Raw genomic sequence first — 70,460 nt, 5'->3', positions numbered from 1 at the left:
GACATCAAGTTAAGCCAACTCAAGGTCAAACTGAGCAACCAAAGCCAACAAAATACGAATAGCAGAATGTTTTACTACAGGATAAAATACATCATTGTAGTTGTTGATGCTCAAAATGGCCCGGCCAATATTGAGTCCAACTTAGTGATGAGGTGTGTGTAGGGATGGCAACGGGTCGGGTAGGGGCCGGGTATGACAATACCATCCCCATCCCCTCTCTCCATCCCCGCCCCGTCCCCGAACCTATCCCCGTTTACTAGGTTTCGGGGAATCCCCGTCCCCGTCTCCGTCGGGGGACTATCCCCCATACCCACCCCGAATCCCCGATTTTTTTGCATAAAAAAATATTTATCATACATTTTAACATTAAGTTTCATATTACATTATCATTCAACACATCTAAATTAACTATAAAGTTCAACTCAACTATTCAAAATCACATCAATATGAAATTCCATAGAAAATTAGGAAGAATTAGGAGAGGGAAGTTAACTTAGGGTTAAACATAAATATTATAATTATATATTTATTTATTTAAATATAAACATATATATTTTTGGGTCGGGTTCGGGGATGGGGACGCCAATACCATCCCCTCCCCATACCCGTTGGGGATTTTTCAAGTTCGGGGATCCCCGTACCAGATACCCATTTAGCTCCGAAATCTCCCCCTGTTAGGGTTGGGGACCCGACGGGGACCCGCCCCTAAGGGGATTTTTGCCATCCCTAGGTGTGTGGAGTCTTCAGCAGGGAAGAGGGCTAGGACCTTTGGCAAGAGGAGAACCTACAAAAGACAAAGTGGGAGAAGCAGTCGTTAAGCTTCAGATACCGTTGTGGTGCCAGCCGAAGGCTCTCTGATGCTTAAGTCAGCTATAAATAGTAACTTTGGCAGAGTAACAGTAAGTGTGAGAAAGTAGTTACCCTCTTTACTTGGGTACTGTTCCCTATTTATAGAGAGGTGAACGTGGGAGGTTTGTACAAAGTTTCAATGTATGTCAGCATGGCCAAGGCAGATAAAGAGATCTAGAGGCTGAAGAGGTGTGATGAGATGGCCAAGAGTAAGATGGCGAAGGCGCAGGAGGCCATTCAAGAGAAGAGGAGTTGAAATGGTCGAAGGCGGCCCTAGCCAAGGAGGTGGAGGAGCTGAAATGGTCGAAGGCCGAGGAGGTAGCTGCTGCCCGAGTCGAAGCGATCAAGTCATTCCGAACTTCAGAGGAGCTGAAGAGTTACATCATGGACTGACTGGTGGATGAGCAGCTTCGATGGAAGGATAGGCTGGTTAGGTTCAACCCCTCGGTTGAGATAACTTCGATACGAGTGGTGAGCCTCCTGCACCTAGTCCCACTACTGATGCTACTGCTCTGATGCCAGAGGTAGAGCCGGCCGCTGGGGATGCCCCCTCTACTGAGTCTTGAAGGCGTTGCTTTCTTTATGTATTCTAGCTACTGTGTTGGAACACTTGATGTTTATTTCTGCTTTGTATGAACATTTTGCCTTGCGTGGAGCAAGGTTATTTTGGTTTGCTATGATATGAGACTTGTTGTCATGTGATATCAGTTGTGCTAGCAAAATGATAATCATGTGAGTGATAGGAATTAGCCAGAGTCGGGCGTTTCTTTTAAATAGGTGCCGAAAGGCAGAGGGTACAAGAGTTGGTTGAGTCAAGGCTCAAGACTGAAGTGTAAGAGAACATATTGTCCTAGGGTCTAGGTATGTTTGCTTATAGTAGTACTTGAGGTGATCAGCGTTCCAAGGATGAGGCAAAGTCTTACCCTTGGGATCACAAAGCTGATAAGTACCGGGGCGGCATATTTTGATAATCTTGTAAGGACCTTCCCATGTAGGGCCTTAGGTACCTTCAGTAGGATTCTTGGTGGCCAAGGAAACCTTGCACATGACCCGGTCCCCCCTTTTGAAAGCACGGGGCTTGACTCGGGAGTCGTAGTATTTGGCGATGCGCTGTTTGTACGCGACATTGCGCATGCTAGATTGGTTACGGAGCTCTTCAATGAAGTTGAGGTTCAGGGCTAACTGCTCGTCATTGGCCTCAGCATCATAAGTGGAGGTTCAGTACGTGGGCTGGCCAATCTCCACTGGTGCCACGGCTTCGATACCAAATGAAAGAGAGAATGGCATTTCTCCTATGGAGGTACAGAATGTGGTGCGGTAGGACCAGAGAACTTCTGGGAGTAGCTCTGGCCAGCAGCCCTTGGCTTTGTCAAGTTTGGTCTTTAGGGTCTTCTTGATAATTTTGTTCATGGCTTCGACCTGGACATTGGACTGAGGATGGGCTGGGGAGGCGAAGCAAAGACGGATCTTGAGGTTAGAACAAAATTGTTTGAATTTTGCATTGTCAAATTGCCAGCCATTATCTGTGACGATGGTGTTGGGGATGCCAAAGCGACATATGATATTTTGCCACACAAAGGTTTCGATGCGGGCTGCAGTGATGGTGGCTAAGGCTTCGGCTTCGGCCCATTTGGTGAAGTAGTCTACAGCTATAACTGCATACTTGACTTGGCTCTTGCCCTCAGGCATCTGTCCAATGAGGTCCAGTCCCCATTGGGCAAATGGCCAAGGACTGACCATGGCTATCAATGGTTCAGCTGGGAGTTGTGGGAGGTTAGCAAATCTCTGACACTTGTCGCATTTCTGGGAGTGAGGGCCAGAAGTATCCTTGGCGAATTGCCTTATGAGCTAGAGAGCGTGCGCTCGAATGGTTGCCGCAGATGCCTTCATGAATTTCCCGAAGAACATAATTACCTTCCTCTGGAGTCAAACATCGGAGGTAGGGAAGGCTGAAACCCCGCTTGTATAGGGAGCCGTTAATGATCAAGTATCGGGTAGAACGATAGCGAACGCGTTATGCCTTAATAGAATTAGCCAGTAGTGTTTAGTTTTGCAAAAACTGAAGAATGGGGTCCATCCATGTAGGGCTGTGATCAATGGTACAGATGAGTGGGGCTTGTGTGCTGGGCTGGTCCAAGAAGTCGATGTGGATGTGGCGACCTATGCCCTGCTCCAAGGCTGATGCTAACCTGGCCAACGCATCAACATGGCTGTTCTCAGAGCATGGCATCTGGCTTATAAGATGAGCGTCGAAGGTTACAAGTAAGTGTCGGGTATGCTGGAGGTAAGCTGTCATAGAGGCATCCTTGGCCGTGAAGTCCTAGTTGACTTGATGGACAACGAGCTGTGAGTCGCTGAATATCTGAATTTGTTTGGCGTTCATCTCCTTGGCTAGCCGAAGGCCAGCTAAAAGTGCTTCGTATTCGGCCTCATTGTTGGAGGCGTGGAATTTGAAGCGGAGGGCGTACTCAAGGGCAACCTTGTCTGGGGAGATAAGAACCAGGCCGGCCCCACACCCTTGGGTATTGGAAGAGCCATCCACAAATAAAGTCCACAGAGGTTGGGTCAGGTCTAAAGTGCCTTTGATGGCGGCGTGGTCTTGGCTTGAAGGGAGAATGGGTTTTGTTATGAGCTGGGTAGCTGCTGAGGCATGGGGTTCCGTGAATTCTGATATGAAGTCAGCGACGGCCTGACCCTTTGTAGTGGATATCAAACTCACCAAGTTCAATGGCCCACTTAACCAACCTCCCAGAAGTTTCTGGTTTCTGCAACACTTGTCGGAGCGGTTGGTTGGTTAAGACATGGATGGTGTGAGCTTGGAAGTATGGTCGGAGGCATCTAGCCGAGACTACCAGGGCAAACGCCAGTTTCTCAATGTCTGGGTATCGAACCTCGGCGTCCTGCAATGCTTTACTAACATAATGCACTGGGTGCTCCGCGCTATCCCTTGGTCGGATGAGCATAGAGCTAACCGTCGTAACCGAGACGGAGAGATAAATCATGAGGATGTCTCTGGGCCCAGGGGTTGACAATAAAGGGGCTTGGCCTATATACTCCTTGAGCTTGTTGAAAGCCTTGTCACACTCGATAGTCCAGGTAATGCTTTGCTTGCTACCCTTAAGTGCCTTGAACAATGGGGCGCAGCGATCAGTGGCTTTAGAGATAAATCGGGTCAAGGCTACGACATGCCCTGTAAGGCTTTGTATGTCCTTGATCGTCTTAGGTATCGTCATGTCTAAGATGGCCTCGATCTTCTCTGGATTGGCCTCAATACCCCTCTGGCTGATCATGAAGCCAAGGAATTTGCCTGAAGCCACCCCGAATGCACATTTTGTGGGGTTGAGCCTCATTCTATACTACTTCAAAACGGGGAACATGACAGAGAGGTTAGGGATGTGCTGGTCAGTTGTGCAACTCTTGACTAGCATGTCATCAACGTATACCTCCATGGTGTTGCCAATTAGTGGGGCGAAGAGGTTGTTCACCAGACGTTGATTAGTAGCCCTGGCATTCTTAAGGCCGAAGGGCATCACCTTATAGTAGTAGAGGCCATGATCCGTAATGAAGGAGGTGTGGGCTTGGTCCTCGAGATGCATGAAGATCTGGTTGTACCCTGAGTAGGCATCCATGAAGCTAAGGAGGGCGTGGCCAGCTGTGGCGTCGACCAGCTGGTCAATGCGGGGTAGGGGAAAGCTATCCTTTGGACAGGCTCGATTAAGGTTGGTGTAATCTACACACATGCGTTAGCCCTTGCTTGGTTTACGGACCATCACCACATTAGCCAGCCATGTGGGATAGTCAACCTCCCTGATGAATTCGATACTACCCAATCTATCCACCTCTGCCCTCATGGCCTCATAACGCTCGGGTCATAAGCGCGACGCTTCTGTCAAACGGGTCGGATGACAGGATTAACGCTGAGCCTATAAGATATGATGTTAGGTGATATGCCAGGCATGTCATTGTATGACCATGCGAAGACTTCAGAGTTGAGGCAGAGGAAGGCGATGAGGTCAGAGTGAAGCTCTTGTGAGAGGGAGGTGCCGATCTGGACCTGCCGGTCCGGGATGTCGTCATGAAGAGTAACCAGCTCCAGGTCTTCCACAGGTTTGGCCTGTTGTGTGACAGACTCCTCCCTCAGGTCCTCAGGTCGTTCAGTGCCAGCTTGAGGAGGGGCTGGAGCCTTGGTTACTACGAGGGCCTCACTCCTATGTTGGCAATTGGTGGATTTGACTGTTGAAGCATAGCAGCTTCGGGCTCCAAGTTGGTCGCCGCGCACCTTGCCTGTGCCATTAGGCGTAGGGAACTTCAGCAGCAACATATGTGTGGAAATAAAAACCCTCATTTGGACCAAGGCGGGGCGCCCAAGGATGACGTTGTAAGCTGTGGGACAGTCAACAATGTGGGAGGTGGTGATCGTCGCCCGCTGGGGTGCGGTTCTAATAGATATAGGGAGATGAATGCTTCCAATAGGCTGGACAACATCACCAGAGAAGCTCACAAGGGGTGTGATGCTTCGGTCGAGTAAGTGAGATGGGACCTGGAGCTCATTGAAAGCGTTAGCAAACATCACACTGACCGGGCTGCCAGTGTCCACCAAGATACGCCTAACGTCGATGTTAGAAATGTCCGCAGGGATAATGAGCGGGTCATCATGGGGGAGGATAACACCACGCTCCTCCTCCTTGCAGAAAGTAATGGGGGCCCAGCCTGATTTTTGGGTCTTTAGCAAGCGTCTCTGCTCGGTGCTGAAGACCTGGTGCGCATAGGTGGAGCGGACATAATGTTTGATGAAGTTGTTAGAGGTGCCAGCCAATGTAGGACCACTACTGATGGTGGAGATCATGTTGATCTACCGTTGGTGAGGGTTTGGTTGGGGGTGGTAGGTTGTGCACATAGTTGTCTAGCTTCCCTTCACAGATGAGCCCTTCAATGATGTTGCGTAAGGCAACACAAGATTCGGTGTCATGGCCGCTGAACTGATGAAAGTGGCACAAGAAGCCCGTGTTTGGCATAGGCTTACCGAACGGTCTCCGGGGGGGTGGCTTGGGGATGATAGGGGCTTCATGCACTAGGACGTTCTCATAGGTGGTGTTGAGGGTGGTGAAGACCTCGAACCTGGGCCTGGGTGTGAAGGGAAGTGGGGCCCGATCACTTGTCTTGGGAGGGTTGCTTCCACTAGATTGGTGGTGGTTGCCATGTCTGTCACGTTTGTTATTGCTGAAGGGATGTTGGTAGCTATCCTTCCTTTTTGGGTGTGGAGTACCCTGGGTACTTTGGGCGGGGGTAGAATGCTGAGGTGGGGCTGGGGCAGGTACTGAAGCAGATGGAGGATCGGCGAAAGTGTTACGCGCCAGGTTGGCTGGGCCACGCTTGGAATTGAAGTATTCAGTCTTGGCGTGAACCGCTGCCTGCTTCATTAGCTCTGCATACGTGTTCCAACTGTTGCTATGAACCAGGTAGCGAAAGTTGGACTCGCGGAGGCCACTCTTGAAAGCCCTGAAGGCAGCGCGATCGTCAGTTTCTAGACAGTGGAAGTATTCGTGACTGAACCGGGGTGCATACTCCCAAAGGGGTTCGTCCTCACCCTGTCGAAGCATATACAAGTTGTCGGCGGAGTATAGGCGATCAGCCTGGATCATAAAATGGTCCAGGAAGGTCTGCTTGAGACTGTCGAATGAGTTGATGGTGCGAAGGTAGAGCCTATAGAACCAGTTTAGGGCTGTGCCGCTGAGGGTGGAAGGGAAGAGGAGGCACATGCCTTCGTCAGTGAGGCCTTTGCACCCAAGGGCAAACCGGAAGGAGTGGATATGGGTGAGAGGGTCCTCTGTGCCAGTGTAGAAGGCGATACGGAGTGGCTAGATATCCTTCTTCTAGTGGTAGTTGAGGATACGTTCAGTAAAGGGCCCAGAGTGGTTGATGGCTGCGATGTTGTTTGCTCTCCAGACGCCGGACCTTCTCAAAGAGAAGCCTCATAGCCGGGTCGGCATGAGGGAGAGTCTCGAGTGCTGAAGGCCTGCGAGGTGGGCAGACAGGGGCTGGGGAAGGTTCCTATTCTTCCAACGCCTCGGTGTGGTACGGTGGCCAGGCTTTTGAATTATAAAATTCCCAGCTATCCGAGTCCCCTACGCCCTCCTCGTAGGGTAAGTGGGTGGGTTCTGATGGAGGGCCCAGGTGTGTCACCCATGGGTCTTCGAGGTTAACAGGAATGGGGATCGGCTCCGGTTGACGGTCTGAGATGCGGTCCCGGCAATCTTTATAGATCCTGACTAGTTCATGAGGCCGGTCCTTCGGCGGGGGAATGCAAAGGAGTCGTGACTGGGTTAGCTCCGGATGAAGGTGGCCTTTACCTTGCAGAGCCTAGATTGGGCCGGGGCACTGTGGCTAGAGTGTATTGGCTGGTTTGGCTGGGTATGCCCAACATTCTGGGTGAGGTCTTGTTGGGCGTCTTGGGTGTGAGTCCTCTCCTAATTTTGCTTTAGAACACGATAGTCATGCTCCAGCTCAACATTCCTGCAATGAAGATGCTCGTATTTCTCCGACATTTTAGTAACACTGTTGCGGAGGCGCTCCACTTCTGCCTGGAGATTGGCATCTGCCGAAGGTTTCCTTCAGGAAGTACCATCGCGGGGGGTATGGTGCTGGGTATCGTGGCTATCCTCATTCGGCATAGCAGAGTGTAGGGTGAAGAAGAGGCGACGGGGCCTGATAGGTGAAGGAGCCAGCTGGGCTGGTAGAGAAAGAGGGGATTCAAGTGTCGAATTCCCACAGACGGCGCAAAACTGTTGATGCTCAAAATGGCCCGGCCAATATTGCGTCCAACGTAGTGATGAGGTGTGTGGAGTCTTCAGCAGGGAAGAGGGATAGGACCTTTGGCAAGAGGAGAACCTGCAGAAGACAAAGTGGGAGAAGCAGTCGTTAAGCTTCAGACACTGGTGTGGTGCCGACTGAAGGCTCTCTGATGCTTAAGTCAGCTATAAATAGTAACTTTGGCAGAGTAACAGTAAGTGTGAGATTGGGAGGTTTGCACAAAGTTTCAATTCCCTATTTATAGGGAGGTGAAAGTGGGAGGTTTGCACAAAGTTTCAATGTGGGACTTTGTGCAAGTCGCCGTGGTGGCGACACGTGTCCTGGGGATTAGGTTTGTCAATTGGGAGCTTTAGTAGGTGTCTGGCACCTCGGAAGTGTGTCTTCCTTTGGCAAGGAAGAAGGCGTGGCTGCCTTGGTGCTAGTTGCTTTAAGGCTGGGTATGCTCGGTTGATTATGGTGTAAACCGTAGTCAATGCCTTCCTTCTAGCGTAACCTTTGGCTACCAATTTGGCTTTGAATCTTACATTGCCTTTTTCCAAAGATTCCATCTTCTTGGCATACACCCATTTACACCCAATTGTTTTCTTCCCCTTTGGAAATTGAACCAGCTTCTAAGTCTCATTTTTATAAAGAGATTTCATCTCCTCATCCGTAGATTTCTTCCATCCCATGCTCTCTGAACTTTTGATCGCTTCTTTAAAGTTGAATGGAATATCATCTTCAATGACTGAAAGTGCATATGCCACAATATCAGTAAACCGAGCAGGCTTTCAAATTTCTCTTCTTGTTCTCCTGGTTGCAATAGAATCTTGTTGTTGTGGAGGCTCTTGGGTAGATGCCTTCTCTTCATCATCCTCGTCCTCATCATCAGAATCAACTATATAACTAGTGTCTGTAATGTCAGACCTCACTAGAACAACTGGAGTCTTCAGTAACTCAACTTGCTTTGAACTACTCATGGTCTTGGCTGCTTCAGATTCACCTTCATGCTTGTTCTGACTAACCATAGCAGTCTCATCAAAAGTTATATCTCTCTGACAACAAATTTCTTCTTAACTAGACACCAAAGTCGATATCCTTTCATGCCAGTGCTAAAGCCCATAAACAGAGCTTTCTTTGCCCTTGGATCCATCTTGCTTTCCCTGACATGATAGTAAGCAGGACAATCATACATAAGTAAATACTTGTACTCAGTACAAGATTTACCAGACCATACCTCTATGGGCGTTTTTCCCTCGTTTGCAGCAGTAAGCAACCGATTAATAAGATGACTTGCATAGGTAATTGCCACAGCCCAAAACGCTTTGCCTAACCCAGTATTAGACAACATACACCGGACTTTCTCAAGATATACACCGGACTTTCTCAAGCAAAGTACGGTTCATGCACTTCGCCACCCGATGTTGTTACGGTGTCTCCCTAACTGTGAAGTGCCTCACAATACCCTCATCTTGACAAACTTCCAAGAAAGGATCATACTTATATTCACCACCATTGTCTGATATGAGAGTCTTGATCTTTCGACCGGTTTGCGTTTCAATCATCTTTTCCCATTTCAGGAATATCTTCAAGAGTTCATCTTTATGCTTCATGGTGTACACCCATACTCTTCTAGAGAAGTCATTAATAAAGGAGACAAAATAATGGTTACCTCCCTAAGATGCATTCTTGGAAGGTCCCCAAACGTAAGTGTGAACATAATCTAGAATGTCATTAGTGTAGTGAATAGCAGTGCCAAATTTCACTCTAGTTTACTTACCCAACACACAGTGTTCACAGAATTCCAATTTATATGCCTTTGCACATTTTAATAAGCCTTGCTTCACCAATCCTTGCAACACCTTTTCACTAGCATGCCCAAGACGCATATGCCATAACCTCGTAGTGTTTGTGATATCTACGTAAGTAGCTTCGGTGACAACTGCTCTACCAATAATTGTACTTCCCTGCAAGAAATACAAGTTATTCCATCTTTATCTTTCATCATCACCCGTGTCCCGTACACAGCTTTAAGAACTCCACCCTCCATGGTGATCTTGAGACCCTTGGATTCCAATGCTCCCAATGAGATAAGATTCTTCTTCATCTCCGGTACATACTGAGCATCACTCAATTCTCTGATTGTTCCATCTTGCATCTTCAAGCAGATTTTGCCTATCCCTTGCGTTTTCCACGCATTATTGTTGCCCATCAAAACAACTCCACCATCCAACTTCTAGAAGCTAGAAAACTATTCCCGAATAGGACATATATGATAGGTGCAACCTAAATCCAAAATCCACTCCTTTGAGTGACCATCAACAAATGAACTAGCCAAAGCAAACTCGAAATTATCATCTCCAAATTTTGCAACACTTGCTTCATAACTCGCTTTCTCCTTCTCTTTGTTCTTCAATTTGGGGCAGTCTTTCTTCCAGTGACCTTTTTGGCGACAAAAGGCATATTCATCTTTAGCAAGAAACTTCCCTCGCAACTTTGAACGAGATTTTCCCCGTTTCCCAAATTTTCTTTCCTCTGTTTGATCCCTTGCAACAAGTGCCTCAGTTTGTGAATTTTGAGTCTTCAGTTCCTTCTTACAACATTCATGATTCACCAATGCTGTAGACACCTCATCAAGTTTCTCCTCGGATTTTCCATACAACAAAGTAGTTGTCACATGATCATAATCATCAGGCAGTGAATTTGACAAATATAGTGTCTTATCCTCATCAGGAAGGTTTGCTAAATCAACAAGTATTTTAATCATTGAGGTGTTTGTGCATAGAAATACCTGAACGATATTGAAATCGAAAGAACCGCTTCTTCAGGAAGAGTCGATTTTCTGCATTCTTGGTCATGTACTTCTCCTTCAATTTCCTCCATAACTCTTTTACAGAAGTTTCCTTCATATATGGGTATTTCAACTCCTTATCAAGGAACGATCGAACAAAGCCACAAGCATGAAGATTAAGTCTCTTCCATTCCTTATCATCAATTTCTTCGAGTTTATCTTCCAGAACAATATCCAACTCTTGTTGATATAACACATCCATAACTTTACATTGCCGCATGCCAAAATTATTAGATTCATTGAATTTATCAACCTTTAACCTTGTAGTAGCGATTGGATGTCTACTGGATGTAGGTGTCGATGAAGACGATACCGACTCCTTCTCCTTAACAGGTTCTTCTTTATATCCAGCCATCAAATCCACTCGGCACTATTCACGATACTATAGCACAGGTTCTGTTCACAAGTACTGTAGCACCACCAATTCCAAACGGAAACCCCCAGTCAAAAATGGAGCGCTACTACCACTTGTTGTGCGGAAGTGTCAACCAAGCAGTGTAAGTGGATGAAAGTAAACAACAACTGGCAGGAGATAAAAGGAACAAAACAACACTAACAAGGACACCAAGATTTATACTGGTTTGGCTATGCTTACATCAAGTTTGTAGATGATGGAGTAATCCACTACAATTAAAGAGAGTATACAAAGTGTTTATCACTCAAGAAACCCAAATCCCAAATACACCCAAGTCACACTCTCACAACGATTGAAAATTAAAAAAAAACAATGATACAAAGCACAGACCAATTGGAGAGAATTCTTTCTTTCTTTGGCAGAATGCCTTTCTTGCTATTTTTCTTCTTCTTACACTCGATGGTGGTACTTCAAATGAAACCATTTGCTGCCAATTTATAGCCATGAGGAAGCCCACCATTCAACAACCAAGGCAGCCAATGGAGACCCACGTGCAGTAGCCAAAAGAAGAATATGCAGCAGCCATTGAAGACAATGACTCCATCGACCCATGCATGCTGCCATGTGCTTGAATTAGCACCACCTTTTTTACTCACATTTGAGCCAACAATCAACAAGGCCCACAACTTGGTGTCGTTTCCGAAGTTGTCGTACGAGAACATCTTGCTAAGGGCGTTGCTGGATTTTTCGACCATCGAGTCGAGAAATGACATTGTCTCGTTGACCATCTGGGTGTCGTTGTCGTTGACTTTGGGGTGATTTTATTGCTTATTGCTACCACCTTGTACTAGGAAGAGGAGGAGAGAAATTTATTTATTTTTTCTCGTGTTAGGAAATATTCTTATACTAAGAAAAGGAAACTTGTAGAATAAAATTATAATTTTTTTTTTAAAAAAAATGTTATTTTCATAATATGAGAATGTTTCCTAATACCACATATCACATCATTCATAAAATATTCTGCATAAAATCAGCGTTGGATGTCATCTCCTCCTTATTATAGCAAATTCCAGCCCCCCGCAGCATATTCAACCAAAATCTTGCCCAGTAATATGGTTGCACGAAAAAGAATATATGACAATAAATATGAAAGAAGGAAAAAGTAAAAAGTAAAAAAAAAAATCCCTTTCCTTTTTTGTTGTTGATCAATTTCCATTTCCTTTTTGTTACAAGGGCATCATTGACTTTCCTTTTCTTAATATGAGAATGTTTCCTAATACGAGAAAAAAGTAAAATATTTCTCTCCTTATCTTACATAGACAATGTGCTACGAGCATACTATAAAATCATGCCAAGTCTCCCAACCTTTGGAACTCAAATCACTCAACCCTTCAACTTCCAAAGTCAGAAAATAAAAACACTCCCATGTTTTCAACTTAAAGACTTAGTTAATATTTCAAAGAGACAATGGCCTCCGATGAGATGAAGAAGATAACCTTGAAGAGCGATGACGGTGAGACCTTCGAGGTGGAAGAGGCTGTGGCCATGTAGTTGCAGACCATCAAGCACATGGTGGAGGATAACTGTGTCGATGACGCAATACCTTGTCGAACGTGACTAGCAACACCTTAGGAAAGATGATCGAGTACTACAAGAAGCATCATGAAGAGGCTATTGATGGCAATTGGGATGCTGATTTCGTGAAGGTGGACCAGAGCACTCTATTTGACCTAATACTGACTGGAAACTATCGAAACATCACGAGCCTGCTGGATTTGACTTGCCAGACTGTGGCAGACATGATCAAGGGAAAGACACTTGAAAAGATTCGTGAGACCTTTAACATCAAGAATGACTTCATGACTGAGAAAGAAGAGGAGGTTCATAAGGAGAACCAGTGGGCATTCGAGTGAGGGAGTTAGAGCCAGTTTGGGATTGCTGTCACCTTTTCAAAAAGTTGCTTTCTGGTGTGTTTTGGAAGTAATTAGCTGTAAAATAAAGCAACTCTATGTTTGGTAAATAATTTTTGTTAAGTGCTGCTAATACAAAAAGTAGTGTCAAAATCGTTTGGTAAATTTTAATATAAAACCGTTGTAATAGTGAATAATGACTAAAATAGACATGATGTTGAAAGTGTTATGCGCTAATCATGTGGTGGTGGAGGAGGTGGTAGTGAAAGAGATGAAGGTGAAGGTAGTGGTGAAAGAAGTGGTGGTGATGAAGGTGGAGGTGGTGGTTGCAATAGTGGTAGTGGTGGAGATGGTCGTTGTGGAGGTTGAGGAGGAGCTGGTGAAGGTTGAGGAGGAGATAGTGGTGGCGGTGTTGGAAGTAGAGGAAGAGGTGTTCACTCGTTTTGTGTTTGCTCATGTGATGGAAGGGTAAAGTTCCCCATTGCCTTGAAAACTGATGGACATATTTTATATTATATATTTAACCTCATTCTTAGTATATTTTGGTTAATATTTTGGAAGAATTTTGATACTTTGAATTATATTTCCAATATAGGACTTTCGACTCTCTCTAGAGCAAAACATAATCAAATTGAGGAATTTTGGAGTAATTCTAGTTGGAGGACGTTCTTGAGTCACTTAGCTTGATCGTACCAAAATTTCAGATTTTTCTTCCAAGCGGTTATTTTCTGGCAACAAAATAAAGGAGCAGTGCGCGGTGCTGGAATAGTGACGTGTTGGGCTTTTATTGCGTTTTTGGAGTCCAAGATGACCTCGGATGGGTTCGTGGCCTTCTAGAGAAGTGTTCATAACATTTTTATCTTTAAAACAAGCTATCTTGGGCCAGATTTGGAGGAGGTTTGGGGCCAAAACGTGGCTGGGCAGATTTTGGGCAGATTCTCCTATTCCAATTTGGACTTTATTTCCTAGTATTATTTTATTTTAATTAGTTTCCTTGTTGGGATAAAAAAGCTGTACATTGGCAGCTAGGTTTTAAGGGATATTTAAGCTCTTTCTCACAGGGAATTGAGGACTCCCTTTTCACTTTTGAACTTTGCATTGTGGAGAGCAATTGCTAGGGTTTTGGGTTTTCACAACTTTCAGGTGTTTTCGTTCTTTTCTTCTTAATGATATTTTCTTGGATTTCAATTATGAGTATGCGTAACTAAATTTCTTTTGCTAGGGTGAAGCCTTGAACCTTAGCATGAATATGTGATTTTTATTTAATTGCTTATGATGAGTGCATGCCTACTTGAATTGTTAATCACTGTTTTAAACTATCTAATTGTCTTAATGCCTGATCACCATTAGGATCTTTAGAAAAGTAATTGGATGCAATTTTGGTCGGAAGGTTCCCTGAAATTGATGCTAGCTTCTTGTGATTAATAATTGTAATTTCACTTCAGATGAATACCACGTCTTAAGGGTTGCATGGTTTTTCAAAGGGTTTTCACAAAACTTAATGAGTCTTTCATGTTCAGATTTGATCCGAACGTCCGGACGGGTTGCATGTTGGATATACGTTCTGTGTTGGAGGTTCCAAGTAGAATATACATTAGGAAAACCTAACCTTCAAAGTGGCATGTGCAAATCATAAGTAATTGGTAAAAGTTCATAGGATTGCTAGGTGATGGTGAAACCCTAGTGTTTTTATAAATTGATATTCAAAACTCTTTCTTTCAATCGTATTTGTTTTTGTTTAATATTTGTTTTTTTAGAATCAACCAAATTTATAATCATCTTTCTTGACTTTTTATTTTAAGTAGTAATTGGAATTTGTTTTTACATAAATTGCTAATTAGTCCTTGAGGAAAACGACCTTGCATGAGCATCTATACTACAATAGCCTTGTATTCTTGCAAGTATTTTATGTGATTTTAACACTGTTTGCACAAGTACTAAAAATCCTATCAAAAACCATTGACTGGTCAACAAGTCAACTTTCTTTAGTGTGCGAGCGTGCCACTGCTAGCAATAAAAATCCTAGCAGACTTCTTAAGAATAGATAACTTGCGCCCTAAGTTACTAATTTCTAAGCAAGCGATTGTGAATTTGGGTGAGGAATATCTCCCAAGTAAGTTCTTTTCCTGCCTCAGACTGGTGAAGACTTCACAATTTATCACGGTACAAAATTGGTAGTTCTGGCCAGAATAAATGATAATAAAGTGGGTTGTTTTAAGGCAGAACTGCCTTTTACAAAACTAGAAAGGGAAAAATCAACTCTAGAAAGACAAAAAGAAAGCTGGGATTCCATTTCTGCCTGGATAGAAGCTTCTGATCCGGGCTGGACTGGGTATGCCTGTGCTGGATTGGACTGTTCCCAACTTCAGCTGCTAAGCTTTAGCTGTAAATCGATACCAAAGTTTGAGTTTGGCAGAGCTTTAATCTATTTCGAGCCCTAGGAGGCTTTTTGAACGGGCAGAATTGCGGCCTTCTTCAGTCTGAAAAGGGTAGAAGTGGCTGGACTTGAGGATTACTGAGCAAGAATTGTACTGTGGTACCTATTTTGCTTGGTCAGGGCTCTCCATAAATTTGTTGAGGTTTTCATATTTGTAAAAACCTAAACTCTGCTTGTTTTGGCTTTTGCTGAATGAAATTTGTAACAAGAGAAGTCTCGTTTTGAATGACTTTTTCTAAGTCTGAAACTGGAGGTTTCGATTTGTAGCTGGCTTCTTTCTTGAGGCTCAATGAGCTTTTGGTTGCTTCAGTTTGTTTGAAGATTCTCAGAGATCAAGTGATCACTTTGAGTTTTTTGTCTTTGGTTGATTTTTTTGGTTGTTTGATGGATTGTCTTCTTTTTGATTGTTCACCCTCTCCTATATTTATAAGAAATGCTTTAGAGTGGGTTTTCTAATAATGGGCGGCAAAATTTCTCAAAAGATGTTTCATTTTTAAATGGAAAGAAAATGGGTTTTTATCAGTTCTGGCTGATAAGCCCTTCATAGTCAGCTCCTAAAGCAGTCATTTCCCTATTTTTGAAAGAGAACCTAACCCCTCTTTAATTCCAACTACCCCCCTGTAAGAGCTCAAACTGTGATGGTTAGTCTGATTTTTCAGTTTGAACAACTCCCTGTTTCCTACTTATCTTTTTTTAGAAAACACAGTCTGCGTATCCCTTGAAAGATGGTGCCTTCTGTGGAGTAGAAGCAATATCTTTGAATATATAAAAGGGATTTGATCTTCTAGTGGCAGAGATTCAGAGATGTCCCTTCTTTTCGCATGCCTTTGTCAACTCCTTATCAACCTAGTTGAAATTGTTGACTTTCCTAAGTCAGAGAAAAAAGATTCACGTGGGTCTGTTTCCTTTTGTGCTTCTTCTTCTTTTTTAATCATGCCAAGCCCTTTTGATTTTTTCTGGAGCTGTGGGCTGATTGCTCTTTTCTTTTTCAAGGCCTAAGTGACAGATTCTGGGCTGGGCCTTCTTGGATTTGGGCTCTTGAATTCAACTTCGATGCAAAGCCCAATCTGCTTGGTTCCTGAGATTGCTTCGTTTATTCTGGGTTTCCAGTGTTGGGCTGAGTGTGTATTTTTGGCATGGGCTTTTGATATTTGGACTGGATGTGCCAAATTTAGGCCCAAACAGGTGGTGTTGGTGGTTGTGGTGGTGGTGGTGGTGGCGGTGGCGGAGGAGGATCTGGTGGTGGTGGTGGAGGTGGTGGAGTTGAATGTGGAGGTGGAGGTGGTGTCATTTTTAAAAATTAATGATGGTATTTTGGGGATTTAAAAATTCATTAAAGGCTCATCTCTGTTTCTTTTAAAAGCAGATTTGAAAAGTAACCTAGAGCCTGCTTTTAAAAGCTACTGTCAAAAGGCCACTGCTTTTAAAATGATCAAGATATTTTACTTTTACCAAACACCTTAAACTACTTAACTTTAAAATAAAATAGATTTTTAACGAAAAAAAGCATTCTCAAACGGGGCCTTAGGGCAAGTGCAACGCATCAGCCTTTCCAAGGCAACATGCCCCCTCCCCAGCCCAAATCCAGCTCTAGCGCGAGGAATCCAGCCCGGGCAAGCCCACGGGTAAAACTTGCCTGGGCTCAAGCTCGAAGGTGGTGACATCAGCAGTGACGTTGCGTTAACACCAGCGAGCGCATTTCAATTTATTTTTTTTTACCGTTGGCGCGTGAGTTTCGCTCGCTGACGTTAGTCTTGAAAGAAACCAACGGGAAGACGCCACGTGGCGCTTCCCAGACGCTGCGATGGTTTTTTTTTTTCCAGAAATCTGACAACCCTCATTTTTTTGGCTAAAAAAATTGCAAATACATTCTGAATTTTTTTTATAACAAAAAAAACCAAAAAATTCTAGATTTTTCCCTATAAATCCTAACAATTTTATTCACTTTCCACACCAAATCTTCATACAAACTCTTCTCCTTCCAATATTTTTTACTTTCCACTCACATTTTTCTACTACTTTCCATTTGTATCAAAAACAAATGGCCTCTTCTGTCAAAGCCGGAGGCACGTGGACAACTCAGGAAGATATTGTGTTGTGTCAGTGTTGGGTGAAAGTTAGTCATTGCTCTGTCACGGGCAATGAGATGAAGTTCGCGCATATGTGGAGCAAAATTTATGGTGAATTTTGTCAAAGATTGGGTTCGATTTAGACCGAAATGGCCTTGTCTAGTAGATGAAAAATTATGAATAGAGTTAGAGAAATGGAGAAATGCCTTAACAAAAGCAAGGGGGAACATTCGAAGCGGTCAAAATCTTTCTGATGAGGTAAAATTTTTTTAATTGTCATTTTAATCAATTTAATGTAACTTTTTATTTATTGCATATTCAATTTCTTTTTCTTGCATAATCTTTTTTTTTTCTTCTTGCATTTCCAATTTGTCTATTTTTTCTTGCATAATCAATTTTTTTCTTGCATTTCAAAATTGTTTATATTTTCTTGCATAATTTTTTTTTCTTGCGTTTCCAATTATTTATTTTTAATAGATCATACAAGCACAAATGTGGTTTGGTGCCATGGGGCAAGGCAAAAAAAGTTTATTGAGTCACGAATGTTGGGAAGTTGTGAAGGATTGTTCGAGATTCAAAATTATTTCCACAGGTCCGCTAGTTGTGTTGAATGAGACGCCGCTCCACGATTCGCCAGCAACTGATTCGCCATTGGACTCCCCAATGGAAACGGACTCACCACTCCCACGTGCGCAGAGACCTATTGGGAGAAAGGCAGCAAAGGCCAAGAGAGGGAGCAATTCGAACAATGAATGTGCACAATTTTTGGAGCAAATAGCTAAGAACGTCGCACTAAGAATTGAGAGAGACTTGAAAAGAGAAGAAGCGGACAAGGCACGACATGAAGCATTTGCAATTGAAAGGCAGCAGGCACAAGAACAAGACATGGAGGGCAAAGAAATGAAAATCATGGCCATGGATACGAGCCATATGTCTCCGGAAACAAAGTCCTATTGGAAGCTAAAACGAAGGGATGTGATGAGAAGAAAATTTTTCCATGACGACGGACCTAGTAATACGGATTGGTTTAATGATCAAAACCATTAGGTTGTATTGAAAAATTTGCCATATGTATTAATTTGTTGTATTGTTTCCCTTTTATTCAATAAAGAAAGCATTAAATAATATGACTATTTATTAAAAAATATTTGCGCATCAAAACAAAGATTAATTAAAAACAAACCTTAATTTATTGCAAACAACACACAAAACAAACCATACTTAAAAGCATAATCAAAACAAAGCATAATTCCCAAAAACACCACACACAAAATAAAGCATAATTAAAAACAAAGCATAGTTCCAAACAAAGCATTAATCTAGACTTCATCCACTGTGATTGCCTTTCATCTCCCACAAGTGCTCGATCAAGTCAACTTGACGTCTCTCGTGAACATATGAAGATTGCATTTCTTGATAACGATCAATCATGGGGCTGTTGTATCGACTATACCGAATTAACGGTTCGTGCTCCATTGGTTGTCCATTTGGTCCCATCGGCCTTTTATAAATTCTTGTTAACGCCGTGTTCATAGGATCGGGTTCAAACACCTCTGGAGCAACATAATCATACTCATCCTCCATAATCATGTTGTGGAGGATGATGCAAGTCATTATAATGCTCCGCAACACCTCCTCATCAAGCATTCGAGCAACACCTCTAATAATTGCCCAACGAGCTTGCAAGATACCGAAACACATTTCCACGTCTTTCCTATAACCCTCTTGAAATGCAGCAAAGCTTTTTTCCTTCTTGGATTGGGGATTCGGAATTTTTTTCAGGAATGTCGTCCACCTAGGATAAATTCAGTTGGCAAGGTAGTACGCACCCGAATATACGGTATTGTTGATTCGGTACGTGATCTGTGGGGAATGACCTCGCAATATATCGTTGAACACCGAGGATTGATTAAGCACATTGATGTCATTCTAAGATCCGGCAACTCCAAACAACGCAAGTGTCGAATGAAGCTTCGGCCTCCAAAATTATACCTTGTTGGTCATTTCGATTCCCATAATCTCCTGGCTAAGCAGTTGGGCAATTCTTCCACTGCCAGTGCATGCAATCGATGCTTTCAATCATTCCTGGAAAACCTCGAGCCTCTGCTTTTTGTACAAGCCTTCGGAGGTCCCTAGCCGTAGGTTTGTGAAGGTACTCCCTCTTGTAGAGATTTTCTACTGCATCACAGAATCTCACCAAGCACTCTAGGATATTTGATTTTTCCATCCGCGCAATCTCATCCACCTACTTTGCAGATGCCCCATAAGCAAGTATCCGCAAAGCAGCTGTAAGTTTTTGCTCCGGAAGAAAACCCAAAACCCCAACAGCATCATACTTCTAAACGAAGTATGTGTCATAATTACATATCTCATGCATGATTTTTTGGAACAAATGAGGTTGCATTCTATATCTCTCTCGAAAATAAGAAACATGATATAACGAATGTGGGATAAAGTAATCTTCCAAGAGATTCTTACCCCGAGACTGCCTATGTTGGTCCACGACGACGGTGGTATTGCCTTGATTCATTGAGCATACACGCCGCTACAACCATTTCTTCCTCCTCTTCATCGGCCTCACAATCTTCTTCAGCACATCTGCGCTTGATTTCTTCCTCTTCTTGCTCTTGCCTCTCCAACACCCTCCTCAAGTTAGACATTAAGAGTAGAATGTGTTTTGTAAAATTTGCGAAATGAAATAATAAAGAAGATATGGTGTGAGAGGTATGAGTTGAGGGTGTAGTTTTATAGAGGGATTTAGAAGATATAGATGACACGTGGCGTAATTTTATAGGGTGGAAATGTTATATGAAATATGAGATTATAATTTTTTAATAAATATATGAAAATATTATATGACATGGGACACGTGGCGTAATTTTAAAAGGTGAAAACCTTATCTTCAATCTCACATTACAATTTTTTTTAATAAATATCCGAAAATCTTATTTGAAATAATACACGTGGCAATCGAGAATCTCATCCGAATTTTTTTTCTGAAATTTGATGGACACGTGGCAACCGAAAATCTTATCCGAAAATTTAATTTGAAAATTTAATCCGAAATTTTGGGTCATAATTTTATAATAAATAGTGACACGTGGCAACTGAAAATATTATCTAAAAAGCTATCAAAATTAATAGTTAAGTATTGTTCACCCGTTTTGATTTTGATCCTGTGATGGTAGGGTAAAGTTCCCCATGGGCTTGAAAACCATTGGTGGTTAACAAGTCAACTTTCTTTTGTGTATGAGCGTGCCACTACTAGCAATAAAAATCGTAGCAGACTTCTTAAAAATAGATAACTTGAGCCCTAAGTTATGAGCTTCTAAGAAAACGATTGTGAATTTGGGTGAGGAATATCTCTCAAGTAAGTTCTTTTCTTGCCTCAGACTGGTGAGGACTTCACAATTTTTCACAGTACAAAACTGGTAGTTCTTGCCAGAATAAATGATGAGAAAGTGGAATGTTTTAGGCAGAACTGTCTTTTACAAAGCTTAAAAAGGGAAAGACCAACTCTAAAAGAGACAAAAGAGCGTTGGACTTCAATTTCTTGATCCAAAACTTCTAGTCGATAGAACTATGAATTCCTAGTTTATAGGAATAAGGGAACGAAAGGAATTTTAAGACAATTAGAGAAACAAAAGGAAGAAGCTAAGGAACTGCTTTGAGTTCTGCCTTTTTGAATTGCTTCCCTATTTCAATGAATAACTTACATATTTATACAAGGTTCGGTTGCTAAAATTAACTAAACTAAAATAGTAAATTATTTTAAGCCATAAAGAATGAATGGCCTAAAATCTTACTTAATTTGAACCATTAACTTTTTATGGTTTATAACAATTCGTTATAAACCATTAGTTTTTATGGTTTTAAATAAGTTAATAATATAATATAATATAATAAATTATAATTATATTATATTATGTTTATTTTTGTTGGTAGATCCTCCTGGATCATGGCTCCCCCATCTAAGATGCTTGAGCTCCTGGTCAAGCTACATTGAGATGAGGAAACTCTAGTATTGCCTTGTCTCGAATATACCATTTCGATTTGCTGGGAAGTTGCCCTTTACTACCAATACGAAAATACTCATACTTTCCATGTCGAGTCTCACGAACCTTTTGTTCCAATATACAATCCTGCTGCAAAGGATCTTCTTGTTCAATCTGCAAGTCATCAACTGATGGAAGACGAGTGTCTTCTTCGGGATCATCATCAAGTAGAGATGGCTCAAAAAGTTTAAGATTCTCGGCATTGATGACCGAGTACATATGCATGTATGGTGGTAATTCAAGTTGAAAGGCATTATCACCAATTTGTTTGATGATCTTGAACGGTCCATAACGAATAGGCTTCAATTTCTTGCCTTCCCCGGTTAGCCGCTCCTTTCCAAGGTGTAACCATACTAGGTCACCTTCTTTAAAGTTACATGGCACACGATGCTTATCATGGCGAGCTTTATACCGTTGTTGAGAACGTTTCAATTGTGCCTCTACTTCAATATGAATCTTTCTGATTCGTTCGAGAAATTTTTTTGCTCGAATATGTTCTTCTTCTTCTTTCCCACTTAATGGTTGGTCACTCATAGTGAATGCTAAATCAAAAGGACTCTGGGGTAAATAACCCAAACAAACCTCAAATGGAGATTTGAGTGTGGAACCATGAATTGCTCGGTTAAAAGCAAATTGTAAGTAAGGGAGACTTTCATCCCAAGTCTTTGGATGCTTTGAATTGTAACCCCTCAATAAGTGTACCATAGTCCGGTTTACAACCTCTGTTTGCCCATCTGTCTGTAGATGAAATGCAGTACTTCTTTTCAATCTAGTATCCATCATTTCCCATAAAGACCTCCAGAAATGGCCTAAGAATCGACTGTCTCTATCAGAAATAATCGATGTAGGTAAGCCAAAATACTTCCAAACATGTTGGAAAAATAACTTAGCAGCTCCTTCTCCAGTAACGGTCTTCTTGCATGGAATGAGAATCACCATCTTACTGAAACGATCTACCACCACAAACAAGTAGTCATTTCCAGACTTGGTTTTAGGCAATCCACCTAAGAAATCCATCGAGATACTCTCCCAAGGTCGGCTAGGTACTGGCAATGGAAGATACAGTCCTAACTTTCTATTGGAAGGCTTTGATGTGTTGCATAGAACACAACCTCGAATGTATCGTGAAACATCGAGATGCATCTTTGGCCAATACACATAGCGACGAAGATTCAATAAAGTCTTCTCAACTCCAAAATGTCCTGCTACTTTGGAAGTATGAGCCTCACGAATCCACTGCAATCTGTCGCCATCTTCTGGAATGCACAATTGTGTTCCCTTGTACATTAGTCCATCCTTCAATTGGAACTCACTAGTCTTTCCTTGTTGTAGCTTGGCATATGCTAAGTTGAAATCAGTATCTGTGTCATACCCTTTGGCATATTCAGAAGGAACAATGGGTTGGATTTGCATAGCCACCAGCAATGCGGAACTAACTGGTGTAGGTGGTCTAGATAACATATCTGCCAACTTATTAGTTGTTCCTTTCTTGTACTTTATCACAATATTGAATTGTTGTAGGTAAGACATCCATTTCATATGGCGAGCATGCTGCAACTTAGACTGTGTAGTTAAAAATTGAAGAGGTTTATGATCTGAGTGAACTACAACTTCTTTTCCCAACAAGTAAGCTCTCCAATGCTTCACTGCTTGATGCATTGCATACAGCTCCTTGTCATAAGTTGGATAATTCAATACCGGTCCACTAAACATCTCAGAATGGTATGCAACTGGTTTCCCTTCCTGAAATAATACGGCTCCCATTGCATAGTTTGATGCATCTGCTTCTATGTCAAATGGTTTCTGCAGATTCGGTAATGCTAGTACTGGGGCCTCTGTAATCTTTCGTTTCAACAATTGGAAAGATTCTTCATGGTTTCTTGACCATTCAAACTTTTGATTGGCTTTTGTAAGTGAATGTAAGGGTGCTGCAATTTGTGAAAAGTGCCGAATAAACTTTCGCAAATATTGACATGCACCTATAAAGCTCCGAACTTCAGTCACTGAACGGGGTGTAGGCCATTGAGAAATCACATGTACTTTCTCTAGGTCCATTTTTAGTTCTCCTGCACCAACAATGAATCCCAGGTATACGAGGTGTTGTTTCCCAAATTCACACTTCTTACCATTTAATTGTAACTGATTTGTTCGTAGAACCTCCAAAACTTGAGCAATATGATGAAGATGGTCCTCCCATGTGACACTAAAAATGAGAATGTCATCTAAGTATACAATGACGAAGTCGTCAATGAAAGGGCGGAGTACCTCATTCATCAATCGCATGAAGGTAGCTGGAGCATTACATAACCCGAATGGCATGACTAACCACTCGAAGAGTCCCTGCTTTATTTTGAATGCAGTCTTCCAAGTATCTTCTTCATGTATGCGGACTTGGTGATAGCCAGATTTGAGATCAAGCTTAGTGAAGTAGTGTGCACCATGTAGTTGATCTAGTAGGTCATCAATCCTCGGCAATGGATACCGATTCTTAATGGTTATTTTGTTGAGTGCCCTATAATCAACACACATATGCCAGCCTCCGTCTTTCTTAGGCACAAGTAACACTGGCGAACCACATGGGGAGCAGCTAGGTTTGATGATTCCTTGTTCAAGAAGTCCCTGAATTTGCTTTTTGATCTCGTCAGATTCCATCAAAGAAGTACGATACAGACCTAAGTTTGGTAGATGTGAATCTCCTACCAACTGGAGCTCATGCTCTATAGCTCTCTGTGGTGGCAAACCTTGCACATCATGAAATAAGTCCTTGAACTTCTCCTGCAATTTTCCTATGTCTGAGCATTGCATAGGAGATAAAGACAATGTAGACAATGTCACAGCTCCAGAACTTTGATCTTGTGGTCGAATCATCAACAAAACAAATCGCCCACATGAATTGACTAACCTCTTGGCTTGGTTAGCTGTCAGCAAATTATCTGTAAGCAAATTATTTGTAGCTTGAGGCTTGCAAGCGTTGATGTGGAACTCCTTCCCATCCTTCACAAGTCGATACTTGCGAAGCCTCCGATAGTGGATGGCATCTCGGTCCCATAAATATGGACTGCCTAATATGACTTGGCAAACATCCAAAGGAACCACCTCACATGTCACCTCATCGATATATCGATTGGTGATAGCAAATTTGAAGGTACATTGCTTCGTGATCTGTAAGTCAACATCTTTCTGAATCCATCCTAGCGGGTACGGCTTAGGATGTGGTGTGGTTTCTAAACCCACTTTTCTTACTAAAGCCTCTGAAATCAGGTTTTTCTGACTTCCAGGGTCAATGATAGCTTGTACAACACTTTGCTTCACCTGAATATTCACATGAAACAACTCTTCACGGTTGTATGTGTCTTCAATATCTGCTGGTCTTGTCATAAGGGTAAGTGTAACATCAGGTTGCTTCAATTCTGGAAGCTCTTCTGCTTGTTGTGTAGTTAAAGTGGCTTTTCTGTCATTTCTCCCCTGGTTGTTTTTCTCGCGCTTTGGCCGTAACTCAGGATGGAGTATCCAGCACTTGTCTTTGGCATGTCTACTGGTTTGACAGTGATCACAGTATACCTTCTGTGTCTGACCTTCCTTGCTCTGCTTCCCCTTTTTCTGCCAGTCAGTTTTGTTGACAGGTTTTGATCTGTCATCCTTCTTGTCAGTTCTTTTATTTTTCGCCTCAATGGCGATGGCCTTCACAGTAGCTTCTTCAATGGTGTCTACGGTGAACAATTTTAGTTCTTTCCGTATGTAGTCGGCAAGACCTCCGGTATAATTCATGAAAACGTCGTAGTCATCGACGTCAATGTCCAGAACCATAGCTTGGTTGTGGAACTCTGTTGTATACTCTTGTACATGTTGTCCAAATCTTTGTCTGAAGTGTTGCCATTTATACCATCTTTCATCTTCATAGCCAACTGGATAAAATTGTTTTCTCAAAAGCTTCTTGAAGTTCTTCCAAGTCAATTCTGAGACATCATACCGTCTCTGATAGGACTTCCACCATGTAAGGGCATGGCTTGAAAGTTTCAAACTCGCAAATTTTATTTTTTGCACATTAGAATACTTATAAACTGTGAAATAAGTTTCTAATGTGTCTACCCAGTTATCTAGCTTTTCAGGATCAACATCTCCTTTATATATAGGGATGTCAACCTTAAAATCAATCTTTAAGGTATCAATAGAATTTTTATTGTCACCTGATTCAGCTTCCTTTTTCGTTGGATCAGCTTGTATGTCGTCTTCATCTTCGCTATCCTCAACAACCTTTTTCTTGAGCTTTTGATCAGGCTCGGATGAAGTTGATGGACGTGAAGATTTTCCAGTTTTCAAACTCTCCACGAGTTTAAGGATTGATGCAGACAAGTTTTCAACTTGTTGCTCAAGTTTAGTGATGCGATCGCCATCATTAGATGTATCCTGTTTGTTTTCTCCAGTCATATTGCCTCTCTTGGACCTTGGCTTTCGGTGTACGAGCAAAGGACCCAAAAGTTCTTCTCCAGAAGCTTTGCGTTGGTTGCGAGTTGAGACCATAAACCACCGTCACCCACTCGGATCTGGTGCTCTGATACCACTTGATCCAAAACTTCTAGTCGATAGAACTATGAATTCCTAGTTTATAGGAATAAGGGAATGAAAGGAATTTTAAGACAATTAGAGAAACAAAAGGAAGAAGCTAAGGAACTGCTTTGAGTTCTGCCTTTTTGAATTGCTTCCCTATTTCAGTGAATAACTTACATATTTATACAAGGTTCGGTTGCTAAAATTAACTAAACTAAAATAGTAAATTATTTTAAGCCATAAAGAATGAATGGCCTAAAATCTTACTTAATTTAAATCATTAACTTTTTATGGTTTATAACAATTCGTTATAAACCATTAGTTTTTATGGTTTTAAATAACTTAATAATATAATATAATATAATAAATTATAATTATATTATATTATGTTTATTTTTGTTGGTAGATCCTCCTGGATCATTTCTGCCTGGATAGATGCTTCTAATCTGGGCTGGATTGGGTATGTTTGTTCCGGATTGGACTATCAACACCTTCAACTGTCAAGTTTCAGCTATAAATCGATACCAACATTTGAGTTTGGCAGAGCTTTAATCTATTTTAAGCCCTGGGAGGCTTTTTGAAAGGGTAGAATTGGAGCCTCTTTAGTCTAAAAAGAGGCAGAAGTGGCTGGACTTGATAATTACTGAGCTGGAACTGCATTGTAGTACCTGTTCTGTTTGATCAGGGCTTTCTATAAATTTGTTGAGGTTTTCGTATATGTAAAAACCCGGATTCTGGTTGATTTGGCTTATGTTGAACCAAATTTGTAACGAGAGAAATCTCGCTTTGTATGACTATTTGTCTAAAACTGAACTGAAGTTAGAGATTCTGAATTATACCTTACTTGTTTCTTGTGGTTCAATAAGCTTTGGCTACTTCAGTGTTTTCAAGGCTTTTTAGATCAAGTGATCATTTTGAGTTTTTGTTTTTGATTGATTTTTTTGGCTGTCCTTTGATCTGTTTACCTCCTCTCATTTTTATAGAAAATGCTAGAGTGAGATTTCTAATCTTTTAATAATGGGTGGCAGATTTTCTAAAAAGCAAGATCTTTTATTTTAAATGTCAAAGAAAAGGGAAATTTTATCTTTTCTGTCAAAAAGGCCATCAACAGTTAGTTCTTATGGTGATCACTTCTCTGTTTTTTTTGAAAGAAAACCTAATCCCCTTTTTTAACCTTTAACTGCTCTTTGTAAGAATTCAATCTGCACGTGATGGTTAGTTTGCTTTTCCTGATGAACAACTCCCTGCTCCCTACTTATCTCTTCGCCTGTTTTGATGCAGATTGTTTTTTTTGTATATAGAAAGGGGTTGTGATCTTCTTCCTTAACTGTAAAGACTGGAGAAGTCTTCCTGTAAAACCTGCCTTCATTAATTTCCCATCAAGTCCCTTGTGATAGTTGAAATTGTTGACTTTTCAAAGTCAGGTAGTCATGTGGGTTTCTTTGTGAATAGACTTTAAAAATCTGCTGACTTTGCACTCTGGGATTGAGATCAATTGTGAGAATTTTAGAAGTTGGGCCCGATCCAATTCTTCTTAGAATTTTATCGACCTGCTTGGTGATGATTTTATTTGTTCTTTGTGCTCTTCTAACTTCTTCCAATCTTTACGAAAAGACATGGGCCTCTTAATGTTTGATTGGGATGCTTTTGGAGTCAAAGCCCAGTCTTCTGTTTTTCTGTTCCTAGGCTTCTTTGTAAAAAATGGGCTGGTATGTGGATTTCTTAGCCAAAACAAGTATTAAAAAATTGAAAATAAAGCAAAGGGAATAGGGTTTGCCCTTGTCCTAACCCTTTGGGGTGGAACAAAAAAAGGCAAAACTGATACTATTCAAGTGAATAGTACCTGCCCTTGCCTTGCCTTAGCCTTGCCCTTGCCTTTTGGGGTGGAGGTGCTCTTAGAAAGCCCCTACATACGTATTATTATTATTTGACTTCTTGTCTAGTCATCTATAGACTATTATTTTTCTTTTAGTGATAATTCAACTGTTTTTTTTTTGTTTTTTTCCTTTCTCCTTTTTAAAATTTGTTTGTTAAGTGATTGCTTAGACATAAACCTCTTTTATCAAATATGTCTAATGATACAAGAATTATCCATTTTGTGTGTGTTCAAAAGCTTCTTTGTTCTCGATAAATGCTTAACAAATTAAATCTCTTGGGAATTAATCGTATAATAACTAAAATTCTCAAACTGGACTTACAAGAAATAATTTCCATTCATATAAGAGCCGGTCTATTGATTTTGAAGGTCATGTGCTTAAATAAAAATTGAATTATTTTACTTTAACACGTTAGCTTATTGCTTTCTTTGGAAGAGCCTTCAAACATATTTGTAAAATATACCCTTAAAATGCACCCAAAATGTCTTTTTGCAATTATTGTTGGGCTAAAAGATTCTAAGAAAAATTAGGTTTTAGACATAATTAACTTTATTAATTAGTTTGTAAGATATTGGATATTTTGGTTTTAGTTTTAATACCTAGGAAAAAACTACTATTTTGGATTAGCCCAAAGAGAGGCCCAGATTCGTTGGGCCAAGTAAAAAATAACAACTGATAAGACAATTCTACCATTCTTCTTAAAAAGCCTGGCCCATTTGTAAACCTACAAAGTAAATGACGCTTTTGCCCCTGAATGTTTAAACAAGGCGCGAGTTCCTGTTCTTCTCTGTTTCGTTTTCGTCCTCGTTTGTTTGGCAGCAGATTTCATTCGTTTGGCAGGCAAATTTCGTTCGTTTGGCAGGCAGATTTCGTTCGTTTTCGTTTTCGTTCTCGCCGTTGGAGCTCAATTTTCTGGTTGGTTTTCCCTTTATTTCTTCCTTTTTCGTTCGATTATCATGCCGAATCTGTCAGTTTTTTTGTTCGATTATCATGCCGAATCTTTTTCGTTCGATTATCATGCCGCATCCTGTTCCAAAATTCAGTGCAGTTTGTTTGTTTCCTTCTAATTGGATAATCTTTCGTTCGATTATCATGCCGAATCTGTCAGTTTTGGGTTTTTCGAGCTCAGTTTTGTGGCTCAATTTTGTGGCGCGATCTTGTGGCTCAGTTTTGTGGCTCGATTTTTTTTGCCTCCTCTGTTATAAACTGCATCTGTTTGTTGGAGTGTTGGCAGAAACTGCATTGCAGTTTCTGGTTTCATAAAGGCAATGTTACAACTGCTCATGGAGTTAAATGTGTTTTGATATTAGTTTTAGTACTTTTAATGTGGTTTCCTTTTGGTTTCTATTCTATTTGTTTTGCCTCCTCTGTTATAAACTGCATCTGTTTGTTGGAGTGTTGGCAGAAACTGCAGGTTTCATAAAGGCAATGTTACAACTGCTCATGGAGTTAAATGTGTTTTGATATTAGTTTTAGTACTTTTAACGTGGTTTCCTTTTGGTTTCTATTCGATTTGTTTTGCCTCCTCTGTTATAAACTGCATCTGTTTGTTGGAGTGTTGGCAAAAACTGCATTGCAGTTTCTGGTTTCATAAAGGCAATGTTACAATTGCTCATGGAGTTAAATGTGTTTTTATCTAAGTTTTAATACTTTGAACATGGTTTTCTTTTGGTTTCTATTCAAATTTAAGGGTATGTTATCACATAAAGTGCAATGTTGTTTCTGTTATTTCAGTTTTTGACTACAAACTGCAGTGCAGTTTCTTGTTTCATAATTCGATTTCATACTAATATTTGGATTTCTATTGGAATGTTACAACTGCTCATGTACATTATTTAGTGATTTTAATTATTTTCTGTTTTTGTTTGTTGTTTTGTTTGCATTTTCAAGGCTAATGGAGGTGTGTGTCATTGCCAAGTGCACATATAAGTCGGAAACCATCATGTTTTCAGTTTCATCAGAGTCATCCATGGTTGATATTTTGAAGTCTTTGTGTCTGAGGTTTAGGGGTTTGCAGTTGGGTTATTTCACATTACGGTATTCGGTGCCCAGTTATCCGAGTTGTTTTCTAGAAACGGATAGCGATTTGGACTTGACGTGGACATTTTTGTTGATATCAAATGAGAAGACTATTGATATTTTAGTGAAGGATTTATGCGGGAGCAGTGAATATAGTGGTGATTTTTGTGTAAATAAGGAGTTGATAGCATGTGAAAACGGCGAGTCATCGTGTTCTAGTACTGTCGAAGACAGAAACGAGTTTTTGGGCAGGTCGAAGAGAGTAAGTGCTAAGCCTTTGTTGTAGAATGAGTGGGAGACATACATACATCATGTGGGGCAGAAGTTTGACGGTGGTGCAGAGGAGTTCCGGTTGAAATTGTGCAAGTACGCTCTTGAAGTAGGATTTAATTTTTTATATGCCGGCAATGACAAGAAGCGGGTGGTTGCTGTTTGTTCGAATAAGAAATTGGAGGGTTGCAGCTGGCGTGTTTATGCTTCTCGTTGTGAAGCTACTGGCAGTTTTGTAATTCGGACGTTAAATAATGTTCATACATGTGCGGGTCGGATACGGGAATCAAAGAGTAAGATGATGAGGTCTCGTGTGGTGTCCTCCCTCATTGTGGACAGAATTCGTGCAAAACCAGAGCTGAAGCCAGTTGAGATTATACACGAGTTCAAAGATTATTATGGTATAGACATTTCATACTACCATGCATGGTTTGGCAAAGAGTTAGCTAAATTGGACGTTCACGGTGATGAGTCGAAGTCCTTCAACGAGTTAGTGTGGTATGCGGACGCCGTAAAGGAAACTAACACTGGTTCTCTCTGCACTCTTGATTGTGAAGCTGGAATTAATCGCTTTCGACGATTTTTTGTGTCTTTTGGCGGTTGCATTGCTGGATTTCAATATTGCATACCCTTGTTGTTCATTGATGCTACGTTTTTGAAGAGCAAGTACAAGGGGCAGCTTCTCTGTGCTTCGGGAAAGAATGGAAATCAAGGTATGGTTACTGTAATGTATTGCAGATTTTCATTTGTTGCAATTTTTAGCAGAAACTGCATTGCAGTTTCTTGTTTCATAATTCGATTTTATTAATATTTTTTGTATGTCTGTGGGAATGTTGTAACTGCTCATGAACTTAAATGTGTTTTAAACTTAGTTTTAGTACTTGGATCATGGATTTGGCTTTTGGTTTCCTTTCAAATTTGAGCAGATTTGTTTTCATAAACTGCACTGCAGTTTCCCTTTTTTGCTTATACTTGTGCTTTTGGTTTTGTTTTGCAGGGTTTTATCCTCTAGCTTTTGGAGTTGTTGATTCTGAGACAGAGGAGAATTGGACTTGGTTTCTTCAACATTTGGCTTCTATATTGCTACCGATGGGGAGAGTGGTGACCTTTTTCTCGGACCGCAATCAAGGTTTGTTAAATGCAATGGGGTTTGTGTTTCCCGGATGGCCTCATTCTTACTGTTATTATCACCTCAAACAGAATTTGATATCAAAGTACCCAAAGTCAGGTTATGGGAAACTGCTCCAAGACCGTGTTATCAATTTATTTAGTAGATGCGCATATGCTGTTACGGACGAAGAGTTTAAGGTATCAATGGAGGAGTTGGTGATTGTTGGGAGTTCGAAAGTGAAGGCATTTATATCTGATTTGTCTAGAGATCACTATGCCAACGCATTTTTCAAAGGAATGCGTTATGGGGAGATGGCAAACAGTTTAGCAGAGTCCTTTAATAATTGGGTTGGTGTGTTTCGAGATTTGCCCGTGCTACCTTTGATAGAAGGGATTCGACAGAAATTGATGGTATTGAATTCTCAATGACGAATTGAAGCGAAGAAGTGGACAACAGTTTTGTGTCCGGAGATGGAACTAGACTCTGTGAAAATGCGGAGGCCGGTAGGACTTGGGCAGTTCGTCGTTCTAATTGTACTGTTTTTGAAGTATTTGCTGATTATTCTGTGATGGTTGATCTCGAGCAAAGGACTTGTTCTTGCCGTCTTTGGCAAATTGACGGTTTTCCTTGCACACATGCGGTGGCTGCAATCCTAGCAAAGAGAGATTCAGTTTATGATTACGTGGAGTGTTACTACAAAACCGACTTCTTTCGAAAAGCCTATGAGAGTCCTATTTTTCCTATTCCAGATATTGGGAAAGGATTGGGCAGCAATGGTTCTGCAGCTGGAGTTGTGCTTCCGCCAATTACAAAGAGGCCAGCCGGAAGACCACCAACAAAGAGAATCAAAGTTTTTGGTGAATTTAAAAGGCCATTGAAATGCAGTCGGTGCAATGTTGCTGGGCACAATAGGAAGACTTGCAAGGCTATTATATGAACACTCCTTCTTATTTGACAATTTTTTATTTTAGATATGGTTTAGCGAATGTATAGTCAGTTTCTGCGCTGCACTTTTTGCAAAAACTGTATTGCAGTTTTAGTTGCTTGTAATTGGCTACACAGCTTCTAATTGGATATTGTGATTCTTTTTTGAAGTTAATGAAAATTATACAATTGTTTAATGAGCGGATATTCGTTTTCGACTGCCATTCAATGCTTGTTTTCATATTTTGAGCAGATTTTGTTGCAGAAACTGCATTGCAGTTTCTGTTTATTTCAGATTTTGTTGTAGAAACTGCAGTGCAGTTTCTGTTTATTTGTTGCAGATTATGAGCAGAAACTACATTTCAATGCTGACCTACTTAAATGTGTTTTGAACAAAGTTTTAGTACTTTGATTATGGCTTTGGCTTTTGGGTTCTTTTCACATTTTTTGAGATGATTTTTTATTTTTATTTATTTATATAAACTGCACTGCAGTTTTAATTTGTTGCAGTATTTTTGACCAGAAAATTCAGTGCAGTTTGTTTGTTTCCTTTTCGTTTTGTTGCATCATGTTCCAAGATTATATTACAGTTTATATGTATAGGAAATATGTTCTCATATACCATAACTAGAAATATTTACAAACATCCACAAGAATTAAGATACATATTGTCTTGAGTTAACGAAAGGCAAATCACTAGAGACGATTAATTACACAGTTTTTGTGGTGTAGGAGTTTTGTGACATATTGTGCTCGATATTCATTCATGAATTTCTTGTCCACGCTTTTTGGAATGGGTTGTCCTTGTGCTATTTTATCCATATAGAACATGACGAACATGCCGCAATCCAATCTGCAAATGAAATACGAGATTAGTTTTTTTTGCTTTTGAATGATTTCAAACTGTAATGAATAGTTGAGTAGACACAATTCTTACGAAGATACACTTTGTTGAGCACATTCCATGTCATCCTCAAATGGAAACTGCAATGGATTTTGCATAATCCAATTGAGAGTGAGTTCTTCAGTTGGAGTCAAATCTTTTTGTACAAGTGTCGGGGGCCCTTCCTTTTGCTTCACAAGTGTTGGTTTTTTTTTAGTTTCTATGAACACTCGTGCTTGAGGTCTTATATATTCTAGCCACCCTTCAACAATATTAACCTGTTTAAAGAAGAAGAAAAAAAGAGAAAAAGAAATGGTAATCAGTGCATTGCATATTATAGTTTTGGTCTGAAATTAGGCAGTATGTATAATACAGAAACTGCAATGCAGTTTCTGTTTGTGTTTGTGCTGAGAAATTAAGACAGTTTCATTCCACTTACAAAGTTTCGAGCCATGTCAATGCACCTTTCTTCTTTTTGATGTCCCAACGATCTAAGTAGATTGTAGTGTCTCCACTTTCGTTCATTTTTGTGAAATGTGAGAAGTGTGAAGTGGAACTCTTCTTTTGAAATAATCGGGAAGAAAAGAACACTGCATTTCCCGAGTTTTTCAAGTAAGTGTTCATACAGGGCCCTGTGCCAAGATGGCTCTTGGAAGCTTTGCATGTAAGCCTGATATCATAGAATGGCAATTTGTTAGTATATATTTTTCGAAAACTGCAGTGCATTGTCTGTTTAAACAATTTTGAATTTTCAAAATAATACTTACCCAAGTCCATGTGGACATGTACTGTGGACTCTTTGTCTGCATGGGCTCTATTTTATCCTCCTCTATTTGGATATAGGCCTCAATAACCTGTTTCACATTGATTGGAGAAAATGGAATTATAAATGGGTAATATAGGTAGCACAATTAAAAAATACAGTGCAATGTGTGTTATAGAATTGGTAAATACTTACGTTTTGTGACAGTTCCAGGTCCCATACAATATCTTTGAGATCATGGTTTGTCACTTTCTCATTATTGAGTCCTGCCCAAAAGTTATCACTGCGGATTCGAATACATGAAATTCACAAGATTAGTTTTAGTTTAATTGTAATTAAAAGATGAAAGAATTGTTATTTTGGAATAGAGATATTACCGAGGTTGAGTACTTAAGTAGTGTTTTTCAATTCTTTCCCTGTCCGCCTTTGGAATTTTCTGCCACACCTTCCTCTGACCCCATCCTAGTTTTTTCTTTGCTGGATTTTTTTGTCCTTCATCTTCATCACTTGATTGTTGTAGACCTACAGGTATTGAATCATGAAGGCTCGTTCCTTTTGGGGGATCAGGAATTGGATTTGTGGCATTGGGCTGAGATGCCTCTTGTGTTAACTGCAGATTGAAAGGAAACTAATTAGAAATTTCATTCGATAAAACAGAAACTGCAATGCAGTTTCCATTTCTGTAAAGCAGATAACACACTGCATTGCATGCAGTTTCTATTTCTGTAAAGTAGATAACACACTGCATTGCAGGAAACGGAAACTGCATTACAGTTTCTGTTTCTGCAATGCAGAAAATAGAAAAAAGCAGCAGCTTGAACTGCAGTAATTGCATACCTCCTCGGAAGAGATAAGCTTGAATTGTGCTAGTTCTTCATCATCCTTTTTTGCCTCCTTTTTTGTTTTCTTATTTTTTTCGTACACATAGCAAGATGCTTGAAGCCTCTTTCTTTCTCTGTTCTTCACCCTTTGTACTCTTGAAGGAACATCAGGTGTTGGAGCATCTTGCTTCTTCTCTTCTTCTCTCTCTTCTTGTTGCTTCTCTTGTTCTTTATTTTCTTCTTCTCTCTCTTCTTGTTGCTTCTCTTCTTCTTTCTTTTCTTCTTCTTTCTCTTCAACTGGTTGTGTTGGTTGTTTTGTAGGCAGATCCATCTCCATTTCAAAGATTGTTGGGTCTGACAACAAGCTTTGAATTTCTGCCTTGTACTTTCCTTGAATCTCCTTTTTCTTGGCAATCTTCTCCATGTCAATACGAGTTTCCTTGCCTTCCAATTCTGCAATCCTCCTTTTCAAATTTTGTATTTCATTAAGCTGAACTGTAGATTCCACTGTCATGGTGGCAGTCACACATTCTTCATTATCTAATTTCTCTATGTATGTTGCCAACTCCACTTCCAGCTCCTTTGATCTCTTTTCTGCTTGGATAAATATATCCCACAATTCCTTCATTTTCTTCTCACTGTCTTCATTTTTTTCATCCTTCCACAGTTGTAATCTTTCCGGGCAAACGAAGCTAGGATCTTGTTGTTGGCGGTAGTTGATTTGGTCTGTCATGGACTTCACCAAGAGGTCTTGAATTGCAAGAGGTTCTTTTCCAGCTTCATTCTCAAACATTTTCTTCTTTTCCAGCCTCTTTTAATTCTGGAGTTTGATCAGCATCATCAGGTTTTCCTTGGTTTTCTGCTTCCTCTGCTTCTCCTTGTTGTCCCTCATCATCTTCTTTTTCTTTTTCCTGCATATTGAACAGAAACTAATTAGAAACTGCATTGCATTGGAGGAAACGAAAACCGAAATGCATAATTCACTGTTTAGAGATTCTTATACCTTGTCAAGAGGGTCTCCCTCTTCTCCGGTAGTTTTTCTCTTTTTATATGTTTTCAAAATACCCTGTACAATGAGATTGAATGATTCAGAAACTGCATTGGATAAAATGAAAACTGCAATCTAGAAAACACAAACTGCAATGCACTGTATACAGATTTCAATTACCTTCTCAACAGTGTCTTCCTCTTCCCTGGTAGTTTTTCGCTTTTTAGGAGTTTTGAAAATACCCTGTACAATGAGAATGATTTAGCATGGATTCACATTCAAGATACATTAAAACAGAACATGCGATAAATTGCATACCTCGATGTCATTCAAGTCCTTTATTTGGTTGAATCTTGTGTAGAGTTCCACAAGACTCCATTTAAGAATGGCAGGAGTTTCTTTCTCCTTGCCAAGGATTGGTTGTATGATGTTTGTCCTCTCACACAGTAGAAACTGCACAGTTCAAAAACAAGATATATCAGAAATTAGGTTGGAAACTGCATAGGATAAAACAGAAACTGCGTTGCAGTTTCCATTTCTGCATTGCAGTAAATGGAAACTGCATTGCCTAAAACTCAAAATGCATTGCATAAGCCACTGTTTACTTACCAATATTAGGATAGTGCAACCCGAAACAGCTCCTATAGAGGCTTCTCCTCCCTTCTTTGCTTTTGCTTTTGCTTTTGCGGTCAAGGATTCATTCATGTAGGCTGAAACAGCTCTTGCCCACGAATAGCTTGAAAGTGTGTCTAGATTCACACAGTGCTTAAATAATTTCCAATGCAAAGTAGATGAAGAGTTGGCAAAAAGGAATGTCATGTACAGCATAATCAATATTAGGCTGACCACCTCCTTGTCGTAATCAACTTCTTCTTCTTCTTCTTCTTCAGCTTCTTTCTTTTCTTTTCCTTTGTTCGTTTTTTTCTTTTGCTCTATCTTTGCCTTTTCTTTCTTCGGTTGGTTTGCCAAGGCAATTGTCTTTTGTAATTCTGCTTCTACCTAGTTTTTTGATGGTTTTCCCTTTTCTCCAAAGTGCCTTGTTCTGAAGGTAGCAGTGTACCTATCATTGAAAAGTTTGACAGATTTGCCTTCATTTGGCAGTCCTAGAATCTGAGTCACTGCATTGCCTGTGATTTGGAATGATTTGGTTCCAAATTTGAAGGATTTTGTATCCGGATCAAATTTCTTGAGCAGCTGTACTAAGTCAAGGTCCGACTTATTCATGTTATTCATGTCAATTCTCTGGCGGTAAAATAGCTCGATCAAGTTCCAGAAAGGGGTTTTCTTGAGAAGCTTCTTCTGCCTTTCATTGAGCTTGTCCTTTATGTCTCTAATGATACTGTTGAAAGCATAGGCATTGCACCGAAATTGGACATAATCCGGGTGCTTTGCTTTCCGATCATAGTTTGGCTTTGGCTTTGGTTTACTCTTTTGAGCCATCGTTTTGATTCTGCGCTTTGGTTGGTTTTCAGCTTCATTCTTTTGTGGTGACATTTCTTGTTCCATTTTGTGGTCAAAATTTGCAACAAACAACTAGAAACTGCTGCTCAAAATTTGATGTGAAAAGAAACCAAAAGGCAAAAACAGTACTGAAACTAATATCAAAACACATTTAACTTCATGAGTAGTTATAACATTCCCATAAACCCTAGCAAAAAGCACTCTGAAATTGAATTATGGAACCAGAAACTGCAATGCAGTTTCTGGTCAAAATTTGCTACAAACAACCAGAAACCAAAAGGCAAAAACAGTACTGAAACTAATATCAAAACACATTTAACTTCATGAGCAGTTATAACATTCCCATAAACCCTAGCAAAAAGCACTCTGAAATTGAATTATGGAACCAGAAACTGCATTGCAGTTTCTGGTCAAAATCTGCTACAAACAACCAGAAACCAAAAGGCAAAGTACTAAAACAAATATCAAAACACATTTAACTTTATGAGCAGTTATAACATTCCCATAAACCAACAAAAAGCACTCTGAAATTGAATTATGGAACCAAAAACTGCAATTTTTGGTCAAAATCTGCTACAAACAACCAGAAACCAAGTTTCTGGTCAAAATCGAAGACAAACAACCAGAAACCAAAAGGCAAAAACAGTAGCAAAAACGAATATCAAAACACATTTAACTTCATGAGCAGTTATAACATTCCCATAAATCCTAGCAAAAAGCACTCTAAAATTAAATTATGGAACCAGAAACTGCATTGCAGTTTCTGGTCAAAATTTGCTACAAACAACCAGAAACCAAAAGGCAAAAACAGTACTAGAACCGTCGTCGGTGTAAAACCTAAAATCGAAGAGAGTACTGATTCATTTTCTTACGGTTTAGCTTCGGTCGTCGTCGGTGGTCGTTGCTCGTCGTCGTTGCTCGTCGTCGCCGTTGCTCGTCATCTTCGTTTCTGGTCGTCCCCGTTGCTGCTCATCGGCTTCGTTTTTGGAGAATAGTTTGTAGGTTTGCAGTGGGATATGAAAGGTCGCGCGAAACCAGTTTTTGAAGTGATTAAATTTGAGTAGTGTCGTTTTGTGTTGTGTTTTGTGGGAATGTTATGTCGTTTTGACAGTTTTAAGTTTTGGTTTATAATTAAATAAACTGTATTTGACAGTTAAGCATAATGGCACATGTAGTAATTTTAGGGTTGTTGGATGTCCTTTTGGTAAAATTAGGTGGCTTTGGTTTTATATTAATTAAGCAAAATTAATTATCTTTCTTCCAAATTAGTTAAGTTTTTTATGGGTTAAAACTAAAGAGCCCAAGATTCTATTAGGTCCTCACACCCTTTGGGCCGATGCTGCATATAAATTTGACTCCACAACAAGAGTTGACTATGAATTAGGGGTGGCAATTTCTTATACGACCCGTTACACGACTCGAAACCCGCACGAAAAAAATACGACCCGAACTCGCACGATTAATAATTGGGTAATTTTCGAGTCCATCCGCTGCTGACTCGTTTATAAACGGGTGGATTTCGGGTCAACCCACAAACCCGTTAAAATACTTGTTTAACCCGTTTATTAAACGGGTCATGTCAGGGGTCGTGTCAACTCGTTTAATATCTGCCAACCTTCATTTCTCTCCAACAATTTATCCACCATGCTATAGACAACTTTGTGATTATATACTATGCCTTTTGATTTTTATAATATATATATATATTTTTAATCTCTTTTGTTTTTCTTTCTTTTCCATATCTCTCTCTCTTTTCTTTCTTTTCCTTCTCTCTTCTCTCTAGTATAATCATAAAAATCTCTCTAGTATAATCATAAAAAATCGCCTCAATTCATTTTTAAAAAACCCAATAAACAACAAATAATATAATCATAAAAAAGTTTAAATTGAAATCGTCATCATCTTACAAAGTTTATGCTCATATCAACCTTACAAAAACAAATAAGTTCACAACTTAATCAAAATAAGCACAAATAAGCTTCAAACCAAAATCGATTACATACTCAGAATCTTGGCTTCAATGCTTATTTCATTTCATAACATGTGATTACATACATAAGCTTGCTAATGCATACATCGATTTATGGATCACATGTTTCTTTTTCACATTTTGAGACACCTGAGGCATCATGCAAGTCTGCCACCTGAGCTTTCAAGGAAGCCACCTCTTTTGCAAACGTTTTTTTTCTTTTCTTTTGTTTAAGTTTGGGAATGGTGTTTTCTTTTTCTTTTTCGTTTGCAAACTTGTTTGCATATGAGTTTTATTTTTCAAAATCAATGTTAGTTATGATGTTTGATTATTTTGTTATCTTTGGATTTATTGATTATACATGTTTGCATATGAATTTTGTTTTTTTTAAATCAATATTTGTTGTGGTGTTTGATTATTTTTGTTATCTTTGAATTGTTTGAATTTGTTGATTATACATGTTTGCATACGAATTTTATTTTTTAAAATCAATATTTGTTAGTGTTTGATTTTTTTCATTATCTTTTGACAGTTTGAATTTATTGATTATTATACATGTTTGCATATGAATTTTGTTTTTAAAATCCATGTTTGTTAGTTGGAACTGAAATCGTAACCATTAAATTAATTAATTATTCCTCTATAACACTAAGACTCTTGGTGGAGTGTTGGAAAGCTCTTGGATTTTAAAGAAGGAGGACATGGGTTCAAAACCCATTGCCAACCTCTCTTTTTTCTTTCTTTCTTTTCTTTCTCTCTCTCTCTTTTTTTCTTTCTTTTCCTCCTCTCCTCTCTCTCTCTCTCTTTTTCTTTCTTTTCCTTACATTTTCTCTCCTCTCCCTATTTTTTTTCTTTAAATTTTTTCAGTTGTGAGTTTTGTAACATGTATGTTATTATTTATGAAATTTAATCACGGGTAGTCAAAGTTTATAGTTCTTTGTACATAGCGACGTTGCTTTATTAGTTGCTACCACTTTTATTAAACAGGTTATTAACCAGGTAACCTGTTTAATAACCTGTTTAAGGCCACCTGAACCCGACACGACACGATTATTAAATGGGTCGGATTTGGGTTGAGCATTCTTGACACGTTTATTATTCCGACACGAGACACGACACGAACCCGACACGACAAGACCCATTGCCAGCCCTACTATGAATTGGAAATTTTGAAATCTTTCTGTTTTGTAAGTTGGAAAAAGACTACTCTATTTCCTCCTCCATATTAAGAAGTTAAGCTGCTATGGATACTTATTGAAGTTTGAAATTCGTTTTTTTTTGTTGGATTGAAAATCGATTTTGTTATAATTAATTTGGGAATGAGAATATAAAAACGAAATAATGGCAGTCCAGATTAATCTCAACTTTGGTGTTGTACTGCACCAAACAATTGCTACAAATTCAGTCATATCCCAAACAGTCCAGTGTAATATAAAAGGGTTAATTCAATCCACTCTAGTCTAGCCTACCGAACGGGGCCTTTTTGTTCTTGGACAGGGTTTGAAACCTGGCCTATTTGTGGTAAGGTCGGTCTAGTAATTGAACTTCGATATAAATTCATAGCAAAACTGGAAAGAAAGAAAAGTGGGAGCAATAGCATAAGCCGTATTTTTCAGTCTTGGATATGTATCTATTATAGAACGAAACGTAAAGCTTGTGTTGCATGGTCCGTTTTTAATTAAATACCATTAGCTCACATAATCTACATGCACTAATCCCAGAAAAAAAACAGAAAAAAAGAAGAAGATAAATTACATGAGTTCCTAAAAGCTAAAGAAAGAAAAGAACTCAACCCTGTAAAATTGTTCTTTAATGTAGCACCTTCATTTTTTTTTTTTTTTTTTAATATGTACCGAGCTATTATTTATTGCACCTGTTTGTGCCATATCACAGCTCTTCTAGTTTTGTAGATTCAGTAATGAAGTAGGATAAAAATAGGAGTTGGGGTGAGAGAGATTGAACACAAGAATGTGCAGAAGAATGAATTAATTTCATTTTCTTCATTCCATTAAAAATACATCACTGACCTTCAAATTCTACCTCCAATCTCAGTAAATTAGCATTTTTAAGCCCCCATCATGTTCAGTCAATCTGTCTTATGGCATGCATGCACTGAGAAAAGTTTTCTGCACCAAAACCTGAGCAAAAACAGTAAGACAAGGTAAGGACAACCAATTACTATGCAAGAGTGGCAAATTAATTCTTAATTCAACAAGTTAATAGCAGAACATAACATGCAAAATAGAGTCCAGAAACATATGAAGTGATTTTGCAAAATCCAAAGCCTGTTTTATCCAAGAAAAAAGAACAGAAAAGAAAAGCTAATATCTGATATGATATCTGAAGCTTCTCCACAAAATCTAAACTACACCAGTCTTCTGGAACCATTTCCCACTGCTACTTTTGCTTTCAAACAGACAATGCCATTGCAGTTTGCAGATCCACTGTAAGTAGAAGCCAAAGTGGCTTCTTGACTTCAAATGGTTCAAAAATTCTAGTAGCTAGGAGGTGCTGTACGAGGTGCCATTGCCAATTCTATAATTCATAGCTTGGAATGAGATATTGCCAAACTTGCTGCAATGGTGAAGTGCTATTTGTGCTATTTGTGAAATGAGATTATCTCAAACTCAAATTAACATGATCCTAAGTTGTTTCATTGGAGTTGAAAAAGTGAAAAGTGTGCCAAACTGTAGGAGATGCTCCGAACTTTAGGCATTCATGTTGCCGCCCCTTGATAACTATAAAATACTTAAGTTGGAACTTGTTAGGGAAAAGGACATCCCACCTACATTGTTGCAATATGAAGTTTGTCACCGAAAACAAATTCACATTCATGCAACTAGATTAAAGGTCATTTATGCGATAAAATAAACTTTACTATGATGTCCGGCAACATATCATCAGCTAATATCTTCATGGAAAAAAAATGCTAAATATCCATATTCAAAGTATAAAGAGACTGAGAGAAAGAATACCTTTTTTTCTTCTTTTTTTGTCTTTTTTATTTAGAAAACAAGCGAACTACTGAGGCCTCTTATCATTAGTAGAATTAACTCCAATGCCGGAACTTCCCTGTGAACGTCTTTGTTCTTGACCAATAGGAAAGATAAATGGATTTAATGCAGGTTCATCTGCTGCGTTCCGTTTTAAATTATCATCAAAATCACTGCTACCCAAATTCTTCTTCTTCATGTTATCATCAATCCCACTGTAGTCCAATTTCTGCAAAATACTTGGAACCATCATATTCCCATCCTTGCCAAACTTACTTCCCCTTTCCATGTCAAATTTCTCTTTGGAGCCAATGAAGCCTCTGTTACTCTCTGAAGCGATGGATCCCATTACTGTGTCGTCGTCTTTTGAGACCCATGCTCGGAAGTTGACCATTGAAGGTGGAATCCTTGAGCAGAACACTTCTTTCAAGTTTCCCAGTACTCCCTTAGTGTATGGGTTTTCATTCTTATCGTAACGGTAACGAAAATTCTCATAAGTCGTCTGTGACAAAGCAGTGGTCAGAATGAAAAAATCTAAATTCAGAATAAAACACTGGGTAAGAATTCAAATGACAGTCGTGCTAAACAATGTAAACAAAGATAAGCCATCTTGTTATCATGTAGATGCAAGATGAAAAATATGCACGCAGCAACTATACATGCATAACATATCCAAAAAATAGTAGGGATTATCAAGTGCGGAGGTAGACAGAAACATATATGCGCAACTCATTCTGCACAAAATTAACAGATAACACTGTACCCCAAATACTTAAGTTGTTAGGGATGTGCCAAAATTTTACATCAACTTAACATCCCCTCTATACCAGAAAAAAAATAAAAGCAAGAAGAAGAAGTGTAAGCTATTTAGGAATGAGCCAACAACATCTTCTAAGTTAACCCCCACCTCCCTCAGGTGCATCACTATGGACATAGAGAAACATATATCTGCACCCAAGACCTCTCAGAACCAAAGTTCTGATACCATGTCAAATTTTTTTAGTTTACCACTACTACCACAAGTGTAAGCTTTTGAGTTACATTGTAGCCTAACAAGAACAAACCAACCTTTCAGTATATTAGAGATAATGGTTAGCGAGTATTAGTTATTCTGTACCCCTAAATTATCAGATCTGTGATAGAGTTTGTGATAATCTACAATTCATGTCAATATCCTATATGACATATATGCATAGGTAGCTGTCCCCTTTCCTGTATATAGCTATACGTTAATTCAAGGCAGGTAATGCATTAAAGATACATTTCTTACCAAATTAAGCAAGAGAATCGTCAATCCCAAAGAAGAAAGGAAACCTAGAACAATACATCTAGTCTAGTTACCCTGACCAGTAGTTTTCCATCTCAATTGAGGATTTTGAGATCAAAGGTTAAAGTTGACTGCAGCATAGCAGTGGCACTAGATAGCACAGTGAAGGAGGGATTTTTTTCCTTATGTAGGCCGTCTAAAAACATGTACTTAGCATAATCTAAATCATATTTTATGAAATGAACCCAAATACGCACTGTGGCACTAGATAGCACAATGAATGTATCATTATCTCCCTTATCATTCCTCTCTAATATACATACAACTAACAGATAATCTTAGTTTTATATATGAGAAGGAAAGCGACCAGACTACAAGAAATTGCATTATTGATAAATGATTTGGAAAAAATAATAATAATAAGAAAGCGAAGAGGTCTACCTGGTTGGTGCAAATTAGATAGATATGGAAAACTGTTAGCCCACCAACAAACCATACTGCTACAAAGCAATATACTATGAGAATAACTGATACGATGTCATGTCCCATAGCCCTCCACAGATTGCCACCTTGTCGAAGAATGTTGATCCAAGACAAGACAAAGACATATATGCACAGGAAGGTTGATGACGAAATAAACAAAATGAAAAATGGATAGTTACGCTGCAAGAACAAGAACATGAAAGAGGTAGGTTAGAAAGAGTGCAAATTGTTTTATATTGGAACAAGCTCTTTTAGGTAGTTTTCCTCAAGGAAACTAATGAATCCTATGGGTGAATTGTATTTTGCGAGTTTGAAACCTTCCATATTTTAGCCAACGCATGACCACATTACTTTTTCTTATGGTACATATAGCTTGCTAGTTACCAAAGTATCCATTTTAATGAAAGAACATTAGTCTGGTTGAGTGTTTCATACATTTTGTGACCCCTTAGGTTGTCCTACATCACATTGCTACTTGGTATCAAGCCATAAGACAAACTTTTCTTCCTGCTCCTGGTGTTTTCTTCACTCTTGTTTACGGTCACATCTATCCCGTTGTCATCTTTTTAGCTAAACTTATATATTCAGAGTTATACAAAAACCAATACCTTTTTAGGCAAAGAAAGACTTTTCTTATAAAACAAGGAACAGAATTCACTTCAACACAAGTAACTGAGAATATCAACTTTTACCAATTGATAAAGCCAAATGAAGAGTTTGGGACATAATATCCAACAAATTCTCAAATATAATGCAATACACTGACCAGAAGAATTTCTAAGTTTCATTACCTCCACTTGAAAACTAGCAGCCTTATTCAATTTCCATTTAGACACCCGGAACATAAATTGCAGAGTTAATAGTTGGGAGGGGAAGAAACTTACTAATCCAATACACTGACCCACCCATGGACAGTGGTGATCAAACTTCTGAACACAGTTGTTGCAGATCGAGCAATGAGAAGCACGCGGTGGACGATATAGCAAACAAGTGTCACAAAACTTTACCTTCACTACATGGCCATTGACCTGTACATCCTTTATTCGGGGTATTCTCAAATTAGAGGCTTTGTTATTGACCCACTCCATCGATCCAGACATATCATATGCCTCATCAGAATCAGGTGGTCGAGAGTTCCTTGGAATGATACCAGGATCCCTACCAGATGTCAAGTACAGAAAAGTGAAATCCTGCATGAGCCAATATAAGTCAGATTTGAAGTTTTTCATTTGGTGAAGCAGGCTCCCACTGTACGAAAAAGAATTTCAATTTACCAACCAAAACAGTGAGGATTATTCCCCCAGTTAGTACAGGATAGTCATAATGTCCATGTTCTCCTTTCATCGTTACAAGCATTCTTATGCAGAATGTTAGTGCAGGACATCCAATCAAAAAGCTAGTTAGAAACAGTGATGCAGCATCATGACCAAAGACTATTCTTCCACCACACAAAAATTTCTGTCAAGAAGAGAAGTTTTTAGTGTTAGTCCATATGATAATCAAATGTGAAATTGTTATTCTAGCCACTTTTGACATGGATGTACAAAATTACCTAACTTTAGATGGATGATTTTGAATGCAAAAGAATGAGTGACGGTAAACACATTCGTAAACAGATTCATGAACACAATAAATGTGTTCGTATTACTTGGTTAAAATGCATAACAGCCTCATTTTTCAGAAAATTTGTTTGGTAGATGAATAGTTATAATTTTCTATATGCAGGACATGGGTAGAAACAAAGTTAATCTTCTCAACTGATCCACACAATAAAAAATTAATAGAACTGCCCTATATATTATTCCATAAGCATGATATACAAACAAGAGACTATCTGTAACAAAGATAGTGTGGCACCTTCAACCCCAAAATTTAGTTCCACAACTTTTAGACCCCTCAGATAGTGAGACTACTAATTGATGAGGTGCTTCTCAGATCATTTCTTCAAATTTTATTTTATTTTTTTAAATTGTTAGGTCCTTCTTAGATCAATTACGTCTCGTTAATCGGTTGAAGCTTCTCAAACAACTGGATTGACAATAATATGCAAAATTAGCATCTAAAACAACAGAAAAGTACATGAAGTTGATTCCTACATAGATGTTCTAAGGCTTGACAGAAAAAACAAAAGGGTCAAGACAGAGTTAAGATCACTTGAAAAAAAAGAAGCAAAGAACTGCTCAAAATACAAAGGACAAAGTCATGGAACCTTTTTATGCTCAATTTGAATGCCAAGCATGCTAGGGGGTAAAAACTCCCAAGTACAACAACGTACCATACCAACTCAACAACTCCTTTGCAATTTAATGTCAACATTTAAACAGAATGAGCTATTAACCCAGATAACTAGACTTCCCAAAGATGTATGTTTTACTTCACCTCTGGAGAATCATATTTCAATTCAGAATTAGGAAGACAGTCTTCTAATTCTATACCTAAGCCTAATGGTATTTCTGACAACCACAGAAACAAACTCATGAGACCAAAAAAATTGTAAAATGGGTAACAATTATATCCACACAAAAAAAAAAGGCCCAAATGATGAATTATTATCTAAAAATCCACAAAACCAAGCTGCAACCCCAAGGCAGGCATAAAAAGGGAGCAATTGGTTTAAAAAACATGAAACAAATCATTCTGCATAAACAAGATCTCCACAAGAAAAGAACCCATAATCATCATGAGCATATAACATCATACATTGTTACCCTGCCAGACTAGGTAGAGTCTTTCTTTTTCAGGGCTGGGCTTCGGAGGAGGAGCCACGGCTGTGTCGTCGTCCATGCCATTGGAGGGAACATCCCAAACTTGGCTCTTTTTCCTACTCATAATAAAATTTTCAATTCAATTTTTTTCCCTTTTCTTTTTAGGTTTCTTCAACAATCTCCTTCTATTCGCATATACCCGCATCAAAATGAGACCATTTTTCTGATGGGTAAGCGAATGAAACGAGATTTAAAAAAACACAGCTGTGGGTTGTAGGAGGATGCCCTTTCACATGATATTCATCTGGGCCTAATGGCTTCCCCTCTCTCTCTCTCTCTCTCTCTGGTTTTTCTACCTGTTTGCCTATGCCTGCCCCGTATTCAGAATTTTGCTCACCCACCTCATCAATCTTACAAATCCCCTCTCTCCAACAAACTTGCTGTCAAACGGGTCTCCGGCTTCCAAATACGACCGTCTTTTTCGCGCCCAAACCGATATGTTTTTTACCGTTACAATTACACCCTTCCATATATTTACTACACGTAACGCATATGCTCAATTTCTCATGCATGCATTTTGCATCATGGCTCTAATAAGACGAAAATTATTATACTTTTTTTCTTTGCCTAAATTGTAAGAGTGGGACTTGAGGTCATACATCAAGACTTGTTTTCCATTTATTGTTGGTTTTGGGCTGATTGTGTGGTTTAAAAGGTCAAGGAACTTTTTATGATAATGATCATGTTGTGGAAGTTGACGTGAAGGGGAAAGATGGACCATGGCCTCAAAACTTTGAGTCTATTTTTATTGATTTGATGGATGATGAGATTTCAGAGAGAAACCGATCACAACATTTTCCCAAACTAGTTGGCAAACTATCATAAATGAACTTCATACTAGGACGAACTACCCTAATAGTATTGCCTAGCTAAAAAATAAGTACCAATCTTTTGAGACAAACGTAAATTTTGACTCATACTAATGGACTGGCGGATCAATAAATTTTCCTTCCTGAGGCCAAGAACTTGTAAAGTCTGTCCTAACTTACATTGGCTAATGGAGCCTACCAACAATCTGTAAAGTCTTTGCATAAAGTCTCAACCATTCATTTGCCACTTTGCCCTACCTTAGCCTTTTTTTTAGGCATTCCCCAATTCAACATAAAATATCATGAAAACTTGGCACTTTCATAATTGTAGAACAAGATTGAGTGGAGGCTAATGCCTTCATTGGCTCCTTACTAGATCCGCTATTGAGTGGGAATCCAACTTTAGGAACTATTATTGTAGAAGATGATGCATTGAAAAGCCTTTCTAACTAAGGTATGAAAAACTTTTGCAATGTATTAAAAGATTCAAAAATTAGATATGTAATTCCATATAAGTTGGTTTTGCTTCCCAAAAGATTTAAAAAGAAGGGTTAATCATTTTATTAGTCTCTGAATTTAGACTCGATTTGCATTTGAGTACCTTAATTTACAAAATGGTTCCCGTGGTCCTTTAACTTCATTTTCATTAGGACAAATGGTCCTACCGTCAATATTGTTAACTTTTCTGTTAAATGCATGGGCAAAATGGTATTTTTGTATCAAAATTGATTAAAATATGAATAAAAAATTAAAATTAAACTCTCCCTTTTCCCCTCTATCCCAATTTCTACTCCTCCCAAACTTTATTAAATTTTTTTTTTGTTGGTTTTTTTATGTGATTTTCTTTTATTGTTATTTTAAAGATATAATCATTTTTTTGGTTTTAATATAAAAATACTATTTTGCCCTCGCACTTAACAAAAAAAAATTGACAGAAGTAACGGTAGGACTAGTTGTGCAAATGAAACTAAAGTTAAGGGACCACAGGAACCATTTTGCAAATTGAGTCTAAATTCAAGGACTAATAAAATAAAAAACCCTAAAAAAAAAGGTTGCCCCCACTATTAGAAATTGATTAAAATAGTATTATTGAAGGCTAAAGCCGCTTATTATTTTATTTCCCTATTTTTGAAGAGTTGTGGGCTGGTTGTAACTTGTATTCGACAAAAAAGAACCTACAATCCGACAGACACACGAAAAGACAGTGAAAGTTCGTAATCGTATAGTCCCCGCACCTACCTAAGCGGGCGGGGTTTGAAAAATATATATCCTCTCACAAAACATTTTCTTTACGTTTTTCCGACCCAACTAAAAAAAAAATTCTATTTTTGGTCAACATGGAAGGACAAAGTAAACGAATCTTATTCATCATCAGCATCCCCTAGAGCCTGAGCATTGCCCAGCCACCATTTTTGTGCAAAGCGTAAGCATTGGTGATTTCTGTGCGAGCAAAATGGGGAGGATTGGTTTGCTTGTATCAGATTTCACAATGTCATTCATGTGGGTTTGGTCAGGGGTCTTGATTAAGATGTATGTTTACAACAATCTGGGGTTTGGCCATGAACCCACCGGTGAAATTATCAAATCCACTCTGTCGATTGTAAACATGTTCTTCTTTGCCTTGCTGGGAAAGATTACCAATGGTGGCACTTACAATCCTCTCACCGTTTTTGCTGCCGCAATCACTGGGGATTTCACCCGCTTCCTTTTCACTGTTGCTGCAAGAATCCCTGCTCAGGTAACCCAACGCCCCCTTTTCATGGGCTTGTCTTATTTGGTTGTTTGGTTGGCTAGATACAAAACTTGAGGAGCGAAATGGTAGAATTTAGAGTGAATGAATCTTGGGTTTTGATCTTTGTATGTAGAGTTGATTTTTACAATTTTTGGTTGCGGAAAATCTAATTTGGGTGGTTGAAATCTGATTTGGCTTTAAATAGCGGCTCTGGGTTATCTTGGTTTCCTAGTTTCTGTGATACATGAACAATTTGACTTGTTTGAAAATTTTGAATTATACGTGCCTTTTTTTTTGTTGTTGAACAATTTGAGATATTGGTTGTTCTTGTTTGTGTTCTCTATTTGACTGCTTTAGTGAAATAGAAATTATACATCTTCAAACAGATTTAATTAACTGAGGAATTGTTTTCCGTGTGGGAAATGCCAATTTATGTCGCTTTCCGGTTGATTTTGGAATTTAGATAATCTCATGACATATATTACAACAGACCTATTATGGTGATACTCCATACAAGTCTCTAAATATGCCCTGCCTTCGCTCCTTTATTATACCCTATTAAGTGGTCCTTTCTGAATTATATTGTGCGTAAATAATTAGAATAGATGTTCTAGATGACACTAATGCCATGAAACAGGTAGTTTGTATTTTTTCCTTAAGAGAGAGAACGAAATTCTTAAGAAGAGTGGCACTAAAATGAAAACATTAGTTGGAAAAGAAGTGAACTGTTGATATGTTGTTCAAATTGGATAGATTTGATCTAAATAGTTCATCATCCTAAGACATAGTTGAAGAAGATGAACCACATGTATCTATGAATGCAACAATACGAAGGCCGATGAGGGAAGAACGGGAAGCAAAGAAAAAGGTTGCGCTAAAGAGAGAGAAACTAAATGAAACACAAGCAACGAGCCCCCATTTGTCTACTCGTTTTGTAACTTCTACAACTTCTTCCTGAATGATTGTAACCCTAAGGTATCTAAGGAAGGCATATAGACTGCCAAGGGCAGTTATCTTGCACACCCCTTGGTCTTCAGTAAATGGAGCTGTGGTAAAAGGAGAAGATGACCTAATAACTTCTCCTACAACCCTTCCCATTACCAGAATCCCCCTTTGTTTTAAGATTGCTGTCCTAGGAGGTTGTCTGGTGACAGCTCTGACCCTTCCCCTGCTGCTCTCAATACTCCATTTTTTATGAGATCGTGGTAACTCTTCCTTAGACCACCCTTCCTAGCTGCAAAGGGGCAAAATTGATTGATGCACCTAAACGAAGAACTTGGGTCCTCTTCTCTTCAGTCTCCTCTGCCGCTGCAAATCCTATTGGACCGTAGATAGCAATTTATAGTGGCCGTCTTTTAACTCTTCAACACTTGAGATTGATTGGCCTTGAGAGAACGTCAATTAAGCTCGCTTTTGTTTTATCAAGTTCTACTTCCCAAGAACAGACTCTCCAATTCAGTGGTAAAAAAATCTCATTCAAGAGTAATAAAGGCACATATCAAAGCCCAAATCAGAGCTCCTATCCCCTTTCATGACAGCTTTCTGGCCAAAATAGGATCCTTATGTCCTCAATTTGGTTCACATGCATCTAGAACAGATTGTAGAAGGTGGAAAGTGGAATCCACTGCATGTTTTCAGCCTTCTTCTATGATAAAGTATAGCCTAAGGTACAGATACTAGCTTGGATAATTAATTGCGGCAAGTCATATCACTTGTGATCACTTATTTCTGCGTTCTCCTCTGGCATTAAACTTATTCTTGAGGTTGTTTAGGGAAGCTGAACTGAGTAGGATAACTCCAGCTACATACATGTCTGTTGTTTTGGACAGAAGCACAAGACTTTTGACAAGGGAAGCAAGGCAAAAGCTAGAGTTCCACTGTTCTTTCGAGTGTTGTGCATCAAGAGAGAAATAGGACTTTTTATAGTTATAGACTAGTGAATATGGGTTGGAGGTTTGATTAGAGCTGGTCAAGTGACGAGCTTGACCTCAGAAAATGTCCTTGAAAGACCCCATGGTGTTTTAGACCAGATAGCTGCCTCTTCTCTTGTGCAGTGACATTGCTGTCAGATCTCTTTTGGTGACCTTTTACCGTGGCAGTGTTTTTTCCAAATTCTTGGAGTCATGTTGTATGGTTCAATATCATGCATTCCTTGGTACTAGCTTAGATGGAAATTATTGACTACTTATAATGCTATAATTGAGCTTTTGACTATGTAATTAAGAGTTGATTAACTGATTAGGCATAGATTATGGAATCAGACATGTTTTCCTAACTAAGCCCTGTGTCTCTATAGAACCAATATGGAAAACATAGAGAACTAGGGAAATTTGAGAGTTCATCCAAAATGATGAAGAATAAAATCAGAGGAACCATTGTTTCTCTTGTTTTCCAACAAGGTTGGAGTGAAAATACCAGTTGGACTGTACTGTTCCTGCGTGAAAACTATGATAAGGATTTTTTAAATATTAAAGCTCAATTACAGGTGTGATATCCTGCACTCCTTGGTGTTAGTTTTGTTGGAGAGTATTGTTATAAACCTGTAATTGAGCTTTGATTATGTAATTACGAGTTGATTGAGTGAATAGACATTGATTATGGAATAATGTACCTTTTCCTAGTTAACCCTTGCATGTACTAGTATAAATTCATAAAGAAGGTTAACCCAAGCATTGAGTGAAAATATCAGTTGAACTAAGCTGTTACTGCGTGTATCCTATGATAAGGCTTTATCTTCCTGCTCCTATAACTTTTCTAAACATATTATCTTTTGTGGGAGGTACTACTTGAAATGATTTTCCTAATTCCATATTTTACAGTGATGACAACTTAATTTCTCTCATATCTCTTATCTCTTCAGGTTATTGGCTCTATTGCTGGGGTCAAGCTCATAATTCAGCTCTTTCCTGAAGTAGGTCTTGGGCCACGTCTGAATGTTGATATCCATCGAGGTGCACTTACAGAAGGATTGCTAACATTTGCAATTGTTACTATCTCACTTGGGCTTGCCAGAAACATCCCAGGGAGTTTCTTCATGAAGACATGGATCTCAAGTGTTTCTAAGTTAACTCTTCATATTCTTGGCTCTGATCTGACCGGTGGTTGCATGAACCCAGCCTCTGTAAGTACCTACTACAATTAATCATTAATCACTTAGAAACTTGAATGTATTAAACCTTATTGACTTATGTAGGTGATGGGATGGGCTTATGCTCGTGGCACCCACGTAACGAAGGAGCATATACTTGTCTACTGGCTTGCCCCGATTGAGGCGACTCTACTGGCCATATGGACATTTAGGGTGCTAGTTCCACAACTAAAAGAGGAAAAGGTAGACAAGAAGGCTAAATCAGAATGAAGAAATTCCACTGCATTTCTCCATGTCAAACGGAGGAGCTAACTTGTTAGCCTTTAGAAAAAGTGGACAATGGCTAAATTAGCCCAAGTTTCTCTTGTATATGAAGTCAATTGTGTCCTTGAATTTGCAGTCTGTTGATGAGCTAACCTGTTAGCCTTTAGAACTGAATTTTGTGTGTTCAAACTGTCCCATTCAATCTGCCGTTTATAAAGAGGATTTTTTATTTTTTATTTTTTATTTATTTATTTATTTATTTATTTATTTATTTTTTGCTTAAGGATTTGAAAAGAAGATGTAGCACAAATTTGAATGACATCATCAACTGGGAATTTTATGTTCAACCTTTCGCCGACCATCGTTATCCATTTAAGGAGAGAGATTGAATAAGACAGCAGAACAAAGCAGGTGGGAGATTTACAAAAATTCTCCATCCTAACATGCTTGTCGCGCAAGAACCCATTTCAACGACATTCAAGATAAAAAATAAATCCACTAAATTCCGCATGCATTGCAGTATCTATGTTACAGGGTAACATTTAACGGCAAAACACATTTATCAAAACTTGCAGGAAAGTTGCATGCATTATTCTCAATGCTGCTAACACTAGACCATTTCAATGCCCTCAACCTCATGACATAAAAATTGCTTCAATTATGTATAACGATAGTGCTCTCAACCATTGCTTTACATATTCATTCTAATTGGGATCACAGGAAGACCTTTGAACTTTAAAACCCTACTGGTACTACTATGAGATGAATAGAAGAGACGAATACAGCGAAGTTCTTTTTTCATCTTTGAATGTATACAGGCTTGCAATTAAGCAGCATTTTCCGACCCCAACGAGACAGTCTTCCCTTGACATGACTTCAAAGATGGGTATCATTACTCCAAGGTCTGTGCTTGTCATTGTCTAGTTATGCAACCCAGCTTAGTATGGCAGCAGCAAGCGGATACATAAATTAATGGGTCATCTGGCGCTGTAGATAACGAAAAGAATACATACATACACCTGTAATCTGATATGCAAAACAGAATTTCTCAGTCTGCATCACCAAGTCCATCACTCCCGTCACCTCTTTTGGATATAGGTGCAAAATGTGAGCTTGATTTCTTGGTCTGTGAAGCAACTTCAGCATTCTTTCTCAAAACGGCACCTGGTGATGGGTAAGGACGCTGTTGGAAGAGAGGACCCTGAAATATACCAGAAACATAACATCATCTAATTAAAGCATGACAGCGCTTCAAATATAGTTCATTTCAGATGGTAAAATCAACATACAACAGGAAAATATTTATGTGCATCACTAGGAGAGAAAGGAAGCATCACATTCTGATGTTGTTGACAATTTCAAGTATCAGTAGATATACAAACATGGACAATATTCCCACGCATGGAGGTGTATCATCCAGGTTGCATCACTTGTGAAATATCCAAGCCAATAAACAATTTTCTGTTTTTCCTATTTTATCTTTGTAAACCATTGAGCTAAAGTTCATATATATTTACTGGCACATTATAACAAGATAATGAGACAAATTTATTGAGGCAAAAGTATTGAGTTTACTGTGGCAGTGGTATCAGCAGCTCGTGGCTGCACTCCTTTAAGGCCTACAACCCTGAAAATAAGCACCAGATAAATTTTACAAATATTAAAAGGAGGAAACAAAATAAAACATCACTCTAAAATGATCAATCAAGTTTGTGGAACATACCAGCCACCACGGGGAGCATCTGAATATGAGCTGGGGTCCATAGGATCCAATTCCTCATCCTCAGAGTAAGAACGTTTCTTACTTTCCTTTTTATTTCCCTTTCCCATTGGAGGTTTCCAATTGGACCTAAAAACCGAAAGTAAAATCACATCTCTTACATATAACGGCAGTCCAAGACAACTTCACTGCATTTAAGGTTCTATGGACACTTATGACTTCGTAGTTAAAAGCAAGCAGTTACTTAAGAAAACCTAGCTCCATGAAAGACAGGTACCTCTGTGTGGGGACCTTTCTGTCGGATTCTCTTTTGATATCTACAGGATCTGGGGTCTGGTGATTATTATGCATACTAGTCATCAAGTACTGGCTTTGTGGAAGATGAAGAACTCTGCAAGTGATAAAATAATCCAGAAAAACAAGTATCAACGCAATCATGCACACAAATTTGTATATATTGAGAACCACAACTCCGAGAGAAAGAGAGAGAGAGAGGAGAGATTTGCATCTGCAATGCTTTAAAACTCTTGTCTATTAAAGCCATTGTCAACTTATTACAAGTAGATTTACTGTATATTGAACACTGACACACGAAACTTCAGTACTAAACATGTAAAACATGACATGCTTCTATAGAAAATTGGAAGTTCAGCACAAAATACGTTCACCACGTGCCATATATACACTTGGTCAGTAAAGTAAATACACTTGGTCTCACATTGGGGAAAGGTAATGTACTTTTTGTTTTTTAATCCACATTGAGACATGTTACTATGCAAATCCACTTACGCCAAATTTAATTTGGTATCAAAGCCTCAATATGTAAAAGAAAAAAGTATCTCTAGAAACCACCCCTCTTCCACCTCTCTAGCTGCCAGTGCCTCTCATACCCCTTCACCCACTTATCTTCCAGCTTCTGCTCTCTAGGGTTTGCTGGCGAGAAGTATCCACTCTCATGCAGTTTTGAAGGATAAAGAACCACCTATGCCCCAGGCTTTAGCTTGAGTTATTGCTAATGGGAGGATGAATACTTGTGACATGGAGCAGAGGAGGAGACCTTATTGTAGTTTGCCTATCTCCTTAGTGGTGTGTCATATGAAGAAAGGATGCTGAAGGTTTGAAACCTTTATTGCTCCATTTTCTGGTTCTATATTCTTTGTGGATAAGAACGTTTAGGGAGATCAATTTGAGTAGGGAGATTCCAGCTTCTTGTAACACTTTATTATATAAAAGGTTAATTTAGAGGTAGGATGAGGTGATTGGTGTTGGGGAGATGTGATTTGTGGGATATAGTTGGATGGAGAGGAATAGGAGAATTTTTTAGGGTGCAAGGTGTGAGAAGGTTGATAATTTTGGGGACAGAGTTTGATTATGAGCCTCCTTTTGGGTTTCCGTTCCTTCAGAGTTAAGCAATTGGTCTTTTCATACTAATTCTTATTGAGAGATTGTAGCCACGTATTTTAGTTAGTTTTTATTTTTATTTTTATTTTAAAATTTATTCTTGTTGATGTATTTTATGTTTTTAGGAGACACCTTGTTCCCTTTGTTGCAACTCTTTTTCTTATTAATAAAATGAATCAAAGTTGTATATGTTTTAAAAAAATTGAATTGGTTTGTCGTTACTTCAGTATTCATGAATCAACCAGTGGTTGGTGGACATCTCTTTCCTAGCTTGGGGGAAAGTACAGAACATTTTTGGCACATGTTATTTAACTATGGATCAGTTCCACCAGCACTCCCTCAGGTATGGGGCTTATTTTTCCTGAACCCCGACAGGTATCTTGTGAACAAGGGAGCCATCTTACCTTGTGCAATGATTGCAGTAACCCCACATCTGAACAAGGTCTAGTCCCCATCCACCGCAACCCGTGCATCTCTTTGTTTTGGATGATTCATCCTTCTCTGCTTGTACCTCGGCTGATTGGCCATCCCAATAAACATTAGCAGGATTTCTAGAAGCCAAGCTGTCAAAATGTTGAGATGCAAGTGCAACCTGCTCTGATGAGTTAGGGTGTTTCCATTGTGATACATGTGTCTTTGTATTGTAGTAATACTTGTGACCTGTGCGTGAAAATATGAAAGTTCTAAGTTTGAAAAAAAAAAAGAAAAAAGAAACAGAATGCAAACAACTTTAATTATCAATTAAATTTTGTCTGTGTAGTCTGGTTACGTTTCACTACCACATCTTCATGAAAAATGTATATACTATTTAGGTTCATGGGCAGCTCACCCTGGAACTTTATTGGCAAAATATTCCCACACCTATCAAAAGAAACATACAACACATCACATCAACCTCCCTAAAGCAGAAGTGGATATCTGTTCTTCAAAATGGTAAGTGAGACATGGCTCTACTTTGTCTAGGACTTGGTTTGCAATTTCCAGAAACAAGACTGGCTACCTGATTCTCATACAATGATCGCCTTGTCAGTTTAACCCATGTCAACGACTGTATGGGAATGACATATTTCCTTGGATAACTGCAAAATGTGGGTTCTTAACTCCAAAAACAGGGGATTCTGCAGTAATTACTTGACAATGATCACTTCATGACTTTAGTAAAATGAATCATATATACTGCGATAGAAGTAAAATACGCATATAAGAAGGCTATGATTATCGCTTCCATCCTCAAGCCCAATCTTAATCTCAACTTCCACTACCATTACCAGCCATGCCTGAATCAAAATCCTCTCCACCACCACAAACCATTATTTGCACAACCCCTTTTTCTCAACCTTAGATGTTCAAAACTCCAACCATAATCAATTGCATTTGTCAAAACCACAGCACCCCAAGCCACTCAAAACTCCAACCATCGTCAATTGCATTTCTCAAAACCACATCAGGCCAAGCCAAGAGAGGGGAAATTCTTGGATCACCGAACACCACTGCCCAATCTTTGCTGCCCCACCAGAAGTCGGTGGTCCTGCTACTAAACCCAATTATCATTGCATCCTGAGACCAAATTGAATATTTTTCCTCTACCCAATGTTCAATTTAATAAGAAACAAATTTTACTAATAAAGGAAATTATGCAAGTGAGACAAACCAGATGTCTGACCAAGTTCAAACCATATACGTCACCCAGAAACATAAATGCAAACACTATTAGATCAAAGCTCTCCCTAACCAAGAAGAATAACACAAAGGATTCATCTTCAAAATCTTTAAAATGAAGAGGCGCTAAATATTTGGTTCTATCGCAAAGTAACTTCACCCCTTCCTTACCTTCACAGAACATTTTATTCCTTTCCAAACACAAGAACCAAGACTGCGGACCACCAGAAAGTAACTGCCCCTTTATAATTCCCAACAAGACCCACCAACAAAAGATAATAACTACTAAAGAGTAACCACCTTCTTGTCCTTGGAACTGTTATCTTTTGTTGGAGGGTGATCGTGTGAATAATCTCAGCTCTCATTCCATGGAAGAACATGTCCTTTTTCTATAGTTCTTCACCTTTCTCTTTTTCTCCTGCTTTTGTTTCGAACTTTGAACTGCCTCTTATTTTTTCTTTTCTTCAAGAATCTCAAGCATCATTTACTATCTGAAGGATATAGAAAATCTCTCTCTCTCTTGAGCTGACTCTTATTTTTTCTTTTCTTCAAGAATCTCAAGCATCATTTACTATTTGAAGGATATAGGAAATATATCTGAAGAATATGTGAAAGAGAGTGGCACAGAGTGTACTGTTTTATAAATCCTCCATCTCTCTCTCTCTCTCTCTCTCTCTCTCTCTCTCTCTCTCTCTCTCTCTCACCCTATATAAATATGTATATATATATACAGAAATTCTCCTCTAAAGACATCCGGACATTATTATCGTGTATATATATATACACACATAAATTTTCCTCTGCGGACATCCAGACATTGTTACCGCACGGACGCCATGTATTTTCTACTAGCCCTCCCTGCTTTCCTCCCTGTTTACAATGGCATCCGCACAATAATAACATGCAGACATCCAGATGAGAGAATAATTGTATATATATAGTGCGGCTCTCTGCAGGAATTTTGGATGTCCATGTCAATAACATATTAATAATGTATTGCTAAAATATCAATAACATGTCAATAACTGGTCCATACATATGTTTAACATGTTATTGGCATATCAATAATCTATTGACACGTTCCTGATATGTTATCGATATGTTATTCATACATCTGTCCTTTAACGTCCTACAGAAAGAATCTCACGATATATAATACTATATCAATATAAACAAATTTATCCTCTTTTTTTTTCTTTTTTCATTAAGGTCTTACTACTTTTTTGTCATCGACGGTCATTTACAAATGGAAACTGAAACAAGAGAGCCAAGTGTAATTTACTAAGACTAAAGTGCTATTTACACATCCACAGTGGATACCAGTGACTTCGTGAAATCCCTGGGATGTTGGTGTACTTCTCTCAGAATACACATAGAACATATTTGGCACGCATACCTGTTGTTTCATCCAAAGCCTCCACCCAATCTTTTGGAAGAGATACAGGTGATGGAAGTGGTGTAACAGAAGATGTCTCAGCAGGCTTTTCCCATTGACTCTTGCCACTGACCTCATTGTAATAATACAACACACCACTTGCAGGGTCTTTTGCCTCCACCTAAAAAGTAATACAGGTATTAGCGTAATAGCAGCATGACATTTTAAATAGACTACAATTTTACTAATTTCAGAAATTTAAATTATGGCCTCGTTCTATTTATGTGTTTATATGTGAGCCCTTGCACGCTAGCATATCATGTGCACTTTTAGCTAACAAGAATGAGCTTATCTTACTTGTAACTTGTTTGCTTTCTTTAGTCTTCAGTGATGACTCATAGGAACATGTCATTGTTTTTGTTAAATGAAACAAATTTCAACTATATTTTCCATGATATGGTCTTTGCACAACAATTCTATCCAGCAGCTAGGAGAAAAAAATACCTAATAAAAAAATAAAATAAAAATACAATTATATCTCACAACTGATACGCACCCATCCAGGAGGCAATTTCCCATATTCCGTCTGTTGAGTTGAACTACTTTTCAACTTCTGAAATTGAAAGTTACAGGTTAATCAAAGGAAAAGAGATCAACTGAGAATAACAAACGGAGGAAGTCCAATGTCATAAGTTGAGTAGTCCACAATAGAAGTTAAAGATATTTCAGAACTCCAAAACTTATTTTCTTTTTCATAAGCAGTGTAATATTTATGAAAATAACCAATAGTGTACAAAAAATTCATTAAGAAAACTAAAAGGGGACACAATCTTCTTGTACCTAGGAGGTTTATAAGAAAAGAGCAATAAATAAAATAGGAGAAACTGTCTTTCCAATAAATAAAAAGAGAAATTATATATTCAAAAGAGAAAATAAGATAACTTGAGGACAAACTTAAGTTACCCATGGATTAAAAAAGAAGACTGGAGAAATAAACTAAAACAAGAATTAGTCAGCTTGCCATATCACAACCTAGGGAATGAGCTTGCTATATCAGTATAATATCCCAAAAGAATTAGTCAACAATGGGGTTCCTTGTAAAAAACTTCCTTGTACTCCCTCTAGATCAACCTAATAAACAATGAACTTGAAATTTAACATACTTGCACAATGCACAAAATATTAGCTTCAGAACATCCTCACTCATAACCCTCTCGTCCTTGTCAAGGCCAAACTTATAGTGAAGTTGATGTAGTACAGCCTGTAGGTATTAGATTAAGCACTCAAACAACAGAACATAGAAGAACATAAGAGGTCGAAGAGACGAAAATATAGATCGAAAAGACGAAAGAAAGGGCAGAACAGTAGAACAAGAAGAATATCGGAGGTTGAGGAGACGAAAATATAGATCAAAGGGACGAAAGAAAGGACCGAAATCAGAGAACCGAGAAGGAAGGACAGAAATCCCAGTCTTAAGAGAAGGTTTACTCAATATCCAAATCTGAATTTTAAAGAACTATATGGGGTTATTTATAGCAAACTAAAACCTAGACATAATAGGATAAAAAACCCTTGCTTAAACAGAAATCCTAAATAAAATAGGAAACTTAAAACTAGAAATCTGGAAATCTGGAAAAGTAGAAATCCTACTAGAATTTGGAAAACTAGAGAATCTAGGAAACTAACAAATATATTAGGAAACTAATAAATTTAGGTCCTACGCGTCCTGCATCAGAAGTGCTCCTGAACCCACATAGTGGTACCAAGCAGTGTTTTCGAAGGCCAAGGTGTAATGCAAGGTGTTTTGGCACTTGCAAGACGAGGCATAAGCCTCCCAAAACAGTGAGTTGTTGTGGGTTCAACGAAGAAAGGGGATATATGGAGTCTGCCTAAGTGGCATCTGCCTCTTATGCTATTATGCAAAAGCCACACTACCGGAGCAATGCGTACGCCTTTTGAGCATTTATCTCAACAGATAGATGTCTGGGGAATTTTGCCTCTGCCTTGCCTTGATGCCAGCTCCTAGTTAACACCTTTGAAAACACTAGTACCAAGTTCAGTCTAACACCATATGTCACTTTCGTGATCACCCCCAATGACTAGAGAACAGTTGACACTCATTGAGACCAACCTAGAACACAACACATATGAGCCTCAACACATTCTTTCTCATAAAAGGAATGGGACTTGGATATCCAATCAACCAACAAGAGAAGAGCATTTTCAAAAACTCCATCCTGAACTTGCACAAATAGATTGAAGAACATAGCTTCAAAATAAGATTTGGTTCTCAAAACAATGCAAAACAAGTTCGACAGTGAGGTGAGAGAGAAGCTAAAAACGTTGGTAAGGGCAAATTATTTCCATAGCAAAAACTTACAAGATTGCTTTTGCTTGAGTCGTCTTTAAGAATACCCCTATTTCTCAACTTTTGCTTAAGATACTCTGGCAATTCTTTAGCTGGAGACTTCTGTTCATTGTCAGACTCAAAATTCTTCTGACCCATCTCACTATTTCCAACTCCCAGATTTCCTAGGAATACAAACAAGAAAATGCTCAATTTCTACAGGAGACAATTAAAAGAAAATGACAATGAAAAATATTCTTCAGTTTTGCCAATTAGGCTTACTAGGTGTAGTAACATTAGGTCCTGGAGCACCATAATAAGCACCTCCTCCTGGTACACCATAGCCATTACCGATTTCTATGTTACCTAGTATGAAATCAGCAGATGAGCATTGTTCAGATTAACTCAGAACGCAAGACTAGTTATTTTGTTGAGTAATTGGCATATCAAATATGGCAAATGACATTAAACATGATCCATAGAAACAACACATAACTACAATTATGGTTGTCTCAGTCAAGCGAAGATTTCATTTGGTAGAACATTTTCCTCTTTCCTGTAAGCAATTATCTTCACATGGTTTCCAACCACACCAATAAATTTTGCCTGACCACTATGAGCATACTGAGCCAAAAATGACCTGGATTAACATGAATAAATTGGATTCCTAAAACATTTGAAGTTTTCCACACGACATGTAATTCTAGTCAGGCAAACTTCTCGTATCTATTTTTAATTTTTTACCAAGGTTTTATTAATTGTAAAAGAGCCAAATCAAGCTTTCTTCTCCCAGTTCAAAAAAGTAACTTTCTCCTACATTTCAGATAAACATAACCTTTTTTATTTATTTTTAAAGTGAGCATTAGGATACCAATAAATGTTTTCTTGGAAATTGCATGGAAACTTTAATGATGACAATTCTAGGTAAGCTTTATGTATAGAATATTGTTGGGCTTTTCTACAAACCTTGACTAAAGGTGCCTATGCTTGCTTCCAAATCCTTATTTAGTACTTCTATGCTTCTCCTTTGGGTCTGCAATATCACTTAGCTGTATTACCCACCTAAGAAGCACGGACACGGATACGGATACGGGAATACCACAAATTTCCAAAAATTAGGATACGATACGTCGTGGATACGGCAATTTAAAAAATATATAAAAATTTAAAAATAACAATATATATAATTTAAAACATATTTTAAATAACATAAAAATGGTAATATTATTACTTTTGATATTATTACTTTTAACATACTTCCACTTGTCTTGGTTATAATATTATTACTTTTAATAAGACAAACAAAACAAAATCCTTTTGTCAAAACGATAAGACCAGCCATCACGTGGGGTGTGGGTGAAACTGTGAATATTAAACAAACAAAATCCTTTGACCAAAAAAAAAAACAAAAAAAAAAACAAAACAAAATCCTTTTGTCAAAAGAACAGAGAAGCACGTGTGAGAAAACAAAATGAAAATGGAGAAGAGAACCCGAAGCCACCTACAATGAAGAATGAAGAAGAAGAAATTGATGAGTAGGGGCGCTGCTGGATGAAGAAGAAAAAGGAAGATCTGGGCTTCTTAAGGACGAAGAAGAAGAATTGATGAGTGGGGGCACCGCTGGATGAAGAAGAAGAAGGAAGATCTGAAAGAAGAAGAAGTGGAGACGTTTCCTAATACGCATATCCTAAACATCGGATACTCGTATCTGTAATGTCAGATACGCATATCTTTTTGTCGTTGACCGTATCCGTTTACTCGGATACGTATCCATAGCGTATCTGCACATATTCACAGCGTATCGTATCCCCTAGCGTATCGGATACGGGATACGCACCTCAACCAGCGTATCCGTGCTTCTTAGTTACCCACCATATATTCAGCCGCATATAGACAACATCCTGTCAGAGAAAAACCAAGGACTAAAATCACTAGTTCATTCATTTTTCTCATTTCCAGAAGCTTCCATGGAATTCTCAGGCTTTACATACAAATTTGAGTCGGCTCATCCGTGGGATTTGTCAAATCTGCCAAAGGTTCTTTCTTGTTTATTATAAGAAGAAAAAAGTTTTGGAAGCTTCTAGAAATGAGGAAAATGTGCCACAAAATTTTGGAATCCTTCCCAAGCTTCTTTCTTGCAAAGAAAAAAAGAAGTATCCTTGTTTTGTATTCCCCATCCAGATTACACCAACTTTAAATCAAGGCCGTCTTTTAAAAGACAATTTTCAGAGTGAGGACTGCTGCTTAATGGAAGCTACAATGAGTTTTGTTTAGGCCACGATTGGTCTCCCAAGAAACCCCATAACAAATGGGAACAGGAAGCTCTTCAAACATGAAGAATACAAACGGGATAATTTTCCCACATTGCAAGACAACAAGAACAGAGGACCCTCTCTCACCTATAGAATCTGAGTATTTAATCATGTCTCTTATGCTTAAGCCAACTTCTTGTAATACATAAACACTACATTATCATAATGAGAAGTCTTTTAACCCTGCGGGGGTAGCCTAACTTGGGTGAACACATATATCTTCTGTCCTGTGTGAGTGATTTATTCTACCTATCTCCCGTCTCAATCTGTCCTTCTCACCTCTTGCGTTGATCCATTTAAGGGAATCAACAATTTGAATCCTGGTTTATTATAAAAGGCAACTTCAAGTCATGCATCAATTCCGGATGCACTACGTCTTAAGGGAAGCTACAATGACTCGAATCCTACTTTATTGTGAAAAGAAACTCCTTCACCACGTTATTCTTTTTATTAACAGGGGACAGGGAATTCGAACTTGGGACTTCTTCCAACATTGGAAAGAGAAATACCACTAGACTAAGAGCTAGTTCGTAACTCTTCCATTGAGTTGAATGATGAAAAAATAGAAGCTGTTAATAAATCAGGAGGGAGATAACAAATTGGATTGACAAACAAAGGAACAGTCTCTTGTGGCATATTCAAAATAGCCCCACCCCTGTGCATTCCATACTGTTTTTCATTTTCCTCACAGAAGTTTCAAATATATAACATTTCATTTCACTGATGTCATAATGTTCCCTGTTTTCATTAAGAGGTTGTTTATTCCTTGTTAGACACTCCTCTTGTTTTAGTAAAGAAATTTTGTTTAACAAGAACATTATGTTCAAAAGAGTTGACCACAGAAGTAACAGAAGAAAAAAGGCCCGACAGTAAAGGAGAAAGAAGGAACAACAACCATTGTACTGGAAGGCCAAACTTCCAATGCTTTGAAACTAGGTATCACAGTTTTGAGAAGGGAGTAACAGTACATGCCAATCATAAAGAAGAAACTTTCTACCAACCTTCTCCAGTAAGGGTAGACTTCCCACGTTTTGAAGCCATTTGAGCTCGATGTTCCATGGTCATCTTCAGTAGATGCTCCTGTACCAGCACCGATAAGCAGAATGCACAAACTGATAATAATTTCAGAATAGGAGATGATATACTCAGTGAGCCTACCTATAAAGTTGATATGGCAACAAGACAAAAGTAAAACTGATTCAAATTACACACCTTTAGAGCGCTGGGATCAAGGCGTTCCGAGAAGACATCTACATTATCCTTAGAAGACTCATCCACACCTCTTGCTTCTCTAAAATTGCAAAAAACAAAACATCAAACTTAAAATGATTTACATATCCATCATGAAGAGAAGATTTTAGTGAAAGCAAATAAAAACAAACCTTTGACTACGTATGATATTTTGGGTAGAAATTTCCTATTAGGCAGACAAAGAGAAAATAATCACATAAGTTCAATAAAGAAATGAAAACATGAAAAGGGGAAACAAAAACAATAAAGAGACGTAATTACTTGTTCATGCAACACCACATTTTGCGCAGCAGTTTCAATTTCGCTAGCATTTTCAACATGTAGTCTGGAGCTTCTGGTGGGTGCAGGGAGAGCACCATGAGAATGTGCGAGGTTGTGCTTTTCATTGACAAGATGAATATCAGATGCATTATGAATTGATGAGTTAGCTTCTTGAGTGATATCAGCATTCTGTGATGAGCCATCATGCGGGTGTGTAAGTGTTTGGTGGAAAGATTGAGGAGCAGTTGTAGTGAAATTACTATACTGGGCTTGTGAACTCATCATATGAGGGTAGAAGAAGCCTTGATGAGGTTGCAACGACTGAACGCCTGGAGGCAGTGGCTCATTTTGAGAATCCTCCATATTTTGCAATAATTTAGTAAGACTCGGAATAAATGAGTCAAATAAAATAAAACCCAAATTATTTTATGACAAATTCGAAACCAAAATCCCAACTGAACAAATAATTTAACAAAACAAGCCCCCCACACTATGGTGTATCTGTCTGCTGCACCTGCACCAAAAAGTTCACTGCTTTAGAACATATCATCTTCACAGGCACTTGCATACATACACTAAAATAAATAAATAAATAAATACATACATACATGCATGCATACATACATACATACATACATAAAACCCACATGTGATATCGTATGAATGAAAAGGCAAGCACGGGTACTTGTTATATGCAGACAGACAATCGCAAATCCAAGCAGAAAGCTTCAATTATTGGGTTTGAGTGCGCAATTCAGTGGAAGCACAGAGGTTTCAGGCGTAGCCCAGGAATTCGCCGCAGGTAGCACCAGTTTTGTCGATCTTGGAGTGCCCTGTTTTGAAATTTGAGGAAGAAGACTCGATGTGTGTTTTGCTTTGAACAAGGGCTGCAAAGAAAGTAGGAGGATTGGCCTACAGACACAGAGCCAGGGGCTTCGTTTATTTCCTTTGGGCCGAGGGGGGTGATATTTGATGACTTAAGGCCCACAGCCAGATGGGTGGGTGCCTAGAAATTTTTTCTTAAACTACCTGACCTTTTCTACCAAAGTTAATAATGATTATTATTATTAATTCTCCACTTTGGTAGAGAGGTGTAAAAAATTATTCACTTTGGCTAGGCCGACTGGAAAAAAAAAAAAAAAAAAAAAACTACAACGAAGATCTTTAAAAATCTTAATATTCTGGAAATCAAAACAAAGTTTAACTGTCACCTAAAAAAAGAAAATTTGACAGCCATACATACATAATTATGTCATATCCTTACTAAGGCATTTGCTACCAAGTTTGTTTTCCGAAATATATGCTGAATTGCATATTCATGCAGTTGCCAAAGAAGTTTTCTGGTATCCTTAACATGTGATGTGATAAATACTCCATGAAAATTTAAAATATCAATTGAAACCTTAGAATCACCTTCAATAACTAACTTATTATAATTTAAAACCATGTTTTAACACAGAAATTTCAGCTTGTAATGCATACACATAGCCAATAGGAAAAGAACCACCAATCTAAATATTTCAGTGAATATCTCTTGACAAAACCAACAACTGCTTGTTTAATATTCTTAGGGTTAGTTTGGCAATTTGGTGAATTTTTGTGTGAATGTGCTGTGAGCTATGTATAATGACTAAAAAGGCCACTGTGTTGAAATGACTTTTCTATTCAAGAATGTGGTAAAAAGAAAAGCACTTTCACTTTCACTTATATATATATTTTTTTAAATACATTTCTTAACCATCACGCTCTAAAAATTATTTTAATCATAAAATAAATAAAGTATCATGTTGAAAATTAAATATTGGTCTCCAAATGCTCTAAACTAATGTTTGAAGTTAAATCCAACATATTCCATTAATAATAAATTTAGTGTTAATAATATGGTCATAAAAAAAATTAAGATAGTCTTAAACATGGAATCATATACAATTTCTAAATAGATGAACTAATTAAACTTTTTTTTTTAACTCATTAAACTTGACCACAAAAAGAGTCATTACTGACCAACTTTTTTTGCGAGCTTCCCTAGGAAAAAGTGTTTTTTTTTATACCAAAATATGTTAACCGTTGGAAATATGCCACGAGGCTGAAATTATGTTTCCGACAAATGAAGTGTCGTTGGAACAAGTCTCTATTCATTGAAAATGTAATTTATTTGGCGGGAAGACTTGGCGCCAACTTTATTAACGACAAAAAATATGTTTGTCGGAAATAGGATGATTATTTCATAGGGGCTTCGCATTACGTCGGAATTATTTGACTATTTACGAGAGAAATATATCCTCTCGGTAATTGTGGGAACCAAATTAAACTTGAACCCTAGGTCAAATAATTAGGCCAATCAATTTGGGAATTATTTGACCTAATTGGCCTAATTATGGGTTACCTAACCTAATTGGGAGTTACCTAACCTAATTGGGAATTAACTAATCAAATTGGGGGTTACTTGATCCTCGCCTTAATTAGGGATTCGATTAAATTCCTAATCCCTAAATACACCAACCTCACCAACCACACCAACCTCATCAACTACACCAACCTCACCAACTACACCAACCCCACCAACCTCTCCAAGGCCACTATAAATACTTGGTTACGTACAAGGATGAGGTACGTCAGAACTACTACAAAAACCTCTGTAGAGATCTTCTCTCACAGACCCTAGCTACCTCCTCTCTCTCTCTCTCTCTCTTTTACATAAGCCTCCAGCCGTCCGGTGTATATTATAAATATATCTCCGTACCTTATTAGCTATTGTTTTCTATACGATTCAATTGAACTAACTTAGGCATCAGAGGGCCTTTGGCCAACAACCCCTGGGTGTGGTCCTCTTATTTGTTCTATGTTGCAGGGAGAAAGAGGTAGCAAAGAAGAAAGGGGAATCTTTCCAATCGAATATTCTCGTTGGGAAATTTGCTCCCACAGTAATGTCATTATATTTTCGAGGGTATTAGGTGTAGTCGGAAGTGAGTATATATTTTCAAGCGCAAATGTGTTGTTGGTACGTTCTTGGAAAAAGTCAAAAGTTCAATTTCCCATTGTAGAATAAGTACAAAAATATAATCAATACTATGTTGTTAGAGGAGCTTTATGTTAGTGACTAATGATTGTCATTTAATTAAATTATGTAATCTTACACGTTAAAAGTTCCAAAGCTTAAAAAATTACCTACAGTGCCTATTATTTATTTTAGAAATAAAAGACAAACAAAATTAAAAATTGAAAACTCATCATAGTTGTACATAAATAAAAATAAAAGAATTTGATTGATAATGATAAGAGAAATAACCCATCACACTCCAAAATAGGTAACTCAAAATAGTCAATCCAACTGAACTAGATCCAAATAATATAAGAGCTTATTCTATAATAAAATAGACAAAACAACCAAAAAAACTTAGACAATCCCAATTACATGAGAACTCATCCCACAATTGTAAGTTAAATCGCATGTCTTCTTCAATATATTTTATTATCTTCAACATCGTTTTGGATGACATGCATGCTTCGGCTTTGAGTCTCTTCTTCTTGGTATAGTTCACTCTCATCATTAGTCATCTCATAAATATTTCTAGGATTTGTTTTCACCACAAAACTCCAAGTCTTATTTTAAATTCTTTTCACAGTGGCTGCACAGAGAGAGAGAGAGAGAGAGAGAGAGAGAGAGAGAGAGAGAGAGAGAGAGAGAGAGATTGATAGTCGAGAGTTAGGGCATATCAAGAGCAAAAGGGAAAGAGAGCGTGAATTTTTTCAGAGAGAAGTCAGTTCAAATCCAAAGAGAGAGGTCTGAGAATGATAATGGAAGCTAAGCAAATTTACATCTATGCACAACCATGTCGTTTCAACACAAAAAATAATCCTTTAAATAAAAGACATAATTCAACTGCCCCAAGTCCTTCATATCAAATTCTTCAGCTCAAATCTCCTTATTTTTTATTGTATGGTTCTACACCAGTCATTACTCATTTGAGAATTTTTGGTTGTGCTTGTTTTCCTCTACTCAAGCCTTACAATACTCACAAACTTCAGCCAAAAACTTCCACCTGTGTTTTTCTAGGTTATGCGGGTCAATATAAAGGGTATATCTGTTTCTCCCTCCAAACGAATAGGTTCTTTGTGACTCGTCATGTCATCTTTGATGAAACTATGTTTCCTTACACCTCTGTGCATGCCGTATCTGTTCCTCCATCTCAGTCTCCAACTACTTCTTCTTCTCGACCATTACTTTCCTTGCATAACACTGTTTTGTCACCTATATCTTCTCTTCCTGTTTCCTCTTCTTCTTCATCCACCTCTAGAGCCGCTGAATCTTTGAATACACTGCCTTTTAATGCTTCAGATTGTTTGCTCTCAACCTCCCAGGATATGCCAGTTTTAGAATCTGCTACACAGTCTCCTCTCCCTGTGGATCCTGATTTTCAGCCTGAGACTCTTTGTGTAGTCTTACCTCTTCCAGCTGTAAATCTTCATCCTATGACCACCAGGTCTAAGAATGGTATTTCCAAAAGGAAGGCTTATTCTGCTTCTGTACAGCCTGTTGATTACTTCCATGTTGAACCTAGTTCTTTCAAGGTTGCTTCTACATCTTCAGCATGGCAGTCTGCAATGAGGGAGGAAATTGAGGCTCTTCATGCACAAGGCACTTGGGACTTGGTTCCTCTCCCGCCTCATAAGAATCTTGTCGGTTGTAAGTGGGTCTATAGAATCAAGAAGACTGCAGATGGTTCTATAGCTAGACATAAGGCTCGTTTGGTTGCTAAGGGATTTAGTCAAGAGGAAGGTATTGACTATAGTGAAACCTTCAGCCCTGTAGTGAAACCTACCACTGTTCGTTTAGTTCTTGCTCTTGCAGCTCAGTTTAATTGGTCTTTAAGGCAACTTGATGTTAAAAATGTATTTTTGTATGGTATTCTTCAGGAGGAGGTTTACATGACTCAACCCCAAGGCTTTGAGAGCAGGCTTCATCGTTCTGACTTTGTTTGCAGACTCAGGAAGTCTTTGTATGGGTTAAAACAGGCTCCTCGTGCTTGGAATGAAAGATTCACTAGTTTTTTACCAAGTTTGTGTTTTCAAGCATCACTTGCAGATCCATCTCTTTTTGTTCAGCAGTCTTCTCTTAGCACTGTGATCTTACTCCTCTACGTAGATGATATCATCCTTACAGGCAGTCATTCCTCTCTTCTTACATCAGTTATTGCGGCTTTGACTCAAGAATTTGATATGAAGGACTTGGGGCAGTTGAATTATTTTTTGGGCCTGCAAATTTCATATCAGTCCACTGGTTTGTTTGTGTCTCAGACGAAGTATATCAAGGAATTACTTGATAAAGTTGATTTACAGGATTCGAAACCTTGTGCTACTCCTTGTCTTCCCTATCACAGATTACTTAAGGATGTAGGAAAGCCTTATTCTCATCCAAAACAATACAGGAGTATTGTTGGAGCTCTACAATACCTCACTTTCACAAGGCCTGACATTGCATTCTCAGTAAATCAAGCTTGTCAGTTCATGCATAATCCCATGGAATCTCATGTTGTGGCGGTTAAGAGAATCTTGAGGTATTTGAAAGGTACTCTTGATTTTGGAATTCTTTTTCAACCTGGTATTCTTAATCTGCAGGCTTACAGTGATGCTGATTAGGCTGGTGATCCTAATGATCGACGATCTGTCTCCGGATTTATTGTTTACTTAGGGTCTAGTCCTATTTCTTGGGCTTCTAAGAAACAACATATTGTATCTCGTTCATCCACTGAGGCAGAATATAGGGCCCTTGCTATTGCTGCT

The 70,460-nt window shown here is 38.7% G+C and overlaps 6 protein-coding genes, 1 long non-coding RNA gene and 1 pseudogene across 14 annotated transcripts; 3 read left to right on the top strand and 5 right to left on the bottom strand.

Moving 5' to 3' along the window:
* LOC109950302 lies at positions 4,739–6,608 on the bottom strand. Its single transcript, XM_020568848.1, has 2 exons — positions 5,706–6,608; positions 4,739–5,605 (listed from the first exon to the last, which is right to left on the bottom strand). The coding sequence occupies exons 1-2, from the start codon at positions 6,606–6,608 to the stop codon at positions 4,739–4,741; spliced, it is 1,770 nt and encodes a 589-aa protein (XP_020424437.1).
* Positions 12,312–12,757, top strand: LOC18771885 (annotated as a pseudogene).
* On the top strand, positions 29,738–32,077 carry LOC109950301. Its single transcript, XM_020568847.1, has 3 exons — positions 29,738–30,742; positions 31,027–31,471; positions 31,579–32,077. Exons 1-3 carry the CDS (start codon positions 30,328–30,330, stop codon positions 32,075–32,077), a joined length of 1,359 nt encoding a protein of 452 aa, XP_020424436.1. The 5' UTR covers positions 29,738–30,327.
* LOC109950427 lies at positions 33,749–34,177 on the bottom strand. Its single transcript, XR_002272613.1, has 3 exons — positions 34,088–34,177; positions 33,906–33,993; positions 33,749–33,801 (listed from the first exon to the last, which is right to left on the bottom strand). It is a non-coding gene; the product is annotated as an uncharacterized LOC109950427 (long non-coding RNA).
* On the bottom strand, positions 34,275–36,292 carry LOC109950292 (glutamic acid-rich protein-like). Of its 5 annotated transcripts, XM_020568838.1 has the most exons (4): positions 36,129–36,292; positions 35,838–35,972; positions 35,700–35,762; positions 34,275–35,597 (listed from the first exon to the last, which is right to left on the bottom strand). In XM_020568838.1, exons 1-4 carry the CDS (start codon positions 36,222–36,224, stop codon positions 35,529–35,531), a joined length of 363 nt encoding a protein of 120 aa, XP_020424427.1. In that variant the 5' UTR covers positions 36,225–36,292; the 3' UTR covers positions 34,275–35,528. The 5 variants fall into 5 exon arrangements, with proteins under 5 accessions (XP_020424427.1, XP_020424423.1, XP_020424425.1 ...); XM_020568834.1 differs by having other exon boundaries at positions 35,700–35,972; positions 36,129–36,218; XM_020568836.1 differs by having other exon boundaries at positions 35,838–36,208.
* LOC18770351 (probable protein S-acyltransferase 1) lies at positions 40,835–46,888 on the bottom strand. The gene is made up of 6 exons (XM_020568814.1): positions 46,393–46,888; positions 44,971–45,150; positions 44,577–44,882; positions 43,651–43,872; positions 41,925–42,444; positions 40,835–41,087 (listed from the first exon to the last, which is right to left on the bottom strand). Exons 1-5 carry the CDS (start codon positions 46,519–46,521, stop codon positions 41,971–41,973), a joined length of 1,311 nt encoding a protein of 436 aa, XP_020424403.1. The 5' UTR covers positions 46,522–46,888; the 3' UTR covers positions 40,835–41,087; positions 41,925–41,970.
* LOC18771900 (probable aquaporin SIP2-1) lies at positions 48,548–52,585 on the top strand. Its single transcript, XM_007202447.2, has 3 exons — positions 48,548–49,004; positions 51,859–52,119; positions 52,192–52,585. Exons 1-3 carry the CDS (start codon positions 48,720–48,722, stop codon positions 52,354–52,356), a joined length of 711 nt encoding a protein of 236 aa, XP_007202509.1. The 5' UTR covers positions 48,548–48,719; the 3' UTR covers positions 52,357–52,585.
* Positions 52,834–65,595, bottom strand: LOC18769571 (WW domain-binding protein 4). 4 transcript variants are annotated; one of them, XM_020568139.1, is made up of 14 exons: positions 65,309–65,595; positions 64,677–65,190; positions 64,547–64,581; positions 64,377–64,455; positions 64,166–64,244; positions 61,135–61,218; positions 60,886–61,037; positions 59,062–59,118; positions 58,527–58,686; positions 55,876–56,131; positions 54,348–54,461; positions 54,074–54,199; positions 53,926–53,977; positions 52,834–53,551 (listed from the first exon to the last, which is right to left on the bottom strand). In XM_020568139.1, the coding sequence occupies exons 2-14, from the start codon at positions 65,037–65,039 to the stop codon at positions 53,399–53,401; spliced, it is 1,710 nt and encodes a 569-aa protein (XP_020423728.1). In that variant the 5' UTR covers positions 65,040–65,190; positions 65,309–65,595; the 3' UTR covers positions 52,834–53,398. The 4 variants fall into 4 exon arrangements, with proteins under 4 accessions (XP_020423728.1, XP_020423726.1, XP_020423727.1 ...); XM_020568137.1 differs by having other exon boundaries at positions 65,313–65,595; XM_020568138.1 differs by having other exon boundaries at positions 65,324–65,595.

The sequence above is a fragment of the Prunus persica genome, chromosome G7 (genome assembly GCF_000346465.2).
Source record: "Prunus persica cultivar Lovell chromosome G7, Prunus_persica_NCBIv2, whole genome shotgun sequence".
Classification (NCBI taxonomy): domain Eukaryota; kingdom Viridiplantae; phylum Streptophyta; class Magnoliopsida; order Rosales; family Rosaceae; genus Prunus; species Prunus persica.
The sequence above is the reverse complement of the archived record's forward strand: the minus strand, read 5'-3'. Positions and strand labels throughout refer to the sequence as shown.

Bases quoted from the DNA above. Each gene is read 5' to 3' on its own strand.
- LOC109950301 (XM_020568847.1), top strand. From the start codon at position 30,328: ATGATGAGGTCTCGTGTGGTGTCCTCCCTCATTGTGGACAGAATTCGT. The intron at 30,743-31,026 runs GTATGGTTACTG...TTTGTTTTGCAG, and splicing joins GGGAAAGAATGGAAATCAAG to GGTTTTATCCTCTAGCTTTT. The intron at 31,472-31,578 runs GTCCTTTAATAA...GACGAATTGAAG, and splicing joins ATGGCAAACAGTTTAGCAGA to CGAAGAAGTGGACAACAGTT.
- LOC18771900 (XM_007202447.2), top strand. From the start codon at position 48,720: ATGGGGAGGATTGGTTTGCTTGTATCAGATTTCACAATGTCATTCATG. The intron at 49,005-51,858 runs GTAACCCAACGC...TTATCTCTTCAG, and splicing joins CTGCAAGAATCCCTGCTCAG to GTTATTGGCTCTATTGCTGG. The intron at 52,120-52,191 runs GTAAGTACCTAC...TGACTTATGTAG, and splicing joins GTTGCATGAACCCAGCCTCT to GTGATGGGATGGGCTTATGC.
- LOC18769571 (XM_020568139.1), bottom strand. From the start codon at position 65,039: ATGGAGGATTCTCAAAATGAGCCACTGCCTCCAGGCGTTCAGTCGTTG. The intron at 61,038-61,134 runs GTAAGCCTAATT...TTGTATTCCTAG, and splicing joins ACCTAATGTTACTACACCTA to GAAATCTGGGAGTTGGAAAT. The intron at 54,200-54,347 runs GTACCTGTCTTT...TTCGGTTTTTAG, and splicing joins AGAAAGGTCCCCACACAGAG to GTCCAATTGGAAACCTCCAA.
- LOC109950292 (XM_020568834.1), bottom strand. From the start codon at position 35,324: ATGTTTGAGAATGAAGCTGGAAAAGAACCTCTTGCAATTCAAGACCTC.
- LOC18770351 (XM_020568814.1), bottom strand. From the start codon at position 46,521: ATGAGTAGGAAAAAGAGCCAAGTTTGGGATGTTCCCTCCAATGGCATG. The intron at 43,873-44,576 runs GTAAGTTTCTTC...TTGTTCTTGCAG, and splicing joins TGGGTCAGTGTATTGGATTA to CGTAACTATCCATTTTTCAT. The intron at 42,445-43,650 runs GTAGACCTCTTC...GCTTTGTCACAG, and splicing joins ATCTAATTTGCACCAACCAG to ACGACTTATGAGAATTTTCG.
- LOC109950302 (XM_020568848.1), bottom strand. From the start codon at position 6,608: ATGTGCCTCCTCTTCCCTTCCACCCTCAGCGGCACAGCCCTAAACTGG. The intron at 5,606-5,705 runs GTAGATCAACAT...TATGCGCACCAG, and splicing joins CAACCAAACCCTCACCAACG to GTCTTCAGCACCGAGCAGAG.